The sequence below is a fragment of the Cannabis sativa genome, chromosome 9, assembly GCF_029168945.1.
Source record: "Cannabis sativa cultivar Pink pepper isolate KNU-18-1 chromosome 9, ASM2916894v1, whole genome shotgun sequence".
NCBI classification, from domain to species: domain Eukaryota; kingdom Viridiplantae; phylum Streptophyta; class Magnoliopsida; order Rosales; family Cannabaceae; genus Cannabis; species Cannabis sativa.
In genome coordinates this window covers 45,038,632-45,090,154 of record NC_083609.1, presented here as the reverse complement: position 1 = coordinate 45,090,154, position 51,523 = coordinate 45,038,632, and the positions used below count along the sequence as shown (strand labels likewise).

The 51,523-nt window shown below is 37.8% G+C and overlaps 1 long non-coding RNA gene across 1 annotated transcript; it reads right to left on the bottom strand.

Annotated features, from left to right (window-relative positions):
* Positions 1-14,828: 14,828 nt before the first annotated feature.
* Positions 14,829-29,471, bottom strand: LOC133030749 (uncharacterized). Its single transcript, XR_009684289.1, has 3 exons — positions 29,395-29,471; positions 19,198-19,272; positions 14,829-15,068 (listed from the first exon to the last, which is right to left on the bottom strand). It is a non-coding gene; the product is annotated as an uncharacterized LOC133030749 (long non-coding RNA).
* Between the last annotated feature and the right edge of the window lie 22,052 nt (positions 29,472-51,523).

The following is a 51,523-nucleotide window of genomic DNA, read 5'->3' as shown; positions in this document are numbered from 1 at the left end:
TGTTAATAAACATACTTGTGAGTAGATCTAAGATCTTGGTAAAATAAATTCCAACAATTGTTGCCTTGAAAAGAAATGGTACCTACACACTTGTACCATTACCAGCTGGAAGAACCCATGTTGGGTGCAAATGGGTGTACAGAGTTAAAGAAAACTCTGATGGCTCTGTTAACAAGTTCAAAGCCAGGTTGGCTGCCAAAGGATTTCACCAACAACGTGGTTTTGACTTCACAAAGACTTTTAGCCCTGTTGCGAAGCCAGTTACCATCAAAGTTGTTCTCACATTGGCTCTTGCTCACAATTGGACAGTAAGGCAAATCAATGTGGACAATGCCTTCCTCAATGGTTATTTGCAAGAGGAAGTTTACATGATTAAACCACTTGGATTTGAAGAGAAATGACTTCAAATTTAATTGAATGAAGAAATAAAATAGACTATTATATAGAATATTGTTCTGCACCACATCTAGTTTGCAAGCTTCACAAAGCTTTATATGGGCTAAAGCAGGCCCCTAGGGCCTGGTTTGAGAAACTTCAACAGTTCTTATTGTCACTTGGCTTTACTTCATGCAAGGCTGATCATTCATTGTTCATTCAACACACAAATTCATCTATAACACTAATTCTTTAATTCTCTTAAACACCTTGGCCAACTAAATTACTTCCTTGGAATTGAAGTTTCTCACACACCAGAGGGAATGCATTTATGTCAGACCAAATATGCCAAGAATCTACTATGCAAAGCCAAGATGTAGGGTGTTAAATCCTCCTTCACTCCTATTATCCCAATTTTTCAACTTTGACGTGGCATCACATGAATGGTGACACGTGGAATCCACTTGGAATATCTACCCGGGAAGCATAGTCCGAGCAAAACATATCGCTGGCATGCTTAGAGCAAAGTATTCAACAATCCGTGCAGAGCAATCAACACTTAGCGAATTCAGCTTTCACATCATAAATTATCAGCACAATCCCTATAACTCAAGGATCAATTTACGTGGATATGGCATACACACGATCCCGCTATCATTGTATTCAGCCTCAATCCCACGATCCTTGTATTTAGCATTGATCTCAAGATCTTTCTATTTATACGCATTGTAACGAGAGGGGAAACTCTTCCTCTCGAAACGTCCTAGCCCTATAAATAGTGATGTATGTTCACTGGGAAAAAGATCGGTCGAAAAGTAGTTAAGCTAAGACTATACTATTATCTAAGAATTATATATCCAGAGATACTGTTGTAAGAGCTATAAGAAAAGGAATCTTTCTCATTGATCTTAAGTCAATACAAATAACGAGGATTAGGCTATTACCGAACTGCTCGGGACTGAACCTCTATAAAATTCCTGTGTCTTTTTATTGCTTTATCGTATATCTGTTATTATAAATCATTTATCGCTTGTAAAACAAACTCAGTGTCGTTGGCTAAAAGCGAAGTCAACATTTTGGTGCTTTCATTGAGAGGAGGATCACGAATCGCTCTTTATTCAACATCCAATCGCCATTACGATGGTGCAAACTCGTAAAGGCCTGACTGATCCGGCAAATTCACAGACGCTGGATCCTACATCGCAGAACCCAGGGAATATAAGGGTTCCGCCTGCTGTTAATCGTGGACATCCGGCAAGCGTGGGGAATGGTGAAACAGTTCCTATAGATGGAATTGCGCCTGGTGTGCAAGAGACTGGGAATAAAAGTTCCGCACCCAACCAGGGCGTCCATAACACAACTATTCCGCCTGGAACCAACGCCCAGATGACCATCGGAGATGCTACTGAGTTACAAAATCTCCATGACGCTCTTGGACTCATGTAGAATCATAACAACACCATGCATCATGATCAGGACGAACTGCGTGCTGTATTAAATCTCGCATTCGACGAACAAAGGCGCATGTTCACCGAATGGAGGGATAGAGAGATGGAGGCGTTAAGGGCTCACCATGAAGAGATCAAAAACCATAGTCGGCAGGCTACCGTGCTGATACAAAAAGCCTATCAAACTGTAGGTCAGTAGCCGCTAAATGTCATTCCCCTGGGTGGAACAGACAAAGATCCAATGATGAATACTTCCCAGACTACAAATGGTCAGCCGCCCAATCCCCGGTCACGAGTTCCGCTCATGGGCCCAGCGGTAGGCGAGCAGACCTTGTCTAGTAATTCATCAGGAGAAGTCATACCTGATGGTTCCAACCAGATAAATGGTGCCATTCCACCCGTCAACCAAGCGAATCAATCGCTAAGGCAACCAGGCACTTCTGTGTTCGAAAGGTTGGGAGCAACCCATGACCTAAGGAATAATCTGAATAGAATGAGGGGAGTAGACGAACAGAATATTACGACGATCATGCAGCCTGGAGCCCGTACTCAAATTCCCGCTCAGAAAGATGCTGACGTAATTCAAATTGACCAGAATGCCGAGCAAGTTAGCCCAGCCATAAAGGCTCAGCTTGACGAACTGAAAAATATGTTCCACGGCATGGCTGGACAAAGAAATAATGATCTTGAGTTAGACCGAGCACGCGGAACTCCTTTCTCGCGAGAGATCAATCTCCTGCCACTGCCCCACAAGTTCAAAATGCCGACGTGGAAAATGTACACGGGAAGAGAAGATCCCCTTTCCCATCTTAAGTACTTTAAAATGCAAATGAATTTGCAAGGGGTACGAGGAGATGTATGCTGCAGAATCTTTCCTGCCACTCTGTCGGAAGCCGCTCAGCAATGGTATTTCAAGTTGGCTCCTGGAAAGTTTAGTTCATGGAAAATCTTCTCTTCGGAATTCCATGCACAATTGTCCTCCTCACGCCAACTTCCATTTCATTTGGGAGACTTGGTCGAACTTAAGCAACGACCAGGCGAGCCACTCCCGGCATACATCAGCAGATTCATGACGGAGGAAATTAAAGTTTCCCGGGTAATCGAGGATGGAAAGTTATCCGTGATACTGGGGGGCATCGAAGTCCTCGGTGAACTTTGGAAAGATATAAGGAAGAACGGGCCGGTAGACTCAATGAGTTATTTCCTTGACCGAGCCGAAGGCTTCATCAAGCTCGAAGAAGCCATTCAACGAGCGGAAGGTGAACAAAAGCCGGGCAAGTCAAAGGCTCCTTCCAATGGAACATCCGCCCAACTTCCCAACTACCCAAATAATTCAAGCTCAAGTGGCAAGCGTTCCAGCAACAAACACAAGCAAGGGAACTGGAAGAAAGGAAAGTTCACCGGAAAGTTCGAACAGACTTCCCAGGAGAATCGTGCCAAATACACTGCATTCACTATTCTGACTGAAGATATAGAAAGTGTATACATGGTAACTCAGTCGTTGGCCCCGTACAAGAAGCCCAGGCCCATGAAGAAAGATCCCAACAAAAGGGACATGACAAAGTTCTGTCGATTCCACGGAGACTACGACCACGACACTAACAAATGCTACAAATTGAAGCAGGAAATTGAATTCCTAATAAGGAAAAACAATACACACCTGCAAAAGTATGTCAAGACCGACCAAGGTCAGAACAACCAAGATTTGCTACCTCCACCAATAGATGGACATCTCCAAGTCATTATTGGAGGCCCTCACATTGCTGGAGATTCGGGCAAAGCTCGGGACAGGTATGCCCGAACAATGAACACGAACAAGAAGAAGTTATCCTGGCCATGGAAGAAAGGAAGCCCAAAGTTCTACGAGCAGGAGAGTCGACCATATCCTTCAACGATGATGATGCTGTCAAAGTTAAGTTTCCACACAACGACCCACTGGTCATGGAGGTCCAAATAGCCAATAAAATGGTGGCCAGAACAATGGTCGACAATGGAGCCTCTTCCAAAATCTTGTTCAAAACTGCTTACGAAAAAATGGGACTCCAACTCAAGGATCTAACCCCATTCCTCCAGCCTGTCTATGGTTTCTCCGATCAAGGAGGCAACTTCCAAATAATTATGAAAATGAAATATATATTGTACTCTTTTTCCCTAGCTCAGATTTTGTCCCACTGGGTTATTCTGGCAAGGTTTTTAACGAGGCAACTATAAATCATGTTAACATACTTGTATTTTATGAAGCAAGTAGAGAATGTGTGTGAGCGAGATCATTGACATAGCATATTCGGGAAACCTATGGATTGCACTCAATAAAGAAGTATCAACCCAAGCAATTCTCTATGGATAATACTGCTTGCATCGCTCAACTAAATGGAGGGTACATTGAAGCAGATAGAGTTAGAACACATTTCACCAAATTCTTCTTTATACGCTTCAAGAAAATACATATTGGTGTTCAACATATTTAATCAAGTGTCAATCTTGCAAACTTATTCACAAAGTTATTGTTGGAAATTATTTTACTAGGATCTTAGATCTACTCACAAGTATGTAGATTAACACCCTAAATATGAACTTCAAAAACAATTATAAAATAAACACATATAAAGTATGAGAAACCTTACATTGGGTGCAGCGGAATAAAATGTCTCCTTCCGTTCAGATCTCTAACACTTGTATCCTTTCTGTTGCAGAGTATTATCAAGATCTGAACCTGGATCTCTTTCTCTCCTTCCTTTAGTGTTGAAACTCCTTCTTGTTGAATGTCTTTCTTCACGATCTTCCTCACTATGATTGAGGTATCACTTGATGTGTGTGGGCACTACTCTATCACTAAGAGGTTCGAAATTATTCAAGGAAGAAGAAGAGTATAAAGGTGGCGGCTAGGGTTTAGAAAGAGAAGGCTCAGGTTTTTCTTTGAAGGAAACCAGAAGTAAAAGTGTAAATTTCCTGAAGCCTTCACTATCTATTTATAGCATTCCACATAGGGTTAGGTTTGAATTATTTGGCATCAAAATAATGAAAATATCAGATGATAAACCCTATAAAAGTGGTCGGCCATGGCTATATGGATTTGGGCCTTACTTTTTGCAATTTTACAGTTTTATCATTTCTGCATCTCATTTTCTCAAAAACGCCAATTTTTAAATTCAACCATTTAAATGTCAATTCTAACTATTTAATAACTATAAATAATTATTAAATAATATTGTCATTTATCATATTTATTAATTGAACCATACAAAGTATCATAATTAACAAATATGCCCTAAAAACTCTTTCTTTACAATTTCGCCCTTACTTAGGGAAAAATTTACAAAAAGACATAGTCTAATTAGAGAATTATAATTGATTAATCAAAACCAATTAAATGAGTCTTACAAGTAATATTATCTCAACTAGTGGGGGGACCATGGGTCTATATAACCGAGCTTCCAATAAGCAGATCAAGAATTTATAACCTAAACTCACTGACTTATTAATTCTTCGTTGAATCCACGCATAGAACTTAGAATTGCACTCTCAGTATATAGAACGTTCTATATGTTCCACCATATAGACACGTCATTAGTTATCCATTGTTATAATCCTAATTTGATCAATGATCCTCTATATGAATGATCTACACTGTAAAGGGATTAGATTACCGTGACACCCTACAATGTATTTTATCCTTAAAACACTTAACCCCGTATAAATGATATTTCAGCTATGTGAAATGAGTACTCCACCATTTCTTTTCGTTTGGTCAAGCTCGAAGGAAATCATCCTTTACTTACTATTCGCCAGATAGAAGCTATAGATTCCATATTTATGTTAGCACTGCCACTCAATTGCACTACCGTGTTCCCAAAATGTACGTATCACCCTGACCCAAAATTAGGCTTAACTAACAAATCAAAGAACACGAATAACACTCTTGAGATTGAGCCTAATCATATCAGGATTGAGATCATTTGATCTAGGATCAACTAGGCGATATTGACTTGAATAGATATTACGGTAAGTTTAATAAATCTCTATCAAAGTTCAATATCGGTCCCTTCCGATGCATACTCCATGCACCCAACCTGAGCTTTACTTTAGCCAATGCTCTGGAAAGAACATAGCATTATACCAAATGTAAGTAAACTCTGTTGTAGATTATCATATCAGTAAAACCCTGTGTCTGATAAATCTAGGAATCTTTATTCACATAGTCATGTTTACTTTCCAATGTGTTGACAACACAATAAACAGGATCAAGTATGTGAAAAGGGTTTCAGATGAATTTATAAATCAAATAGACAAGCAATTGATAACATGAACCAAAACATACACAAATGAATGAAAAATACTTTTGTTTCTTTATTGATGTTGAATAAAATGGATTACATTGAATTGGAGTTTTATTTAGGGCATAAAACCCAACAAACTCCCACTTGCACTAATATAAAACTAAACAGTACATATCAATTAATCCTAAATTCTGACGGTGCTTTTTAAATGCAGTTATTGCCAAGACTTTTGTGAATGGATCAGCCAAGTTGTCTTCTGTGTCCACTTTCTCAACCAGTACATCCCCTCTTGCCACATATTCTCTGATGATGTGATACTTCCTTTCTATGTTATTGCTTCTCTTGTGACTTCGAGGTTCCTTACTATTGGCTATTGCTCCATTATTATCACAAAGTAGGACCAGAGGCTTTTCCATTCCAGGCACGACACCGATACTGGTGAAGAACTTTCTTAGCCAGACAAGCTCTTTAGCAGCTTCTGCTGTAGCTATATATTCTGCTTCCATCGTCGAGTCCGATATCGCGGTTTGTTTTGCACTTCTCCAAACCACTGCTCCACCCCCAAGAGTAAACACCATCCCAGATGTAGATTTCCTGTCTTCAAGACATGCCTGGAAATCTGAATCAGTATAGCCTATGGGATTTAAAGCACCACCCTTATAGACTAATACAAGATTTCTTGTACTCTTTAAGTATTTCAGAATATACTTAACTGCATTCCAATGTTCTTGTCCTGGATTTGATTGATACCTGCTCACGATTCCAACTGCATAGCAGATGTCAGGTCTAGTGCATAACATTACATACATTAGACTTCCAACTGCAGAAGCATAAGGAATTTTCGCCATGTCCTCTATATCTAGAAGGCATGTTCGCCCCATTGGTGTTGTTCATGGAGAATCTCTCTAAAACTTTGTCAATATAGGTTGTTTGAGAGAGAGCAAGGGATCTGTTCTTCCAGTTTCTGATAATCTGAATACCAAGAACATAGGCTGCCTCACCCAAATCTTTCATATCGAATTGAGTGTTAAGCCATTCCTTGATGTTAGTCATTTTCTTGATATTGTTTCCAATAATCAAAATGTCGTCAACATAAAGGACCAGGAATACTACTACTTGGTCTTCCTTGAGTTGGTAAACACAAGGTTCATCTTCATTCTGAAGAAAGCCGTAGGTCTTGATGATTATATCAAACCTTTTGTTCCATGAGCGAGAAGCTTGCTTAAGTCCATATATAGACTTATTTAATTTCCAAACTTTCTTTTCCTGCCCTGGAAGAACATAGCCTTCAAGTTGCTCCATATAGATGGTTTCTTCAAGTACCCCATTGAGGAAGGCAGTCTTGACATCCATTTGCCAGATTTTACAATCGAAAGCAGCAGCTATGGAGAGAAGAATTCGGATGGATTTGAGCATGGCAACAGGACTAAAAGTTTCCTCATAGTCCACACCTTCTCTTTGGGTATAACCCTTGGCTACAAGTCTAGCTTTAAAAGTTTCGACTTCGCCTCCAGGGCCTCTTTTCTTATTGTAAACCCACTTACTTCCGATTGGATGATAGTCATCAGGTGCGTCTACATATTCCCAGACTTTGTTCTTTTTCATGGAATCTATTTCTGAATCCATGCCGGCTGACCATCATTTCCGTTGCGGACTAGCCATTGCCTGTTTATAGGTTAATGGGTCGTCATCAATACCGTCACCAATGACCATATTGATTTCACCATCCAAGCCATAACGAGCTGGTTTTGTTGAAACCCTCCCACTACGATGAGGAGCGGTGATCTTTTGAACAGGAACTTTGGTAGTAGTTTTCTCAGTAGGTTCGACTGAGGGAGTGGGATTATCCTCTTCTTGAGTGGAAGAGGACGGAACATTGGAAGGAGTTATATCTGAAAGCATTTCCTCTAAAACAACTTTACTTTTTGGTTTGTTGTCTTGATCATAGTTTTCTTCAAGAAAAGTAGCATTTGTAGAAACAAACACTTTGTTATCCTTGTGACTATAAAACAGTCCACCCCTAGTTTCTTTAGAATTTCCGACAAACATGCAAACTTCAGTTCGTGATTCAAGTTTGCCTTCTTTCTTTCTCAAGACATGAGCAGGGCACCCCCAAATTCTGTAGTGGCGTAAACTAGGTGTACGACCATTCAATAGTTCGATGGGTGTCTTAGGGACTGCTTTAGATGGAACAACATTTAAAATGTCATTTGCCATTTGTATAGCATATCCCCAGAAGGACGTAGACAGAGTTGAATAACTCAGCATAGACCTAACCATTTCCAAAAGAGTGCGATTTCTTCTTTCTACAACTCCATTTTGCTGTGGAGTGCCTGGGGCAGTGTATTGGGATTCAATTCCAAGTTCAATTAAATGATCTTTGAACTGCATATCCATATATTCTCCACCCCTATCAGTTCGTAAGATCTTTAATGTTTTACCTAATTGGTTTTGAGCCAAAGCATGAAATTCTTGAAACTTTTCAAACGTTTCAGATTTCTTTTGCATTAGGTAAAGAAAACTATATCTAGAGTAATCGTCAATGAAAGTGACAAAATACTCATAACCACCTCAGGCTTTTACATTCAAAGGTCCGCAAACATCGGAATGCACTAACCCTAGGGGTTGTTTGGCACGCTCTCCCTTTGCAGAGAAAGAACGTTTGGTCATTTTTCCTTCCAGGCAGGACTCGCATACTGGCAATTCACCTAAGACGACATTTTTCAATGGACCGTCTTTGGTTAGCCTTTTGAGTCTATCAAAGCCTATATGACCTAAACGTAAATGCCATAGATAAATTTGATCATCATTATCAATCTCTTTTCTTTTGAGGTTTCTAGGTTTAGCTACATTGAATAGTTCGCTATTTAGTGAGATTTGTGTAATTGGTCTTAAAACTTAAAGCCCTTGTTCCATGGAGGCAACACATATTTGAAATCTATTACGAGAAATTGAACAATAAGAACTCGAAAAATTCAATATATAAGATTGTGTTTGCAAACATGAGACACTAATCAAGTTTCTACTAAAGTTTGGAATAAATAAAACATTTTATAAAATTAAAAATCTTTGTTGAAACTTGATGCAGGCTTTTCCTCTAGCTTTGACCAACACTAACTCGCCATTACCAACTTTAAGCTTTAACTCTTCTGGAAGCAGATTTTCACAAGTTTCACCCAGCTGCAGTGAAGAACATACATGGTTAGTAGACCCAGAATCACCATTCCAAGTAGATTTGTCGTTCTCTAAAACACATGATTCAAAGACAAAAGCATTACCTTCGTTTGAATTGTTTAGAAGCCGAGGACATCGTTGTTCTTGATGTCCCTTTTCATTACAATTCGAACATAGAAGATTATGTCTGATAATTGTACTTGAAGAAGCAGCTTTGCTAGAGCCTTCATGATTAATCCTTTTCCTCTGATTAAGATTTGCAAACCTAGGAGGTCCCATTGCAATCAGATTCCGTTCATGGGCTCGTAATTATGCTTCGAGCTTGTCCATGTCGGAGGAGTTGCAATTGTTGATCATGTAAGAAACAACAAATTCATTATACTCCGGAGGAAGACTATTAAGAATGAATTGTACCCATTGTTCTCTTGATAAATCAATTCCTAGTAGATTTGCCTTTTGGAACTTCAGATTCATCATCAACAGGTGCGAGTTTATGCAACTACCAATATGCATTTTCACACTATAGAGTTCTTTTGCTAAGATATTAACTAGGAGTGGATCGGGGTGAGGGTTATTCATATTTTCACTACAACACATCAATAAAACAGAAGTAAGGTTTTGGTTCATAAATTCATACACATGTTCAGAAAATAACAAATAGTCACATATGTTATAAAAATACTAAATCTAACATAGTTTATTTTCCAAGGTTTTCAACAAACTGATACAGTTTCCCATTTAGGCGAGAGTCAAAGCATCATCCATTGAATAGAGTTGTCAATTCATCTAAAATGATAATCATTCTAGCAACCTTTTATTCCATGAAGATTGGAATTCAGCGTTGTCCCGTTTAAGTGAAAGTCAAGGCAATTCTATCTTATTAACTTCCACCATTGTTTCATATTTTGTAAGTCAAATATAGTCGCCACCATTAGGGTGATCCATACCATATAAAACACTTACAAAGCTACTTATCTTTCGAGATTAAACGGTGCTAACTTGCTAATGAACGTTCCTCCATTAGGGAGGATTACTCACTAAAACAAAAGCTATGTAAAACCAACAATGGAGATCGAATGTCTCTTGATTAAAGCTCATTATTTTAAAATATGTATTTTATTTAATCATTTATTCCGTATTATAATAATGAAAATTACAAATTAAAGTTGGTTTTGAAAAAAAAATTATATTAAAAATATCCAACTTTAATTAAATTTCAATTATTATTTAAATTTGAAAAATAAATTCGAAATTTAAAATAGAATAAATTTGAAAAAATATCTTGTTTAAGTTGTTTAGAAGAATCTAAAAAATCAACTTAAATATCTTTCAAATTAGATTTAATTAAATATAAAATTAAGTTGTAACCACTTAATTTGAAAATATTCCATTTTAAGTTAATATTTGAAAAATATCAACTTAAAAAATATCTAAAGAATCTTAATAACCAATTCTTAAAATTCCTCAACTTAATTTTAAAATTTGAAATTCAAAAGATATTCAGATTTAAGTTGATTAGTTAGAGATAACTAACTTTCAACTTAAATAGGAATATTTAATGAAAAATTTAAATTAAGCTTCAGAAAAAATCTAGTTGGTTATAATTCTATATTTAATTAAATACAAGAAAATAAATATAGTTTAGCTTAGAATATAATTCTTTAAACTATGGTTTTCTTAAATTAATTTCAAAATAAATGAAATTAATTATGTTGCTCATCAATTTTATTAGGTTAAACTAATTTAATTAACCTAGTACAGTTATCCAAATCAGGCAAATGGGCTTTCACAATTGGGGTAGTTCATGTGAGGGGGAGCTGGGTTCAGTATGCCGTACCCACTTCTATGGCCCCAAACTCTCACACAAGGCCCAAAAGAGAGAAATTTAACCTTAAAATGAACAACTGTTATTAATTGAATAGGCCCAAAAATTAAATGGGCCTAAATAAAATCTATCAAAAACTATGATATTTTATTTAGCAACAACAACCTATATGCATCTATAACAAAATTAAACATATAGGCTCACACAGGCACACATTTGGATGGATCCTATCATGTTGCTAGGTCATACACAGATGAAAGAAGATTGTAAAATTTACCTGTTACAAATTATTTACTTGACCTATTGACAATTGAACCATGGGTTAAAATCAGATCATTGGATCTGTCAACAAGTTAACCATGACAATTTAGATCAAGCAATAATAGGTTTTATAAAACTTACATACAAGCTAAAACACATACTCTTGCAACAAGATGAATTGGATAGTTGGATGTAGGATTTATTTAATGTTAATTAATTATTTTCGAAAATATTTAAATATTTAAAAAAAAAATCAGTTTTTAAATAAAATAAAATAATAAATAAAAAAAATTAAATTAAACCAACAATTTTTGAAAAATTAGGTTTCAACTAACCTAAATATCATTTCATAAAAAATATTTGCTAACCACCTTTTAAATTTTTAAAGTTATTTTATAAATTAAATATACAATAAAAAAAATAAACATTTTTCATATTTTATAATTTAATTTAAATAAAAATAATAAAATTTAAAAGTTAGCAAAATATCTTACTTCTATTTAAAATTACATGATTATAGTAATCTTATTTTAAATTTAAATAAGGTCAAATAATTTAAATAATATTTAATATCTGACCTTTAAATTTAATCAAGCAAAAAGATAGATTTTTACTTGTTTTTCAAATTCAAATTACACTAATATCTAAAATTAAATTTAAAAAATTCAAATTAATTTATTTCTGATATTAGATTTGAAAATTGAAAAATAAAATTCAAAATACAAAACTACACAAAAAATCGGAAGTTAATTCCATGAAATAGCATGAAAAATCGAAGAAAAACGAAAAAATTGTGAGCTGTACGGACCATACTGCCCGCGCGCGCATGGGAAGGTGCTTGAACGAGAAACCTCGGCGTAAGAGGCTGCATGCAGCCTCTCCGTGCGCGCGAGGCTCGGTTTCAGACAAAAATTTGTCTGTGCGCGTGCTGTCCGAGGGATGCCCCTTATCCGCGCGTGTGGGTAGTTGCACCACCCTGATATTTTTTGAAACTTCAAAAAATCATAACTAATTTCAAATTAAATCGAAATGAGTTCTGTAAAAAAAGTAAATTGCTTAATTTTTTCCATACTATCCAACAAAAATAATTCCAGAAACAGAATTTCAATTATTTTTCACGAAAATTCACAAACATCAATCAATCATCATACAACACACAAAACAACATGATAGCATCCAAAACACAAACAAATCGTTTTAAGTCCAAATTTCTTGCAAGAAAATTAATTAACCTGGCTCTGAGGCCAGTTGCTGGAAATTATTTTACCAGGATCTTAGATCTACTCACAAGTATGTTGATTAACACCCTAAGTATGAACTTCTAAAACGATTATAAAACAAACACATATAAAGTATGAGAAACCTTACATTGGGTGCAGCGGAGTAAAATGTCTCCTTCCGTTCATATCTCTAACCCTTGTATCCTTTCTGTTGCAGAGTATTATCAAGATCTGAACCTGGATCTCTTTCTCTCCTTGCTTTAGTGTTGAAACTCCTTCTTGTTGAATGTCTTTCTTCACGATCTTCCTCACTATGATTGAGGTATCACTTGATGTGTGTGGGCACTACTCTATCACTAAGAGGTTCCAAATTATTCAAGGAAGAAGAAGAGTATAAAGGTGGCGGCTAGGGTTTAGAAAGAGAAGGCTCAGGTTTTTCTCTGAAGGAAACCAGAAGTAAAACTGTAAATTTCTGGAAGCCTTCACTATCTATTTATAGCATTCCACATAGGGTTAGGTTTGAATTATTTGGCATTAAAATAATGAAAATATCAGATGATAAAGCCTATAAAAGTGGTCGGCCATGGCAATTTGCAATTTGGAAATATCAGATGATAAAGCCTATAAAATAATGAAAATATCAGATGATAAAGCCTATAAAATAATGAAAATATCAGATGATAAAGCCTATATCAGGTTTTTCATTCCATTTGCAATTTTGCAGTTTTATCGTTTCTGCATCTCATTTTCTCAAAAACGCCAATTTTCAAATTCAACCATTTAAATGCCAATTCTAACTATTTAATAACTATAAATAATTATTAAATAATATTGTCATTTATCATATTTATTAATTGAACCATACAAAGTATCATAATTAACAAATATGCCCTAAAAACTTTTTCTTTACAATTTCGCCCTTAGTGAAAAATTCACAAATAGACATAGTCTAATTCGAGAATTATAATTGATTAATCAAAACCAATTAAATGAGTCTTACAAGTAATATTATCTCAACTAGTTGGGGGACCATAGGTCTATATAACCGAGCTTCCAATAAGCAGATCAAAAATTTAAATCCTAAACTCACTGACTTATTAATTCTTCGTTGAATCCACGCATAGAACTTAGAATTGCACTCTCAGTATATAGAACGCTCTATATGTTCCACCATATAGACACGTCATTAGTTATCCATTGTTATAATCCTAATTTGATCAATGATCCTCTATATGAATGATCTACACTGTAAAGGGATTAGATTACCGTGACACCCTACAATGTATTTTATCCTTAAAACACTTAACCCCGTATAAATGATATTTCAGCTATGTGAAATGAGTACTCCACCATTTATTTTTGTTTGGTCAAGCTCGAAGAAAATCATCTTTTACTTACTATTCGCTAGATAGAAGCTATAGATTCCATATTTATGTTAGCGCTCACACTCAATTGCACTACCGTGTCCCCAAAATGTACGTATCACCCTGACCCAAAAGTAGGCTTAACAAACAAATCAAAGAACACGAATAACACTCTTGAGATTGAGCCTAATCATATCAGGATTGAGATCATTTGATCTAGGATCAACTAGGCGATATTGACTTGAATAGATATTACGGTAAGTTTAATAAATCTATATCAAAGTTCAATATCGGTCCCTTCCGATGCATACTCCATGCACCCAACCTGAGCTTTACTTTAGCCAATGCTCTGGAAAGAACATAGCATTATACCAAATGCAAGTAAACTCTGTTGTAGATTATCATATCAGTAAAACCCTGTGTCTGATAAATCTAGGAATCTTTATTCACATAGTCATGTTTACTTTCCAATGTGTTGACAACACAATAAATAGGATCAAGTATGTGAAAAGGGTTTCAGATGAATTTATAAATCAAATAGACAAGCAATTGATAACATGAACCAAAACATACACAAATGAATGAAAAATACTTCTGTTCCTTTATTGATGTTGAATAAAATGGATTACATTGAATTAGAGTTTTATTTAGGGCATAAAATCCAACAGTTATTACCAACATCAACATTTGAGAAGAGGGCAGACAAGATCGAAATTCGTCAATTAGAAGATCTCTACAAATGCCTAAATGTGGGGGAGTTAGTGTAACGTCCTCACTATTAGGCACGCTACCCAAGATAATTAAAAAAACCCCTAATCCCCTAAACGGGATTACTAACAGAATAGCGTGGGAAATTTAAACTTTAAATGCAAATGGAATGAAAATAAACTTGTAATAATTTTAACTTTACAAACAAACAAAAGTTACATGTCTCGGGATCCCAAAAAACAATTTACAAAATATTACAAGTCTGTTTCGAATAACCGACCTAAGCGGCAAAACAGAGTTACAAAAAAAATCATCACTGGTAGACCCCAACCCGCTTAGTCTAGTGTGGCCCGAACATGTACATACATCGCCCAACTCCCCTACTCATGGCTGATCAGAAACAGATTTACCCTTTCCTGCATAGTAGAGCACCCGTGAGACAAGCCCAGCAACACAGTAAAATATATCAATAATCATATATAACTCATCACATAAATAATAATGTCATTTCATATTTTTCTGTATGACACATACCCGCGTGTTACGCTCACACGCCTATTTATGTCTATGTGGCATAGACCTACGTGTTACGCTCACACGTCTAATTACAATTGTTGGGATTTATGTCCTAAATAAAACCCATTTCAATATAATCAGATTTACTAATTAATAAAGATCAGAAATAATATTTTATGTTGCATGGTTCACATGATTTATTTCATGACATTGTTTTGTTGGGTTTTATGCCCTAAATAAAACTCATTTCAATATGATCAGATTTACTTATTAATATAGATCAGAAATAACATTTAATGTTGCATGGTTCACATGATTTATTTCATGATTATATTTACATAATGTATGAATTCTATTTAAGTCCAGAACATATCAATTTGTTAATGATTATAGTGTTGTCAACACAGTGGAATATAATCTTAATTATATGTTCGAAAGTTTATTCCCTGATTTGTCAGTTCACTGGATTTAGACTGACATGATAATCAGCGATAGGTATTCTTACACCTTGGATAAGTGGTATGTCCTTTCCAAGGCATTGGCAAAGTTTACTAGTATCGAATGTATGGAGTATACATTGGATGGGACCGCTATTGAACTTTGATTAGATATGTTAAATTTACCGTAATATCTATTCAATTCAATATCACCTGTTGATCCCAGATCAAATGATCTTAATCCTGATATTTTTAGGTTCGATCTCAAGAGTATTACACATGTTCTTTGATTTGTTAGTTAAGCCTACTTTTGGGTCAGGGTGATACGTACATTTTGGGAACATGATATTATAATTGAGTGGGAGCTCTAACATAACTATAACTTCTATAGGAATTTAGAAGTGAAACGATGATATCCTTCGAGCTTGGCTAAACAGAGATAAATGGTGGAGATCTCATTTCACTTCGCTGAAATATCATTTATACGGAGCTAAGTGTTTTAAGGATAAAATACATTGAAGGTGTAACGGAAACTTAGTGCCTTTTCAATGTAGATCATCTATTAGAGGGTCATTGATCACATTAGGATTATAACAATGGATAACTAATGACGTATCTATATCGTGGAACATATACAGCGTTTTATAGACTGAGAGTGCAATTCTAAGTTCTATGCGTGGATTCAACGAAGAATTAATAAGTCAATGAATTTAAGATATAAATTCTTGATCTGCTTATTGGAAGCTCGGATATATAGACCCATGGTCCCCATACTAGTTGAGACCATACTGCTTGTAAGACTCAGTTAATTGATTTTGATTAATCAATTATAATTCTAAAGTTAGACTATGTCTACTTTGTGAATTTTCACTAAGCAAGGGTGAAATTGTAAAGAAAAGAGATTCTAGGTTTATTTATTAATTAAGAGACTTTATATGTCTAATTAATAAATATATTAAATGACAATATTATTTAATAATTAATTTTTAGTTATTAAATAATTAGAATTGGCATTTAAATGGTTGAATATGAAAATTGGCATTTTTGAGAAAATGAGATGCAGAAATGATAAAACAGCAAAATTGCATAAGTGAGGCCCATTATCCAAGGCCCATGGTCGGCCACACTTATAGGGTTTTATCATTTATTTTTCCATTATTTTAATGCCAAATAATTCTAACTTAAACCTAGGTGGTTACCTATAAATAGATAGTGATGGCTCTCATTCACACTTAATTCTGTCAGATGAAATTTGAGCCTCTTTCTATTCTCTATAGTCGAAACCTCTTCTTCTCTTTTCTTCTTCAATAATTTCGAAATCCTTGAGTGAATGAGTGAGTTCCCACACACATCAAGTGGTATCTCAATCATAGTGTGTAAGACTGTGGAAAATCAACCAACAAGAAGGAGATTCAGCATCAAAGGAAGGAGAGAAAGAGATCCAGATTCAGATCTTGGTGATGCTCTGCTACAGAAAGGAATCAAGAGCGAGAGACCTGAACGGAAGGAGTCATTATATTCCGCTGCACCCAATATCCTGGTAAAATATATCCAACATGTTTAATGTATAAATTCTATTAAGTCCAGAACATATTTATTTGTACATGATTATAGTGTTGTCAACACAGTGGAATATAATCATATTTATATGTTCGAAAGTTTAATGCCCTGATTTGTCAGTTCACTGGATTTAGGCTGACATGATAATCAGCGATAGGTATTCTTACACCTTGGATAAGTGGTATGTCCCTTCCAGGGCATTGGAAAAGTTTACTAGTATCGAATGTATGGAGTATACATTGGATGGGACCGATATTGAACTTTGATTAGATATGTTAAATTTACCGTAATATCTATTCAATTCAATATCACCTAGTTGATCCTAGATCAAATGATCTTAAGCCTGACATGATTAGGTTCGATCTCAAGGGTATTATTCATGTTCTTTGATTTGTTAGTTAAGCCTACTTTCGGGTCAGGGTGATATGTACATTTTGGAACATGATAGTACAATTGAGTGGGACTGGTGATCATAGATATGGAATCTATAGCTTCTATAGGTATTTAGAAGTGAAACGATAATTTCCTTCGAGCTTGCTAAATAGAGATAATTGATTGAGATCTCATTTTAGTGATTATATTATTTCACTAAAATATCATTTATAGGTGGCAAGTATTTTAAGGATAAAATACATTGAAAGGGTGTAATGGTAATTTTATCCTTATGCAATGTAAATCATCTATAGAGGATCATTGATCATTAGGATTATAACAATGGATAATTTATAGCGTATCTATATCACGGAACATATAGAGCATTCTATATGACTGAGAGTGCAATTCTAAGTTCCAAGAGTAGATGCAACAAGGAATTAATAAGCTAGTGAATTTACTTGGTAAATTCTTGATCAGCTTATTGGAAGCTCGGTTATATAGGCCCATGGTCCCCATACTAGTTGAGACCATACGGCTTGAAAGACTCAGTTAATTGATTCTAGTTAATCAATTATGATTCTAAAATTAGACTATGTCTAGTTTATGAATTTTTCACTAAGCAAGGGCAAAATTGTAAGAAAATAGATTATAGGTCTTATTTATTAATTGAAAGACTTTATTAAGTCTAATTAATAAATTTATTAAATGAAAAAATTATTTAATAATTAATTTTAGTTATTAAATAATTGGAATTGGCATTTAAATGGTTGAATTTGAAAATTGACATTTTTGAGAAAATGAGATGCAGAAATGATAAAACAGCAAAATTGCATAAGTGAGGCCCAATATCCAAAGCCCATGGCCGGCCATACTTAATAGCTTTTATCATTTATTTTTTTATTATTTTAATGCCAAATAATTCTAACTTAAACCTAGGTGGTTACCTATAAATAGATAGTGATGGCTCACATTCACACAAAACTCTGTCATGAAAACTGAACCTCTTTCTATTCTCTATAGCCGAAACCTCTTCTTCTCTTTTCTTCTTCAATAATTTCAAACCTTGAGTGATAGAGTAAGTGCCCACACACATCAAGTGGTACCTCAATCATAGTGTGGAAGATTGTGAAGAATCCAATCAACAAGAAGGAGAATCAGCATCAAAGAAGGAGAGAAAGCGATCCAAGTTCAGATTTTGATAATCCTCTGCTACAGAAAGGAATCAAGGGCTAGATATCTGAATGGAAGGAGTCATTATATTCCGCTGCACCCAATGTAAGGTTTCCTAAACCCTTGTATGTTTATTTCATTGTTTTAGAATTCATATTAGGATGTTAATGAAACATACTTGTTAGTCAATCTAGGTCCCGGTAAAATATTTCCAACAACAATAAGGCCTTAGAACGGTTCATCTCGATTCTAATTACTGAGTCCAACCCGATTATGCCTTGAACACATAACTCTCAATTTCAATATACATCTATATACATCATGGCATAACAATTACATGTTGACAATTTACTAGGGTAATAACCCTAAGCCAATAAACCGCTTACTTTAGAGTAATAACTCTAATCCTGGTTTCTAGTCTTTCATATATATCATATTCCATATAAGCGTCATTGCGCATATCTCTACGTGCTAGCTACTATCTTACCTGATGTCCCGCAAATATGGAGATTCCAAATCCCCGGGTGCTCCTGACCAAGTGCCGGTAATCCTAGTCACAATTCTAGGATACACAAGTATAGAGTTAATCCCTAAATCCATTTTCACAAATCATAAACTGTGTAACACCCTAACTGCCATAGGCGTATTACGTGATTTTTAAACGTACTGTGCAGCTCGTTGCTAATCAACGAGGTTTATGGAAAAACGTGATTAATTAAAATTTTGCTTTTTAATTAAACTTATAAAACAATATTACAAAAGACTCGGGATCCCGATTATAAAATCATTTACAAAAAGATTTAACTGATTAACTGTTACATAAAATAAAAGTCGTCTAACGACCAGTTACAAAAATCAGCCTCGCTGTCCCGATGATCGTACGCTCCAGGCCTAACCGCCCCGACATGTACAATCTCATAAGCTCGCTCACGGTCCATCAGCTATAGCCTTGCCTTTACCTACACATCAACGTAGAACTGTGAGTCGACAGACTCAGTAAGAAAAGCATAATAATACTCATACATAATATTAACTGCCGTGTCCAACACGATATGCGAGTCCCGCCATTCGCCATGTCCAACATGGTGCGAGCCCCTTCTTGCCATGTCCAACATGGTGCGAGTTCCGAATGTTCATAGGGACGGTACTATTGACACGTAACAACCTGATCGGTCGAAGCCAGTCATACTCATTTCTTGGTCATACTCCGGCTGTCTCGACGTGTTACTATATCCTCTGATCGGTCGAACCGGTCATACTCCGCCGTGGTCATACTCCGGCTGTACCGAACGGGATACGTCAATAGCACGGAACCACCAACCAAGTGTCGGCCCCGATCGGTCAAACCAGGTCATCTTGTTGCCTTGGTCATACTCCGGCTATGCAGACGTGACGAGGGTTGGATGGTTCAAGCCTAAATACATAACTAATGTAATCTAGCGGGCTTCCTACATGCACGCTAAACATGTAATCTACATATGCATACTTGTTATACTAATCTTACACGGATTCGAATTCGGGTGTGCCGTCAACCCGTACCGGAACCTAGCCGAGCGGCGGACATCGTCAGCTCTAAACCATAAAAATCACAACGCTATAAGTGACACGCTAAATCACTTCCTGGGACTAAAACTATGAACGAAAAGTTTCCCTATCGATAAAAAGCATGGCAATACCCCTAAAAACATAAAAACGAGGAAAACTAGAGGTCACGAATTTTCCCCAACCGGTAGACCGGTTGCCCAACGGAATTCCGGTTGGAAAATTCGAACCCTCATCCGAGTCGGATGCACAACCGAGTCGGTTCCTCGCAGTGCCCAACCAAAATTTTCATAACTCGACCAATTCAACCCCAATTGGTTCCAAACTTTCCAGACCTGCTCTAAACACCCCAAAGAACAAATCTAAGGCAACAAACTAACCCAGAAACCTCAGAAGCAAAATTCACCATGTGAGCTCCAAGCTTTGAGTAAAAACTCAAACTTGGCTAAAGCTCACTCACAAGCCTCAAGCTAGCTTAGAATCACATAATCAAGCATAGAAATACAGCAGAAAACAAAACCTAGTTCATGCAACAACTACAGCCACCAATTTCTCAATTTTTTTCTTTGAAAACCAAACTTTTGCATAAGAAAATTCTAGCATGCTCAACCTAGGAATTATACACCACAAGTAGCTTAATTAACACCTAAAAATCATGATTTAACCTCAGAAATCAACAATCAAACTCAGCAGCAACAACATTCAAATTAACATGCATTAACTCATTTTTTTATCAAAAATTCCGAGAAGACTAAGAAGAACAAGTAAGAGATACATACCACAATCAAGAGTTTCTAAAATGTGACGAATCAAGCTTGAAAAACCCAGCCTTTGAATCCCCAATACCCAGCCGAAAAAGAGAGAGAGCTTTGAGTGTGTGAGTTTTGAAATTTCCTTTCTAATTTGACTAAGTGTGGAAATAAAGGAAAATAAGATTTTTAAGCCAAATATACCACTTTACTTCAGCCAAATAAACACATAAAATAAACATTTATTTTCCAAATAAAAAGTCACTAAAAGACAAAAAGTCATTGGGGCAAAAAGACCATTTTGCCCCTCCACCATAAAATCACATAAACCATACTAAAGGGGTATTTTTGGGAAATTCTAAATTCCCGGCCATTCCCGACATTCCCAATGTCTAAAACCCGTCCCCAAACTACTAGCATACTAAGTTGTGGTTTCTACTGAGCCAAACGCCGAGTTCCAAAATACCGGGCACCGGAATTACAAAATAGGCAAGCTACTGAAAACATAAATAACAGTAATAAATTATTTAAATAGCTATAAATAATTTCATAATTAATCACCTTCAACTGATAATTTCCAAATTAACTAAGCGGGCTTTACAACTATCCCCCCCTTTAAAAGGATTTCGTCCCCGAAATCTAACCTGAATAACTCTGGATATTGAGCTCTCATATCTGACTCTAGCTCCCAGGTGGCTTCCTCCACCTTGCTGTTTCTCCAGAGTACCTTGACCAATGCTATGGTCTTATTCCGAAGGACTTTATCCTTTCTATCCAGGATCCGCACGCGGTTGTTCCTCATATGTCATGTACGCCGAAGACTCTCGTAAGCGAGTATATGAGAGGGGTCTGAAACGTATTTTCTCAACATTGAGACATGGAATACGTTGTGCACTGCTGATAAGGCTAGAGGCAATGCTAACCGATATGCCACTTGACCTATCTTCTCGAGAATCTCGAAAGGTCCTGTAAATCTAGGGCATAACTTGCCTCTTTTCCCGAAACGTTTGATCCCCTTCATCGGAGATACCCGTAAAAATACATGTTCCCCTACTTGGAACTCAACATCTCTGCGTTTCGGATCTACGTAACTCTTCTGTCTGCTCTGTGAGGCAAGCATTCTAGCTTTTATCTTTTCTATCGCCTCATTGGTCCGCTGAACTGACTCTGGACCTAGGTATTTCCTCTCCCCTGTCTCATCCCAGTGGATAGGGGATCTGCATTTCCTACCGTACAACAGTTCATAGGGAGCCATCCCTATCGTACTCTGATAACTGTTGTTGTACGAGAATTCTATCAACGGTAGCTACTTACTCCATGAGCCTTCAAAGTCCATAACACAGGCTCTCAACATGTCCTCCAATATCTGAATTGTCCTTTCGGACTGACCATCTGTCCGAGGATGGAATGTTGTACTGAATTTTAGCTTTGTACCCATTGCCCGTTGCAAACTTTGCCAAAATTTGGAGGTGAACTTCGGATCCCTATCCGAAACTATAGACTTCGGTACCCCGTGAAGTCTTACTATCTCTCTGACGTACAGTTCTGCCAACTGATCCACTGAAAATGTTGTTCTAACCGGCAGAAAATGAGCAGATTTCGTAAATCGATCCACCACTATCCAGATGGAATCAAATAAACCCGTGGTCCTAGGTAACCCGACCACAAAATCCATCGTAATATCCTCCCATTTCCATTCTGGTAGGGTTAGAGGCTGCAACAACCCTGCTTGGTCTCGATGTTCAGCCTTAATCTGCTGACAAGTGAGGCATCTCGATACGAATTCTACCAAATTCTTCTTCATACCGCTCCACCAGAAGTACGGTTTCAAATCTTGGTACATCTTAGTGGTGCCGGGATGCAGAGAATACGGGGTAGAATGAGCCTCCTCAAATATCTCATTTTTAAGTTCCACACTGTTCGGAACACAAACCCTGGCTTTATACAAAAGCACCCACTATTTGACACTGAAAAGTCCTTGGCTTGACCAGCCAACACCTCATCTCGGATTTTCACTAACTCCGGATCTGACATCTGAGTGATTTTTATTCTTTCCAACAGATCAGATTGCAGCGTTAAGTTGTGAAGCTGACCTACCACAAACTCAATGATGGATCTAACCATATCCTCTGCTAGCTGAGGTGAGATCTGAATCATACTAGCTACTTGCCCGGGACCCTTTCTGCTCAGGGCATCAGCCACTACATTGGCTTTTCCGGGATGATAGAGAATCTCACAATCATAATCCTTCACTAATTCCAACCAACGCCTTTGTCTCATGTTCAAATCTTTCTGAGTAAAGAAATACTTGAGACTTTTATGGTCGGTATAGATCTCACACTTCTCCCCATAAAGGTAATGCCGCCAAATCTTCAGTGCAAAAACCACTGCGGCCAATTCTAGATCATGAGTCGGGTATCGCTGTTCATAATCCTTTAACTGACGGGAGGCATAAGCGATGACCCGATCGGCTTGCATCAATACACACCCCAAACCCTGTTTGGATGCGTCACAGTAGACTACGAACTTCTCCTTGTCCGAAGGCAAAGCTAGCACCGGAGCAGTAATCAACCTCTGCTTTAGCTCCTGAAAGCTAGCTTCGCACTTATCTGACCAAATAAATCTCTGATTTTTCTTTGTAAGCTCGGTTAGGGGCATTGAGGTTTTGGAGAACCCTTCCACGAACCTACGGTAGTACCCAGCTAAACCCAAGAAGCTTCTAATGTCTGTCACTGTCTTCGGTCTCGGCCAATCCTTGACGGATTCAATCCTCCCGGGATCCACCTTGATCCCATCTTTGCTTACGATGTGCCCTAGGAAGGACACCTAAGATAGTCAGAACTCACATTTCTTGAACTTGGCATAAAATTTATGTTCTCGAAGTCGTTGCAGTACCATTTGAAGATGTAACTCATGCTCCTCTTCTGATTGAGAGTACACGAGGATGTCGTCGATAAACACAATCACACAGATATCGAGGAAATCCTTGAATACTCTATTCATCAGGTCCATGAATACTTTGCGGGAGCATTGGTTAGTCGAATGACATAACCGGAAATTCGTATTGTCCATACCTAGTGCGGAAAGCCGTCATTGGAATGTCCTCCTCTCGGATTCTCAAGGCGATGATAACCCGAACGGAGATCAATCTTAGAAAAGACCGTCTTCCCCAGAAAGCCGATCGAACAAGTCATCGATCCTAGGTAATGGATATTTATTCTTCACCGTCGACTTGTTCAACTCCACGTAGTCGATGCACATCCTCATAGATCCATCCTTCTTCTTGACGAACAAAGCCCAGGGCTCCCCAGGGTGACACACTGGGCCGAATGAACCCTATGTCAAGCAACCCTTGGAGTTGAATCTTTAATTCCTTAAGTTCAGCTGGAGCCATCCTATACGGGGCTTTGGAAACCGGTTCCACCCCTGGTGCCAAGTCAATCACGAAATCAATCTCCCGCTGAGGTGGTAACCCTAGAAGTTCTTCGGGAAAAACATCCAAAAATTTCCGAACCACTCTGATGTCCTCTGGCCGAATGGTATCTGGCCGTGTGGTGTCCACCACCACGGCCAGAAACCCTAAGCAACCGACGTGCAACAATTCTCTCGCTGACATAGCCGAGATCACCGGGATCCGAGATCCCTGAACTGAACCCACAAATACAAACGGTTCTTCACTTTCCGGTTGGAAGACCACCATCTTCCTTTTACAATCAAAGCTCGCCGAATATTTAGATAGGAAATCCATTCCTAAAATAATATCAAATTCGACTAAGCTCATCTCTATCAGATCAACGCTTAACTCTCTACCATCTATCCTGATCGGCATAGACCTAATCCACCTATTGGAGATAACCAATTCTCCGCCAGGTAACAGGGTTCCAAACCCTGATTGATATCTATCATAGGGTCCACCCAATTTACTAGAGATTCTAGCAGCCACACAAAACAACCTTGACCCAAGCACTCACCCGGAGAATGCCTCTTACTAATAAGACACTCCAGTAGGAATAACGGGTCTTAACAACTACCCCGACGATCGTCTTGATTACGGATTCCCTCGGAACCTCTTGTTCTGCCTCGAGCCACCTGATGCAGTGGATGATTCCTCCTCCAGTCCATGGCCGAACCACTACCTCCCCTGCTGAAACCTGACGCAGAAGGAGTAGGAGCCCCGCCACATTCCGGAGTCCTAACTGATTCCACATACATCCAGATGCGCCCACAGCTCACCATGCTTTCTTCGCCATCTCAGCTTAGATGGTCTTATCGTCGGTAGTGATCATAAGGTCATACTTGATCTTCACATTAAGTCCATCGAGATATTTTCTTTCTTACTGAAATCGGTTGGCGCAAATCCCGAGGCTAACCTCGCCAACCGGCTGAAGGCGAGTAATATATTCGTCATGCTCATATTCTCTCGGCAGGTCGGGTGGGCGAACTCTTTCCTCTTGGCGCTTCGACCAGCCTCGTTATAACATTTTAACGGCCGAAGAGTTCTAAAACCTTTCCCGAAGTCATAGAGATGACGTCATGGATGCGAGACACCATGTCCCACCGAGACCCGGGCGTCTTCTTAAAGGCGAAAAGTGGCACTCACCACTGCGTCGTTCCGGTGACATCCATAAAGTTCGAGTGCAGTGATCACGCGTCGGCCATTGCTCGGCTTTCATTACATCAGGACCTCCCGGGAATACGGAGTAAGCTTGCTCCTCGAACCGCTCATACAATGGTTCCAATCTATGGGCCGCCACCACTATCTCGGCACAGGCGGCGAGGGCGGTGTGCCACCGGGAACTACGGGCACCCCTAACCGCGGAGCACCTGTTTGTCTCAACCTGCGAATCTCGAGATCTTGCTCTTCTATCCGGGTTTGTGTTTCGCAAAACGTAACTTCCCAGGCTTCACGATTGACTTGGGCGACTTTGCGGCGAGTTAACATCACTCCAACCGCGAACCCCGCCCCGGGACCTCTACCTCGGCCCAAAACACTTGAGGGGAACGAGCTCCTCGACCTTGATCTCGACCGGCCGAGATGCCCCGACTCCTAATATTTCACCCGGCGTCCATCTAGTACGAACCGCCTCAAAATCCCGAGTTGGCACTTCGAGGTCACGATCATCGAGAGCTTACTAATGCCGCTTAATTTGGAAATTAAAAACGAAACATGCGCCTATTCTACTATCAGGCTACTAACATGCTTCCTAACAAGCTTTTCTTTTTCATAACCGAATAAAATAAACTACTAAAGCAATAAAGGCTTACCGAACGCGTGAAACGAGCTAGCTCGATGATGATTGTACATGTCGTGACGATCTTCGGGAGACAACCCGCGGCTACGATACCAAATTGTAACACCCTAACCGCCATAGGCGTATTACGTGATTTTTAAACGTCTTGTGCGGCTCGTTGCTAATCAACGAGGTTTATGGAAAAACGTGATTAATTAAAATTTTGCTTTTTAATTAAACTTATAAAATAATATTACAAAAGACTCGGGATCCCGATTATAAAATCATTTACAAAAAGATTTAAGCGATTAACTCGTTACATAAAATAAAAGTCGTCTAACGACCGATTACAAAAATCGGCCTCGGCGTCCCGATGATCGTACGCTCCGGGCCTAACCGCCCGACATGTACAATCTCATAAGCTCGCTCACGGTCCATCGGTATAGCCTTGCCTTTACCTACACATCAACGTAGGGCGCGTAGTCGACGGACTCGGTAAGAAAAGCATAATAATACTCATACATAATATTAACTCGCCGTGTCCAACACGATGCGGAAGTCCCGCTGCCATGTCCAACATGGTGCGGAGCCCCTTCTTGCCATGTCTGACATGGTGCGAGTTACGAACGTTCATAGGGACGGTACTATTGACACGTAACAACGATCGGCTCGAGCCGGTCATACTCCTCTTGGTCATACTCCGGCTGTCTGCGTGTTACTATATCCCTCACGATCGGTCGAACCGGTCTACTCCGCGCTGGTCATACTCCACATTTCGTACCGACGGGATACGTCAATAGCACGGAACCACCAACCAAGTGTCGGCTGATCGGTCAAACCGGTCATATCATGCTTCATTGGTCATACTCCGGCTGTCTGCAGACGTGGACGGGGTTGGATGGTTCAAGCCTAAATACATAACTAATGTAATCTAAAGGGCTTCCCTACATGCACGCTAAACATGTAATCTACATATGCCTACCGTTATACTAATCTTACTGGATTCCGAATTCGGGTGTGCGTCCGACGAAGTGACGGCCGGATTGCGGCTCCTAAACCATAAAAATCACAACGCTATAAGTGACACGCTAAATCACTTCCCGGGGACTAAAACTATGAACTAAAAGTTTCCCTATCGATAAAAAGCATGGCAATACCCCTAAAAACATAAAAACGAGGAAAACTAGGGTCCCTGAATTTTCCCCAATAGGTAATAGTTGCCCGGTTATCGGAATTCCGTTCGGAAAATTCGAACCCTCATCCGGAATTGGGATGCACAACCGATCGGTTCCTCGCAGGCAGCCAACCAAAATTTTCATAACTCGACCAATTCAACCCCAATTGGTTCCAAACTTTCCAGACCTGCTCTAAACACCCCAAAGAACAAATCTAAGGCAACAAACTAACCCAGAAACCTCAGAAGCAAAATTCACCATGTGAGCTCCAAGCTTTGAGTAAAAACTCAAACTTGGCTAAAGCTCACTCACAAGCCTCAAGCTAGCTTAGAATCACATAATCAAGCATAGAAATACGTGAGAAAACAAAACCTAGTTCATGCAACAACTACAGCCACCAATTTCTCAATTTTTTTCTTTGAAAACCAAACTTTTGCATAAGAAAATTCTAGCATGCTCAACCTAGGAATTATACACCACAAGTAGCTTAATTAACACCTAAAAATCATGATTTAACCTCAGAAATCAACAATCAAACTCAGCAGCAACAACATTCAAATTAACATGCATTAACTCATTTTTTTATCAAAAATTCCAAGAAGACTAAGAAGAACAAGTAAGAGATACATACCACAATCAAGAGTTTCTAAAATGTGACGAATCAAGCTTGAAAAACCCAGCCTTTGAATCCCCAATACCCAGCCGAAAAAGAGAGAGAGCTTTGAGTGTGTGAGTTTTGAAATTTCCTTTCTAATTTGACTAAGTGTGGAAATAAAGGAAAATAAGATTTTTAAGCCAAATATACCACTTTACTTCAGCCAAATAAACACATAAAATAAACATTTATTTTCCAAATAAAAAGTCACTAAAAGACAAAAAGTCATTGGGGAAAAAAGACCATTTTGCCCCTCCACCATAAAATCACATAAACCATACTAAAGGGGTATTTTTGGGAAATTCTAAATTCCCGGCCATTCCCGACATTCCCAATGTCTAAAACCCGTCCCCAAACTACTAGCATACTAAGTTGTGGTTTCTACTGAGCCAAACGCCGAGTTCCAAAATACGGACACTTGAATTACAAAATAGGCAAGCTACTGAAAACATAAATAACAGTAATAAATTATTTAAATAGCTATAAATAATTTCATAATTAATCACCTTCAACTGATAATTTCCAAATTAACTAAGCGGGCTTTACAAACTGGGCATTTAAATTCCAGATATTCACATAGAGCTCGGAAAGAGCTTTCCAATGATATAAAGAATGTCCCAAACGGAGTCCCGAGTCAAAAGTTATGACCAAACAAAAACTCAAAAAAACACACTATGCTGCCATAAAATGGCCGCGGCTACTGGGTTTAAAAACCCAGGAAACCCAGTTTCTAGCCACGAAAATGCATCCAAAAATACTAATTTTCATGCTATATCAACCCACAATCATACCAAATTTTCACCTAACATAAACCAAGTAATTAGAGAGGAATTACACCTAACTCACTCTCCAACAACACCAAAAACCAGCAACTAAAAATCAGCATTTAACAATGAATTTCAGCCCTTAAACTCATCCATTTCAACTCAATTCACAACCAAAACTTAAATCCATCAAATAGATTTTCCAATAATTAAATCAAGATCTTAAAACACAATTCATGCATTAAAAATCCAATGATAAAAACCCCCAAAATTCATATTAAACAACATAAACTTCAAAGCTCCAACTTAAGCAAAATTACTAAGAACTTCAAGCTCAAGAACTTGAACTTCAACAATTAATTTCAAAGCTCAATAACAGAATAAAAACACAATAAAATTCCTTTTAAATTCATTCTAAACCTAACCCAACATAAATTCAAAAGATCCAAGTACAAACATGCTCATATCAACAAGAAAACATCAACATGCATCTCAAGGCCATCCCAACCTATTTCATGCTTTTCAACCATAAAATCACAGCAGCAAATTCATAAAATTTCAGCAATACCTCAAGCTTCAATGCAATGATCAAGCCACAACTCCTCAAATAATTCTTCAATTTCAAGCTTGAACACCAAGCAAATCACCAATTTTTCAACAAAATACAAAGAGGGATAGAGAGAGAGGGAAGGGGGTTATTTTAGGGTTAAGGTAAATGCAGAAAATGAATTTCATTTTTTTTTACAAAGAATGCCTTTAGTTGAAAATAAATCCAAAAATACATATTTACCATTTTAGCCCTTAGGGCCATTTCTCACACACTCAAACAATTAAGGGCATTGAAGTCATTTCATATATAACACATATTTAAATAATTTCAGATTCATTACACATAAATAAAATGCCAATAATTTATCCCAAAATTGTATTTCGGCCCCGAACTCGGTTCGGCCCGAAATACTCGGTTGTGACTATACTGCGCCAACTTGTCAGAACACACCTGAAAAGACATCACAGACATACTATATAATAATATAGTCCCATAAGGACGTAAATATATTAATTTTATAATTTTACCCTTCTCGGGTCAAAATTACTAAAATGCCCCTATCTCACCAACGGAGTCTTAACATGTCAAAAATCATATAAATTCTCACATATTAAATTATATAATAATATAATTCCACAATTATACATAATTAACTAGTTAGGGTTCTGCTAATCCATTCTCTTAATCCTAGGGTATTACAGTTAGTTTACACTATACTCTTTTTCTTTTGATCAAGTTTTCAACAAGATTTTTAATAAGGCAGTTATTATGGACATCCAAGGGGGAGTGTTATAAATATTAATAATTATGTGGATGTCCAAATCTTTTATTTATTACCATTAATTGTAATCAACATTCCCCTTTTTCTTAGTTTCCTTTTTTTCTTAGTTTCTTAATATTTGACTCTTGTATTTGTATAAATAGGGGTTCACCCTGCTGGAATAAACAACTAAAAAGTTCACATTCACTTTCTCTTTCTCTCTTCTTCTTCTTCTTCTTCTTTCTTCTCATCTATTTTATATTATTTTGTAACACTATGTACATATATAACTAATTAATTGAACATCATATTACAGTGTTGATTAAAACTATACGAAATGCATATTTTAACATAAAGACAAACAAACAATACGATATGCATATTTGAGCATCCATCCATCAATTTCCTATGATTCTTGAATTTTTCTTTCCATCTTGTATCAAATGGATGGATGTTTTTAATAAAGTTTTCTAACACCCTTCAACCCCAAAACATCATATAAATCATTTAAAAAAAGATAAGGTAAAATTAAAGTACAAAAGAAGATGAATATATTAATACCTGATTAGTGATGATCGTTGTTGGTAGAAAGTTTGGTTCTAAAAATTTCTCCTCAACACCTAAATCTGAAAAATTAGAGATTTTAATAGAAAAATGAAGACTTAAGAAGAAGAAGATATCACATTATTACTATATGGAATAAGCTTTCAAGTTGAAGATGAATATATTAATACCTGATTAGTGATGATCGTTGTTGGTAGAAATTTTGGTTCTAAAAATTTCTCCTCAGCACCTAAATTTTAAAAATTAGGGATTTTAAAATTAACAGTTAAGAAGAAGAAGATATCACATTATTGTTGGATATATTTTACCAGGATCTAGATTTACTAACAAGTATGTTTCATTAATATCCTAATATGAATTCTAAAACAATGAAATAAACACATATAAAGTTTAGGAAATCTTACATTGGGTGCAGCGGAATATAATGACTCATTCCGTTCAAATCTCTAGCCCTTGATTCCTTTCTGTAACAGAGTATCACCAAGATCTGAACCTGGATCTCTTTCTCTCCTTCTTGTTGGTTGATTTTCCACAGTCTTACACACTATGATTGAGATACCACTTGATTTGTGTGGGCACTCACTCATTCACTCAAGGTTCGAAATTGAAGAGGAAAAGAAGAGAGAAGGGAAGTGGCGGTTATGTATAGAATAGGAGGCTCAACTTTCATCTGACATAGTTAAGTGTGAATGAGAGCCATCACTATCTATTTATAGATAACCACCAAGGTTTAAGTTAGAATTATTTGGCATTAAAATAATGAAAAAATAAATGATAAAAGCCTACAATAGTGGGCGGCCTAGGCTTTGGATAATGGGCCTCACTTATGCAATTTTGCTGTTTTATCATTTCTGCATCTCATTTTCTCAAAAACGCCAATTTTCAAATTCAACCATTTAAATGTCAATTCTAATTATTTAATAACTAAAAATTAATTATTAAATAATATTGTCATTTAATTTATTTATTAATTAGACATATAAAGTGTCTTAATTAATAAATAAACCTAGAATCTCTTTTCTTTACAATTTCGCCCTTGCTTAGTGAAAATTCACAAAGTAGACATAGTCTAACTTTAGAATTATAATTGATTAATCAAAATCAATTAACTGAGTCTTACAAGCAGTATGGTCTCAACTAGTATGGGGACCATGGGTCTATATATCCGAGCTTCCAATAAGCAGATCAAGAATTTATATCTTAAATTCACTGACTTATTAATTCTTCGTTGAATCCACGCATAGAACTTAGAATTGCACTCTCAGTATATAGAACGCTCTATATGTTCCACGATATAGATACGTCATTAGTTATCCATTGTTATAATCCTAATGTGATCAATGACCCTCTAATAGATGATCTACATTGAAAAGACACTAAGTTACTGTTACACCTTCAATGTATTTTATCCTTAAAACACTTAGCTCCGTATAAATGATATTTCAGGGATGTGAAATGAGATCTCCACCATTTATCTCTGTTTAGCCAAGCTCGAAAGATATCATCGTTTCACTTCTAAATTCCTATAGAAGTTATAGATTCCATATTTATGGTAGCGCTCCCACTCAATTATACTATCATGTTCCCAAAATGTACGTATCACCCTGACCCAAAAGTAGGCTTAACTAACAAATCAAAGAACATGTATAATACTCTTGAGATCGAACCTAACCATATCAGGATTAAGATTATTTGATCTAGGATCAACGGGTGATATTGAATTGAATAGATATTACGGTAAATTTTAATATATCTAATCAAGCTCAATATCGGTCCCTTCCGATGTATACTCCATACATTCGATACTGGTAAACTTTGCCAATGTCCTGGAAAGGACATAACACTTTTCCAAGGTGTAAGAATACTTATCGCTGATTATCATGTCAGTCTAAATCCAGTGAACTAACAAATCAGGGAATAAACTTTCGAACATATAATTAAGATTATATTCCACTGTGTTGACTGTTGGAATTTATTTTACTAGGATCTTAGATCTACTCACAAGTATGTTTATTAACACCCTAAATATGAACTTTCTAAAACGATGAAATAAACACATATCAAGTTTAAGAAACCTTACATTGGGTGCAGCGGAATTAAATGACTCCTTCCGTTCAGATATCTAGCCCTTGATTCCTTTCTGTAGCAGAGCATTATCAATATCTGAACCTGGATCTCTTTCTCTGAATCTTTGATGCTGAAACCTCCTTCTTGCTGAAAGTCTTTCTTCACGATCTTCCTCACTATGATTGAGGTATCACTTGCTGTGTGTGGGCACTACTCTTACACTAAGAATTTCGAAATCTCAATGAGGAAGAGAGAGAGAGTGGGTTCGGCCAAAGATAGGGAGAGAGAAGGCTCAGTTTTTTCTGAATGAAAAAGTAGAAAATTTAAGTGTGTAAATTTCCTGAAGCCTCACTATCTATTTATAGCATTCCACTAGGGTTAGGTATGAATTATTTGGCATTAAAATAATGAAAATCAGTTTAAATTTCCTACAAAAGTGGCCGGCCCTATACAAGTGGATTTGGGTCTCACTTTTTGCAATTTTGCAGTTTTATAATTCAACCATTCAAATGCCAATTCTAACTATTTATGTAACGTCCCCACTTCAAGCCTCCATTGGGTCCTTACACCCACAGAATGAATGGCTCTTATACACGAGTACGCCACTCTGGCTGCTTCCTGGACTGATGACTGACCCTACAGACCAACACGAGTGTTTCCAGCGTGCTTTGTCCTCACTCGTACGCTTCCTAGGAAAACTTCCCAGGAGGTCACCCATCCTAAAATTTCCCCCAAGTCAAGCACGCTTAACTGTGGAGTTCTTTCGTGATGGGCTACCGAAAAACAAGATGCACCTTGTTGATATAGGTAGTACCAATCAATCCATTTAAGCTCTCTTCAACTGTGTAGTCCCATACCTACACAGTCTCAGAATCATCCCACTTGACCTTCCCCAGGCGGTGTGGGATTGCACAGCTTACCCGGTGTTTCCCCTTACGGATCACGGGACTACTGACTGTCACAATCACCCCCCCTTACGGGGTCCGACGTCCTCGTCGACCACACTTCCGGCTGGGTCAAGGCTCTAATACCATTTGTAACGTCCCCGCTTCAAGCCTCCATTGGGTCCTTACACCCACAGAATGAATGGCTCTTATACACGAGTACGCCACTCTGGCTGCTTCCTGGACTAATGACTGACCCTACAGACCAACACGAGTGTTTCGAGCGTGCTTTGTCCTCACTCGTACGCTTCCTAGGAAAACTTCCCAGGAGGTCACTCATCCTAAAATTTCCCCCAAGTCAAGCACGCTTAGCTGTGGAGTTCTTTCGTGATGGGCTACCGAAAAACAAGATGCACCTTGTTGATATAGGTAGTACCAATCAATCCATTTAAGCTCTCTTCAACTGTGTAGTCCCATACCTACACAGTCTCAGAATCATCCCACTTGACCTTCCCCAGGCGGTGTGGGATTGCACTGCTTACCCGGTGTTTCCCCTTACGGATCACGGGACTACTGACTGTCACAATTTAATAACTATAAATAATTATTAAATAATATTGTCATTTATCATATTATTAATTGAACCATACAAAGTATCATAATTAACAAATATGCCCCTATAAACTCTTTCTTTACAATTTCGCCCTTACTTAGTGAAAATTTCACAAATAGACATAGTCTAATTTGAGAAGTATAATTGATTACTCAAAACCAATTACATGAGTCTTACAAGCAATATTATCTCAACTAGTGCGGGTACCATGGGTCTATATAACCGAGCTTCTAATAAGTAGATCAAGAATTTAGCAATAAAATTCACTAACTTATTAATTTTTCGTTGAATCCACTCATAGAACTTAGAATTGCACTCTCAGTATAATAGAATGCTCTATATGTTCCACCATATAGACGCATCATCAGTTATCCATTGTTATAATCCTAATGTGATCAATGATCCTCTATATGAATGATCTACACTGTAAAGGGATTAGATTACTGTTACACCTTACAATGTATTTTATCCTTAAAACACTTGACCCCGTATAAATGATATTTCAGCTTATGTGAAATGAGTACTCCACCATTTATGTTCGTTTGGTCAAGCTCGAAGGAGATCATCCTTTGCTTACTATTCGCCAGATAGAAGCTATAGATTCCATGTTTATGATAGCGCTCCCACTCAATTGCACTACCGTGTTCCCAAAATGTACGTATCACCCTGACCTAAAAGTAGGCTTAACTAACAAATCAAAGAACACGAATAGCCTTTCAAGATTGAGCCTAATCATAACTGGATTAAGATCATTTGATCTAGGATCAACTAGGCGATATTGACTTGAATAGATATTACGGTAAGTTTAATAAATCTAAGTCAAAGTTCAATATCGATCCCTTCCGATGCATACTCCATGCATCCAACCTAAGCTTTACTTTAACCAATGCTCTGGAAAGAACATAGCATTTCTCCAAATGCAAGTAAACTCTGTTGAAGATTATCATATCAGTAAAACCCTATGTCTGATAAATCTAGCAAACTTTATTCACATAGTCATGTTTACTTTCCAATGTGTTGACAGCACAATAAACAGGATCAAGTATGTGAAAAGGGTTTCAGCTGAATTTATACATTATGTACATATAATCATGAAATAAATCATGTGAACCATGCAACATTAAATGTTATTTCTGATCTATATTAATAAGTAAATCTGATTATATTGAAATGAGTTTTATTTAGGGCATAAAACCACACAAACTCCCACTTGCACTAATATAAAACAAAATGTGCATTTCAAATAATCTCAACACCTTGATATACAAATCAAGTGTAGTAGTAGTAAACTCCTCGTAATAGGATCTGAAAGGTTGAATTAACCACAACCTTTCCTCCACTATTATTCTTCCTTAATCACAAAATCATTGATGATGTGAAATTCCTCTCTATATGTCTACTCTCTTGGGATACTGGATTCTATATCTTTGGCAACTACTTTTGGTTAATCATGAAATTAACACTAGTAGTTTAGGCAATTTGGAATGGTGCCAAAAATGTATAGAACTTTCCTTAGACTGAATAAGTACCTTTCCTGCAACTTTAACATTCAGTCCCTTTCTGGTAGACCTAGAGACTTCAGATAGGTTTTTACACTTCTCCAAAATCACTATTCCACCCCCAGAGTAACCACCATCTTATCAGAAAGATTTTCTAGCACAAAGGCAAATTTCGAAATCTGATGTGGTGTAGTCTAAGAGTTTTAAACACACCCTTATTAACTAACATATAGTTCCTCTTCTTAATCTTAAGATTTACTTGATTGTCTACCAATGTTCTTCTCTTGGATTAATCTGATACCTGCTCATTACTCCCACTCAACAGCAGGTGTCTGGTCTAAGGCATACAAAAGCATATCTGAGACCTCTCACTGTTGATATAAGAAATTCTTTCATGGCTTTATCTTTTCTGGAATAGTTGAGACTTTTCCTTAGATAAATAAAATCTATGCCTAGAAGTCGAGAAGCTTCTATAGATTGCCATTAGAAAGAAAATGCTTCAGCATCTTACTAAAGTAAGTTGCTTGCATTAGAGTAAGTAATTATCAGGTATACCACAAACCATAGGTTTAGATAAACTCAAACCAATAATACTAGGAACATGAAGTTTTGTTAAGTCCATTGAATAGGCTTATAAACGAAAATTTCCTTTTATGTCCTTGTAATAGAAAACTTTAGGTTATTCCATGTGAATGGATTAAACCATAGTTCTTTTGGCTTTCTTCTTAGTTTCTTATCTTGACAATCCATTACTTGTTTAAACTCACAATGGATTTTAATCACTGGTGTCTCCCAAGTCATAAGAAGGTGAATTCCTAGAAACTCTCCCACTACGACAAGGTACCGTGAATTATGTCTAAGAAAACTAAATGGTATTAACCTCTTCGGTTGTGACAAGACAACAGAGGCAGTGAGATCATCATATGTCATATAAGATGATAGAACACTTTTGGAATCAAGAAATAAATATCTCCTTTATTTGCTACTTTATTTTCAGACTTAGTCATTATCTTAGAAAAGTAGTATTTGTTTGAACAAACACTTTCTTATCTATTGACAATGGGATGGTCCACAATCACTTAGAATAGCTAACAAACCATGGTTAACAGTTCTAGCTTTTCTTAAGATTTTGATTAGGTCATCCATGAATGTAGTAATGATTTACATTAAGTATACAACCATTACATCATTCTGAAATTGTATTACCATAGAAGGAATTAGGCAATGACTAGTAACTAATCATCAACATGCAACTCGAAATTTCTGGGGAGGTAAGTTTGGATATAATTCAAAAATCAAATTAATGATCTTTGAACTGCATATCTACTAACTATTTCTCCACCCCTATCAGTTCGCAAGATGTTTAACCACTTACCTTAATGGTTTTAACCATTGCTAGAAATTAATGAAAGTTTTCAAACATTTCAAATTTCTTGCTAAAAGGTATATTTAGAGTTATCATTTTAAGAATACAACGAAAAACTCATATCCACCCCTGAATGTACATCCATCTGCGAATGAGATGAACTACTTTCAGTGGATATAGGCATATTAACTCTTTACAGAGATTGATCTTGTCAAATCCACTATGAACAAGATACAAATGCCATAGATTAATAAAAATGTGGTTGTGTCTTTTTGATGACTTAGGTATAGTTACATCAAAGAGTTCTTAGACTAGTGCAAGTGGATCCTAGTCACAGAATACCAAACTCATATTCCATACAGTTTGAATCCATTAATAGAAGATGGATATTAAACACTTAGAAAGTGTAACTGTATTGCTTCCTGGAAATAGAAATATAAGAAAATTTCTGTTTGGATTCTAAAATTAAAGTCAAAGACTTAAATTCAACCAAATATAATGAGTAATTCTTTCTTGGACCACCACTACTAATTTAACTCTAAGTCAAATTTTCCCATACAGTAGGAGATTTCTAAGATTGAGGATTTATATCAATTGGGAATAGAATTTCGGGATTATAATCATATGCGTCATTTAATTTTTTAAGAGAAAATATAGAATGACATGAAATGATTTATAGACCATTCATCCAATGGTATGTTATGAGCTAATTCGAAATGAAGAAGCTAAGAGGAATTAGGATAATTTCGTTGTTTAAATAAGAATCCAACGATGCTTCGATTAGCGAAAGTCAAAGTAATCTTATTTATATAATCTTCTTGTTTCATATTGTAAAAATACTAGTCTAAGGTGTCATCAATTGATGAACAACTAGATGTTGCATATACAATATTTATCTTTCGAGATCTTACACAATTATGTATGTCTAATGGTGAAAATCCATTAGGGATTTATCTCATTAGATAAACAAACATGTTAGACCAACAATGAAGATTCGAAATTAAACTACAATTTAATAACAGAAATTAACATTGTTCAATATAAATTCATACACAATTCATAAATTATTAAACATATAGCAAGTAGGAATGACCAGTGAAAATACTAAAACATACAATCCTAAATAATTTCCAAGGTTTTCAACAAACTGATACAGTGTCCCGGTAGGCGAGAGTCAAAGTATCATTCATTGAATAGAGTTGTCAGCTCATCTAAAATAGAAACCATTCTAGCAACCTTTTATTCGATCAAAATAAGAATCCAACGTTGTCCCGGTAGGCGAGAGTCAAGGCTATTCTCATTTTATGAGCTTCCACCATTGTTTCATGTTTCATAAGTTTATCTCTAAGTAGTCACCGTAGGGGAGAGTCTAATAGAGACGAAAACTTACAAAACACTTATCAAATGAGATTTTACGGTGTTAAATGCGTTCAACGAATAACCATCCATAGGGGGACGAAGTTTAGCGTCTCGAGGTTATATTGAAAATATTTAACTTTTGTAAGACCAACAATGGAGATCGAATATCTTAATAATAATCAAGCTCATTATTTAAAGTGAGTTGTATTTTCTTTGATTCTCTTTATTTAATCTATTTATTTGAAATATATATTTATTTAAAATTTCCAATTTAGAATGAAAAATTCTAAATATAAATTTTAATTTAATATTTATAAATTTGACTTAGATGGATATGAAAATAACATGAATTATTTCCATCTTAGTAATAATTTCCAATAAATATTTAGAAAAATATTCAATTTAAGTTGTTACAAAATTAATTTAAATTAATTTACAACTCAAATTTAATTTTCTATAAATATATATTGCATTTCAAAAAAATTAAAGTATTCAAGGACACAATTTTTGAAAATGCATGTTAAAATAAAAAATTAATCCTGGAAAAATTATTCTACTTTAATGTTGGCCCAAAATTAATTAATAAAATTAATTTACAACAAAAAATATAATTTTCCTATTTAATTAAATATATAAGAAAAATTTCAACTATTTAAGTATGATGATGAAAATCAACTTAAATATTAATTTTCTATTTAATTAAATACACTAGAAAAATACTTCAAGCAAAAATATCATCTATCTAGATTTTTCTTTGACTAATTCAATTTCTAATAATATACTTTAATTCAATTTATTTTAAATTAATCAATAAATGAAAAAATCATTGATTTAAGTTGATCCAAGAATTAATTAAAATAAATAATTAATTTACAACTTAATCTATTTTTCAAATAAAATTCGAAATTCCAGCATTTAAGAACTGCAATTTCGAAATTTGATTAATCAAATAAAGAAAAAAATATATTTTGAAAATTATTTAAATTTAGTTGAAAAAATAAATTTCAACTAAAAATAATTTTCTATTTAATTAAGTGTCATGAAAAAGAAATATTTAAGTATCATGATGAAAATCAACTTAGATATTTAATTTTCAAATTAATTAAATGTAATAAATTCAAGAAATAAATAATTAAGTGTAGAGAAGGCTTAATTATTAATCTCTAGTTTAATACTAGGAAAAAAATATACTTAAAATAAATTATACCAAAATTAATTATTTAATAATTAATTTCACAATGTATAATATTTTCCTATTTAATATTAGAAATAATAAGTAGTCTAGAAATAACTATCTAGAAAATATCTTATTTGACTAAGTATCTTTTCCACAAAATTTAAAAAAAAAATATCTAATTTAAGTTGTACTAGAAAAAATCTAGAACTTAAATATTTTCAAATTAAAATTTAATTAAATATCAAAAATTAAGTTGTAACCACTTAATTTAAAAATATTTCATTTTAAGTTAATATTCGAAAAGATATTAACTTAAAAAATATCTAAAATATTCCATTTTAAGTTAATGTTCGAAAAGATATTAACTTAAAAAAAATATCTAAAGAATCTTAATAACCAATGCCTAAAATTCCTCAACTTAATTTTGAAATTTTAAATCCAAAAGATATTCATATTTAAGTAGGTTAGTTGTAGATAACTAAATATCAACTTAAATAGGAATATTTAATGAAAAATTTAAATTAAGCTTCAGAAAGAATCTAGATGGTTATAATTCTATATTTAATTAAATACAAGAAAATACATATAGTTTAGCTTAGAATAAAAAATTCTTTAAACTATAATTTTCTTAAATTAATTTCAAAATAAATGAAATTAATTATGTTGCTAATCAATTTTATTAGGTTAAACTAGTGTAATTAACCTAATACAGTTTATTCAAATCAGGCAAATGGGCCTTCACAATTGGGGTGGTTCATGTGAGGGGGTGTTGGGTTCAGTATGTCGTACCCACTACTATGGCTCCCAACTCTCACACAAGGCCCAAAAGAGAGGAATTCGACCTTAAAATGAACAACTGTTATTAATTGACTAAGCCCAAAAACTAAATGGGCCTAAATAAAATCTATCAAGAACTATGACATTTTATTTAGCAACAGCAACTTATATGTTGGGTTTTATGCCCTAAATAAAACTCATTTCAATATAATCAGATTTACTTATTAATATAGATCAGAAATAATATTTAATGTTGCATGGTTCATGTGACAGTCAGTAGTCCCGTGATCCGTAAGGGGAAACACCGGGTAAGCTGTACAATCCCACACCGCCTGGGGAAGGTCAAGTGGGATGATTCTGAGACTGTGTAGGTATGGGACTACACAGTTGAAGAGGGCTTAAATGGATTGATTGGTACTACCTATGTCAACAAGGTGCATCTTGTTTTTCGGTAGCCCATCTCGAAAGAACTCCACAGTTAAGCGTGCTTGGCCTGGAGTAATTTCAAGGATGGGTGACCTCCTGGGAAGTTTTCCCAGGATGCGTGTGAGTGAGGACAAAGCACGCTGAAAACACTTGTGTTGATCTGTAGGGTCAGTCATCAATCCAGAAAGCAGCCAGAGTGACGAACTCGTGTATAAGAGCCATTAGTCCATGGGTGTAAGGGCCCAATGGAGGCTTGAAGCGGGGACGTTACAGTTCACATGATTTATTTCATGATTATATGTACATAATGTATGAATTCATCTTAAACCCTTTTCACATACTTGATCCTGTTTATTGTGCTGTCAACACATTGGAAAGTAAACATGACTATGTGAATAAAGTTTCCTAGATTTATCAGACACAGGGTTTTACTGATATGATAATCTACAACAGATTTTACTTGCATTTGGAGAAGTCCTATGTTCTTTCCAGAGCATTGGTTAAAGTAAAGCTCAGGTTGGATGCATGGAGTATGCATCGAAAGGAACCGATATTGAACTTTGACTTAGATTTATTAAACTTACCGTAATATCTATTCAAGCCAATATCGCCTAGTTGATCCTAGATCAAATGTTCTTAATCCTGTTATGATTAGGCTCAATCTTGAAAGGCTATTCGTGTTCTTTGATTTGTTAGTTAAGCCTACTTTTAGGTCAGGCTGATACGTACATTTTGGGAACACGGTAGTGCAATTGAGTGGGAGCGCTAGCATAAACATGGCATCTATAGCTTCTATCTGGCGAATAGTAAGCAAAGGATGATCTCCTTCGAACTTGACCAAACGAAAATAAATGGTGGAGATCTCATTTCACATAAGCTGAAATATCATTTATACGGGGTCAAGTGTTTTAAGGATAAAATACATAGTAGGGTGTTACGGTAACTTAATCCCTTTACTGTGTAGATCATTCATATAGAGGATCATTGATCAAATTAGGATTATAACAATGGATAACTAATGATGTGTCTATATGGTGGAACATATAGAGCATTCTATATACTGAGAGTGCAATTCTAAGTTCTATGCGTGGATTCAACGAAAAATTAATAAGTTAGTGAATTTTAGTGCTAAATTCTTGATCTACTTATTGGAAGCTCGGTTATATAGACCCATGGTCCCCGCACTAGTTGAGATAATATTGCTTGTAAGACTCATGTAATTGGTTTTGATTAATCAATTATAATTCTCAAATTAGACTATGTCTATTTGTGAATTTTTCACTAAGTAAGGGCGAAATTTTAAAGAAAGAGTTTTAGGGGCATATTTGTTAATTATGATACTTTGTATGGTTCAATTAATAAATATGATAAATGACAATATTATTTAATAATTATTTATAGTTATTAAATAGTTAGAATTGGCATTTAAATGGTTGAATTAGACATGACCTATGAGGAACAGCCAGTGCAGATCCTGGATAGAAAGGATAAAGTCCTTCGGAATAAGACCATAGCATTGGTCAAGGTTCTCTGGAGAAACAGTAAGGTGGAAGAAGCCACCTGGGAGCTAGAGTCAGATATGAGAGCTCAATATCCAGAGTTATTCAGGTTAGATTTCGGGGACGAAATCCTTTTAAGGGGGGAATAGTTGTAAAGCCCGCTTAGTTAATTTGGAAATTAGCAGTTGTTTATGTTTAATTATGAAATTATTTATAGCTATTTAAATAATTTATTACTGTTATTTATGGAATTCAGAAATGCATGATTATGTCATCAGTAGTTTTTATATTTTGCATTTCCGGTGTCCGGTATTTTGGAACTCGGCGTTTGGCTCAGTAGAAATCACAACTTAGTATGTTAGTAATTTGGGGACGGGTTTTAGACATTGGGAATGTCGGGAATGGCCGGGAATTTAGAATGTCCCAAAAATACCCCCTTTAGTATGATTTTCATGATTTTATGGTGGAGGGGCAAAATGGTCTTTTTGCCCCATTAGTGTTTTGTCTTATGTGATTTATTAAATGGATTAAATGTTTATTTTAATTGATTATTTTGGCTGAAATGAATAATGCTTGGGTTAGTTATTTCATTTTCATTTTTCACAAAAATATGCTAAGTTAGAAAAATAGAAATTTCAAAAGAAAACACTCTCTTTTCTCTCTCTCTTTTTCGGCTGAAGGCTTGGGGTTCTAGGGCTGGTTTTCTTTCAATTTTCAAGCTAGTTTCATCCAATCTAAGTGTGCTTCTAATCCTTGGTAAAGTCTCTAACCTTTCTTGTTGTAATTTCTTGAAAAAAAATGATGAAAAATGGTGATGCATGCATGGTGTTTTGGTGTTGTTGCTGCTGGTTATTATTGTTGTTGTTTCGTGATTAAAGTGTTGAATTCAGTAGGTTTAATGTGATGGAATTGCATGCTTGAATTCTTGTTCTAGTTGGTTAAATGTTTATGTGAAAAAGTTATAAATTTTTGAAGGAAATGGTTCATTTTGTTCTGTGAAGTTGCTGGATGTTCTTGTGTGTTTTCAGAGGTGTTATTATGCTAGATTGAGTAGAATTAAGCTAGTGGAATGCATGTTTAGGTGGATTTGCTCAAGCTTGAGTTTGGAACTCAAAGCTTGAGCTCCAATGGTGATTTTTGCTTATGTGTTTTCTGGGTGGTTTTGAGGCCTTAGATTTGTTCTTTGGGGTGTTTAGAGCAGGTCTGGAAAGTTTGGTACCAATTGGGGTTGAATTGGTCGAGTTATGAGAATTTAGGTTGGTCGCACTGCGAGGAACCGAATTCCGGTTGTGCATCCGAATTCGGATGAGGGTTCGAATTTTCCAAAACCGGAATTCGGTTGGGCAACCTGCTCCTAGGTTGGGGAAAATTCAGGGACCCTAGTTTTCCTCGTTTTTATGTTTTTAGGGGTATTGCCATGCTTTTTATCGATAGGGAAACTTTTAGTTCCTAGTTTTAGTCCCCGGGAAGTGATTTAGCGTGTCACTTATAGCGTTGTGATTTTTATGGTTTAGGAGCCGATGTCCGCCGTCACCTTCGGTTCCAGTCGGGTTGACGGCACACACGAAATCGGAATCCGTAAGATTAGTATAACAAGATGCATATGTAGATTACATGTTTAGCGTGCATGTAGGAAGCCCGCTAGATTACATTAGTTATGTATTTAGGCTTCGAACCATCCAACCCCGTCACGTCGGTACAGCCGGAGTATGACCGACGGCGGAGTATGACCGGCTCGACCGATCAGTGACATTTGGTTGGTGGTTCGATCTATCGACCTATCCCGCTCGCATGTGGCCGAGTATGACCGAGCATGGAGTATGACCGGCTCGACCGATCAGAGGATACTTGTCAATAGTACCGTCCCTATGAACGTTCAAAACTCGGCACCATGTTGGACATGGCGGTAGTGGCTCGGCACCATGTTGGACATGGCGATGGCGGGACTCGCATCGTGTTGGACACGGCAGTTAATTTTATGTATGATATTATTATGCTTTTCTTACCGAGTCCGTCGACTCACGCTTAAGTTCATGTGTAGGTAAAGGCAAGGCTATAGCCGATGGACCGTGAGCGAGCTTATGAGATTGTACATGTCGGGGCGGTTAGGCTCGGAGCGTACGATCCTCGGGACGGCAAGGCCGAATTTTGTAATCGGTCGTTAGACGACTTTTAATTTTATGTAATAGTTAAACAAGTTAAAACTTTTGTAAATGATTTTATAAATCGGGATCCCGAGCATTTTGTAAAATGGTTTATAAGTTTAATTAAAAAGCAAAATTTTAATTAATCACGTTTTTCCATAAACCTCGTTGATTAGCAACGAGCCGCACACAAGACGTTTAAAAATCACGTAATACGCCTAAGGTAGTTAGGGTGTTACAATTTGGTATCGAGCCGCTGTGTTGTCTTCCGAAGATCGTCACGACATGTACAATCATCATCGCCAGCTAGCTCGGTTCACGGTTCGGTAAGCCTTTATTGCTTTAGTAGTTTATTTTATTCGGTTATGAAAAAGAAAAGCCACGTTAGGAAGCATGTTAGTAGCTGATAGTAGAATAGGCGCATGTTTCATTTCTAATTTCCAAATTAAGCGGCATTAGTCAGCTCGCCTTGAATACGACCTGATATGCCAACTCTTGGTTTCGCAGCGGTTCTAATCGATGGACGCCGGGCGGACTACCAGAGTCGGGGCAACTCCGTAGGGTCGAACCAAGGACGGGAGCCTCGGTTTCCCCACCCCTTTGGGGGCCGAGGTAGAGGTCCCCGAGGCGTGGCTCGTGGCCGGGGTGATGAAAACCCGCCACAGCCGCCTGTGCTCCCCGCCCGATCGTGGAGCCCCGACCGGGAGTTGCGGTTTGCGGAGATGCAAGCCGGATCGAAGAACAAGACCTCGAGATTCGAGAGGTTGAGACGGCCAGAAGTGCTCCCGCGGTTCCGGTGCCGTAGTTCCAAAGGGCACCGCCCCGCCGCCTGTGCCGAGATAGTGGTGGCGGCCCATAGATTGGAACCATTGTATGAGCGGTTCGGAAGCAAGCACCTCCGGTATTCCCGGGAGGTCCGGACGTGATGAAAGCCGAGCAGTGGGCCGACGGTGATTACCGGAATCCCGAATTTCATGGGTGTCACCTAACGACGAGTGGTGTGCGCCACGTTTCGGTTCCGGGAGGACGCCACGGTATGGTGGGACATGGTGTCTCGGATCCATGACGTCACCACCATGACCCGGGAAAGGTTCCGGGAACTCTTTAATGCGAAATACTACAATGAGGCGGTCGAAGCGCCAAGAGGAAAGAGTTCGTTCACCCGACCCACGGGGAGAACATGAGCGTCACCGAGTATACTACTCGGTTTGATCGGTTGGCGAGGTTAGCCTCGGGAATTGTCTTGGCACCGAGCTTCAGCAAAAAGGAGAAGTATCTGGACGGGTTGAATCCCAAGATCAGGCATGACCTGATGATCACCACCGACGACAGCACCACCTATGCTCAGATGGTGGAGAAGGCACTGCGAGCTGAGGGCGCAGTGGGGTGCATGTCAGAATCAGTGAGTACTCCGGTTAGTGGCGGGGCTCCTACCCCTACTGCATCAGGCTATAGCAGGGGGAGTAGTGGTTCGGCCATTGATCAGAGGAAGAGGGCACCCATCGCTTCGGCGGCTCGAGGAGTCGAACAAGAGGTTCGGGGGAACCGCAACGAGGGAGTCGTCCCGGTGGTACCGAGACCCGATTCTCCTATCCCGAGTGCCCTAGGCTGCAAAGAGGCATCATCGGGGTGAGTGCAAGGGTCGGGGATGCTTTCATTGTGGCATGCCCGGACACTTCAAGAGGGAATGTCCCCGGCCCGCCGAGGCACCGCGAGCTCCAGCGATACCCACTCCAGCCAGGGTGTTCGCTATCACGCAGCCGATGCGGATGCCGGCCCATCGCTTGTTACAGTCGGCTTTTTATTAACAACTCGCTTTATTCAAAGGTCGTTTGATTACGGGGGCTACACATTCTTATGTGGCGGCCGAGTCTTTAGTAAGTTGGGTAGACCCTTTGATAGATATGAATCGGGGTTTGGAACCCCGTTACACAGCGGAGAATTGGTTATCTCCAATAGGTGGATTAGGTCTATGCCGATCAGGATAGATGGTAGAGAGTTAAGCGCTGATCTGATAGAGATGAGCTTAGTCGAATTCGATATTATTTTAGGAATGGATTTCCTATCTAAATATTCGGCGAGCATTGACTGTAAAAGGAAGATGGTGGTCTTCCAACCGGAAAGTGAAGAACCGTTTGTATTTGTGGGTTCAGTTCAGGGATCTCGGATCCCGGTGATCTCGGCTATGTCAGCGAGAGAATTGTTGCACGGCGGGTGCTTAGGGTTTCTGGCCGTGGTGGTGGACACCACTCGGCCAGACACCATTCGGCCAGAGGACATCAGAGTGGTTCGGGAATTTTTGGACGTTTTTCCCGAAGAACTTCCAGGGTTACCACCTCAGCGGGAGATTGATTTCGTGATTGACTTGGCACCAGGGGTGGATCCGGTTTCCAAAGCCCCGTATAGAATGGCTCCAGCTGAACTTAAGGAATTAAAGATTCAGCTCCAAGGGTTGCTTGACATAGGGTTCATTCGGCCCAGTGTGTCACCCTGGGGAGCCCCGGTTTTGTTCGTCAAGAAGAAGGATGGATCTATGAGGATGTGCATCGACTACAGGGAGTTGAACAAGCTGACGGTGAAGAATAAATATCCATTACCTAGGATCGATGACTTGTTCGATCAGCTTCAGGGGAAGACGGTCTTTTCTAAGATTGATCTCCGTTCGGGTTATCATCAGTTGAGGATCCGAGAGGAGGACATTCCAAAGACGGCTTTCCGCACTAGGTATGGACATTACGAGTTCCTGGTTATGTCATTCGGACTAACCAATGCTCCTGCAGCATTCATGGACCTGATGAATAGAGTATTCAAGGATTTCCTCGATATCTGTGTGATTGTGTTTATCGACGACATCCTCGTGTACTCTCAATCAGAAGAGGAGCATGAGTTACATCTTCAGATGGTACTGCAACGACTTCGAGAACATAAGCTCTACGCCAAGTTCAAGAAATGTGAGTTCTGGTTGTCTCAGGTGTCCTTCCTAGGGCACATTGTGAGTAAAGATGGGATCAAGGTGGATCCCGGGAAGATTGAATCCGTCAGGGATTGGCCGAGACCGAAGACAGTGACAGAGATCAGAAGCTTCTTGGGATTAGCTGGGTACTACCGTAGGTTCGTGGAGGGGTTCTCCAAAATTTCAATGCCCCTAACCGAGCTTACAAAGAAGAATCAGCGATTTATCTGGTCAGATAAATGTGAAGCTAGCTTTCAGGAGCTGAAGCAGAGATTGATTACTGCTCCGGTGCTAGCTTTGCCTTCGGACAAGGAGAAGTTCGTAGTCTACTGTGACGCATCCAAACAGGGTTTGGGGTGCGTATTGATGCAAGCCGATCGGGTTATCGCTTATGCCTCCCGTCAGTTAAAGGATTATGAACAGCGATACCCGACTCATGATTTAGAATTGGCCGCAGTGGTTTTTGCACTGAAGATTTGGCGGCATTACCTTTACGGGGAGAAGTGTGAGATCTATACCGACCATAAAAGTCTCAAGTATTTCTTTACTCAGAAAGATTTGAACATGAGACAAAGGCGTTGGTTGGAATTAGTGAAGGATTACGATTGTGAGATCCTCTATCATCCCGGAAAAGCCAATGTAGTGGCCGATGCCCTGAGCAGAAAGGGTCCCGGGCAAGTAGCTAGCATGGTTCAGATCTCACCTCAGCTAGCAGAGGATATGGTTAGATCCAGCATTGAGTTTGTGGTAGGTCAGCTTCACAACTTGACGCTGCAATCTGATCTATTAGAAAGAATAAAAGTCGCTCAGATGACAGATCCGGAGTTAGTGAAGATCCGAGATGAGGTGTTGGCTGGTCAAGCCAAGGACTTTTCAGTGTCAGATAGTGGGATGCTTTTGTATAAAGCCAGGGTTTGTGTTCCGAGCAGTGCGGAACTTAGAAATGAGATCTTTGAGGAGGCTCATTCTACTCCATATTCTCTGCATCCCGGCACCACCAAGATGTACCAAGATTTGAAACCGTACTTCTGGTGGAACGGTATGAAGAAGAATTTGGTAGAATTCGTATCGAGATGCCTCACTTGTCAGCAGATCAAGGCTGAACATCGCGAGACCGACGGGGTTGTTGCAGCCTCTAACCCTACCAGAATGGAAATGGGAGGATATTACGATGGATTTTGTGGTCGGGTTACCTAGGACCACGGGTATGTATGATTCCATCTGGGTAGTGGTGGATCGATTTACGAAATCTGCTCATTTTCTGCCGGTTAGAACAACATTTTCAGTGGATCAGTTGGCAGAACTGTACGTCAGAGAGATAGTGAGACTTCACGGGGTACCGAAGTCTATAGTTTCGGACAGGGATCCGAAGTTCACCTCCAAATTTTGGCAAAGTTTGCAACGGGCAATGGGTACGAAGCTGAAATTCAGTACAGCATTCCATCCTCAGACAGATGGTCAGTCCGAAAGGACAATTCAGATATTGGAGGATATGTTGAGAGCCTGTGTTATGGACTTTGAGGGTTCATGGAGTAAATATCTACCGTTGATAGAATTTTCGTACAACAACAGTTATCAGAGTACGATAGGGATGGCTCCCTATGAACTGTTGTACGGTAGGAAATGTAGATCCCCTATCCACTGGGACGAGACAGGGGAGAGGAAATACCTAGGTCCAGAGTCAGTTCAGCGGACCAATGAGGCGATAGAGAAAATAAAAACTAGAATGCTTGCCTCACGGAAGCGGACGAAGAGTTACGCGGTCCGAAACGCAGAGATGTTGAGTTCCGAGTAGGGGACCATGTGTTTTTACGAGTATCTCCGATGAAGGGGATTAAACGTTTCGGGAAAAGAGGCAAGTTATGCCCTAGATTTACAGGACCTTTCGAGATTCTCGAGAAGATAGGTCAAGTGGCATATCGGTTAGCATTGCCTCCAGCCTTGTCAGCAGTGCACAACGTATTCCATGTCTCGATGTTGAGAAAATACGTTTCAGACCCCTCTCATATACTCAGTTATGAGAGTCTTCAGCTTCAGCCAGACATGACCTATGAGGAACAGCCAGTGCAGATCCTGGATAGAAAGGATAAAGTCCTTCGGAATAAGACCATAGCATTGGTCAAGGTTCTCTGGAGAAACAGTAAGGTGGAAGAAGCCACCTGGGAGCTAGAGTCAGATATGAGAGCTCAATATCCAGAGTTATTCAGGTTAGATTTCGGGGACGAAATCCTTTTAAGGGGGGAATAGTTGTAAAGCCCGCTTAGTTAATTTGGAAATTAGCAGTTGTTTATGTTTAATTATGAAATTATTTATAGCTATTTAAATAATTTATTACTGTTATTTATGGAATTCAGAAATGCATGATTATGTCATCAGTAGTTTTTATATTTTGCATTTTCGGTGTCCGGTATTTTGGAACTCGGCGTTTGGCTCAGTAGAAATCACAACTTAGTATGTTAGTAATTTGGGGACGGGTTTTAGACATTGGGAATGTCGGGAATGGCCGGGAATTTAGAATGTCCCAAAAATACCCCCTTTAGTATGATTTTCATGATTTTATGGTGGAGGGGCAAAATGGTCTTTTTGCCCCATTAGTGTTTTGTCTTATGTGATTTATTAAATGGATTAAATGTTTATTTTAATTGATTATTTTGGCTGAAATGAATAATGCTTGGGTTAGTTATTTCATTTTCATTTTTCACAAAAATATGCTAAGTTAGAAAAATAGAAATTTCAAAAGAAAACACTCTCTTTTCTCTCTCTCTTTTTCGGCTGAAGGCTTGGGGTTCTAGGGCTGGTTTTCTTTCAATCTTCAAGCTAGTTTCATCCAATCTAAGTGTGCTTCTAATCCTTGGTAAAGTCTCTAACCTTTCTTGTTGTAATTTCTTGAAAAAAAATGATGAAAAATGGTGATGCATGCATGGTGTTTTGGTGTTGTTGCTGCTGGTTATTATTGTTGTTGTTTCTGTGATTAAAGTGTTGAATTCAGTAGGTTTAATGTGATGGAATTGCATGCTTGAATTCTTGTTCTAGTTGGTTAAATGTTTATGTGAAAAAGTTATAAATTTTTGAAGGAAATGGTTCATTTTGTTCTGTGAAGTTGCTGGATGTTCTTGTGTGTTTTCAGAGGTGTTATTATGCTAGATTGAGTAGAATTAAGCTAGTGGAATGCATGTTTAGGTGGATTTGCTCAAGCTTGAGTTTGGAACTCAAAGCTTGAGCTCCAATGGTGATTTTTGCTTATGTGTTTTCTGGGTGGTTTTGAGGCCTTAGATTTGTTCTTTGGGGTGTTTAGAGCAGGTCTGGAAAGTTTGGTACCAATTGGGGTTGAATTGGTCGAGTTATGAGAATTTAGGTTGGCTGCCTGCGAGGAACCGGAATTCCAGTTGTGCATCCGGAATTCCGGATGAGGGTTCTGAATTTTCCAAAACCGGAATTCCGGTTGGGCAACCGGTCTACCGGTTGGGGAAAATTCAGGGACCCTAGTTTTCCTCGTTTTTATGTTTTTAGGGGTATTGCCATGCTTTTTATCGATAGGGAAACTTTTAGTTCCTAGTTTTAGTCCCCGGGAAGTGATTTAGCGTGTCACTTATAGCGTTGTGATTTTTATGGTTTAGGAGCCAGTAATCCGCCGCTCAGCTTCAGTTCCAGTCAGGTTGACCGGCACACCTGAAATCGGAATCCAGGTAAGATTAGTATAACAGTATGCATATGTAGATTACATGTTTAGCGTGCATGTAGGCAGCCTGCTAGATTACATTAGTTATGTATTTAGGCTTCGAACCATCCAACCCTGTCACGTCGGTACAGCCGGAGTATGACCAAGAATGAGTATGACCGGTTCGACCGATCAGGCTGACATTTGGTTGGTGGTTCAGTGCTATTGACCTATCCCGTCGGTACAGGCTGGAGTATGACCAGCAGCCGGAGTATGACCGGTTCGACCGATCAGGAGGATACTTGTCAATAGTACCGTCCCTATGAACGTTCAAAACTCAGTACCATGTTGGACATGGCAGTAGTGGCTCAGTACCATGTTGGACATGGCAGTAGCGGGAC